This window comes from Hordeum vulgare, chromosome 5H (assembly GCF_904849725.1).
Source record: "Hordeum vulgare subsp. vulgare chromosome 5H, MorexV3_pseudomolecules_assembly, whole genome shotgun sequence".
Classification (NCBI taxonomy): domain Eukaryota; kingdom Viridiplantae; phylum Streptophyta; class Magnoliopsida; order Poales; family Poaceae; genus Hordeum; species Hordeum vulgare.
In genome coordinates, this window is record NC_058522.1 from 267655557 (window position 1) to 267727645 (window position 72089).

The 72089-nt window shown below is 43.4% G+C and overlaps 1 protein-coding gene across 1 annotated transcript; it reads left to right on the forward strand.

Annotated features, from left to right (window-relative positions):
* The first annotated feature begins 22420 nt into the window (after nucleotides 1-22420).
* LOC123395641 lies at nucleotides 22421-23287 on the forward strand. Its single transcript, XM_045090667.1, has one exon. The coding sequence runs from the start codon at nucleotides 22494-22496 to the stop codon at nucleotides 23109-23111; it is 618 nt and encodes a 205-aa protein (XP_044946602.1). The 5' UTR covers nucleotides 22421-22493; the 3' UTR covers nucleotides 23112-23287.
* The last annotated feature ends 48802 nt before the right edge of the window (nucleotides 23288-72089 follow it).

Here is a 72089-nt window from a genome sequence, read left to right on the forward strand (position 1 = left end):
ATGCATATCATTTTCATGCTCAAGAAGATATTTCTCTAAAGGATCCGTAGGAGGTACGGCAATAGAGGCAAGAGCAATAATTTCATCCCTTCCAGACGACTCTTTTTCATGAGGTTGTCTTCCAAACTTGGAGAAGTTAAATTCATGAGACACACCCTCGAAACTAACTGTGACAGTCTGCTTAATGCAATCAATGTGAGCATTGACAGTGTTGAGAAAGGGTCTACCAAATATGATGGGACAAAAGTTATCTTGTGCAGTACCAAGGACGAGGAAATCAGTAGGATACTTCGTCTTACCACACAGGACTTCTACGTCTCTCACAATTCCCAAAGGGCAGATAGTGTCTCTATTAGCTAGCGTAATAGTGACATCAATGGGTTCTAGCTCAGCAGGTGCAATCTCATTTTTGATTTCATCGTAAAGAGAATGGGGTATTGCACTAACACTAGCTCCCATATCACATAAACCATGGTAACAGTGATCTCCTATCTTGACAGAAACAATGGGCAGGCCAACTACAGGTCTGTATTTGTCTTTCGCGTGAGGTTTAGCAATTCTAGCGGAGTCCTCATAGAATTTGATAACATGCCCATCTACGTCTTCGGCTAAGAGATCTTTGATAATAGCAACACTAGGTTAAACTCTAATTTCCTCAGGGGGTGCAAGTGGTCCAATGTAACCCGTACGTATCACAGTTGGAGCTTTAGAATAATCATTTATCCAAGCAGGGTATGGTGGTTTCTCAGTGTAAGCACAAGGAACAACAGGATCACTAAAATCAATGACTTTCTCCTCAACTAGATTGGTTTTGACTATGTTGCTTTCTACAGGAGGATGATATTTAAACCACTTCTCTTTGGGAAGATCAACATGAGCAGCAAAAGATTCATATGTAGAAGCTACTATCTCAAAGTCAAGTCCATACTTAGCGCTAAAATCTCTAGAGGTGTTTGTCTCAACAAAAGATTTAACGCAATCAAACTGGAAATTCATACCTGACTCCTTAACTTCCTCCATCTCCCAATATTCAGAGTTACGTTTGATTCTTTCCAATAAATTCCACTTGCAGTCAATATCCTTCTTCATAAAAGAACCGGTACAAGAAGTGTCAAGCATGGTACGATCTTCATGAGAAAGCCGAGCATAAAAGTTTTGAGTGATGATTTCTCTCGAGAGCTCATGATTGGGGCATGAATATAGCATTGATTTAAGCCTCACCCAAGCTTGAACTATGCTTTCCCTGTCACGAGGCCAAAAGTTATAAATATAATTCCGATCACGATGTACTAAATGCATAGGATAGAACTTTTGATGAAATTCCAATTTCAACCGATTGTAGTCCCATGATCCAGTATCATCACATAGCCTATACCATGTCAACACCTTATCCTTCAAAGATAAAGGAAAGACTTTCTTATTTACCTCATCCTCGGGCAAACCTGCAAGCTTAAATAAACCACAAACTTCATCTACATAGATCAGATGCAAGTCTGGATGTGAAGATCCATCTCGTGTGAAAGGATTAGCCAGCAGTTTCTCAAGCATACCAGAAGGAATTTCATAAAAGATATTTTCAGTAGGTACCTCAGGTTGAGGAACAACTCCTCGTGCTTCCGTTCGTGGTGAAGATACCCCGAACAAACTCCTCAAAGGAACAGTTTCCATAGTGACAAGTGACAATAAATTTTAGCACAGTATATAAATGTTTCCTTACCAATTTCCACTTACCAAAGGCAGTTCACTCCACGGCAACGGTGCTAGAAAAGAGTCTTGATGACCCACAAATATAGGGGATCAATCGTAGTCCTTTCGATAAGTAAGAGTGTCGAACCCAACGAGGAGCAGAAGGCTCTGGTAAATAGTTTTCAGCAAGGTAATAACTGCAAGCACTGAAAGTAGCGGTAACAAGTGATGGTGTAGTGAGGTGAAACGTAGCGAGCGAAAAGTAACAAGTAACAAGTAGTAGAAATGGTGCAGCAAGTGTCCCAATCCCTTTTGTAGAAAGGGACAAGCCTGAACAAAGTCTTATAGGAGGAAAAACGCTCCCGAGGACACACGGGAATTTCTGTCATGCTAGTTTCATCATGTTCATATGATTCACGTTTGTTACTTTGATAGTTTGATATGTGGGTGGACCAGCGCTTGGGTACTGCCCTTACTTGCACAAGCATACCACTTATGATTAACCCCTCTCGCAAGCATTCGCAACTACGAAAGAAGAACTAAGACAACTTCTAACCATAGCATTAAACCAGTGGATCAAAATTAGCCCCTTACGAAGCAACGCATAGACTGGGGTTTAAGCTTCTGTCACTCCAGCAACCCATCATCTACTTCCGACTCCCCAATGCCTTCCTCTAGGCCCAAATATGGTGAAGTGTTATGTAGTCGACATTCACATAACACCACTAGAGGAAAAGAAAACATACAACATATCAAAATAACGAACGAATATCAAATTCACATGACTATTATCAACATGACTTATCCCATGTCCTCAGGAACAAAAGTAACTACTCACAAAGCATAATCATAATCATGATCAGAGGTGTAATGAATAGCATCAAGGATCTGAACATAAACTCTTCCACCAAGTAATCCAACTAGCATCAACTACAAAGAGTAATCAACACTACTAGCAACCTTACAAGTACCAATCGGAGTCGCGAGACGGAGATTGGTTACAAGAGATGAACTAGGGTTTGGAGAGGAGATGGTGCTGATGAAGATGTTGATGAAGATGCCTCCCCTCCGACGAGAGGAGTGTTGGTGATGACGATGGTGACGATTTCCCCCTCCGGGAGGGAAGTTTCCCCAGCAGGATCGTCCTGCCGGAGCTCTAGATTGGATCTGCTCAAGTTCCGCCTCGTGGCGGCGGCGAAACCATGAAAAAACTCCCGATTGATTTTTTTCTGGAACGAAACCCTTCATATAGAAAAAAAGGGGGGGCAGTGGGCCGTCAGGGAGCCCACAAGCTTGCCATCCGCCACCACGGGGGGTGGCGGTGGTAGGGCTTGTGGCGCCCTGGTAGCCCCCGTGTGGTACTTCTTTAGCCCAGTATTTTTTATATAATCCCACAAAATTCCACGTAACTTTTCAGGGCATTTGGACATGTGCAGAATAGTGGACTAAGATTTGCTCCTTTTCCAGTCCAGAATTCCAGCTGCCTGAATTCTCCCTCTTCAAATAAACCTTGCAAAATAAGAGATAAAAGGCATAAATATGGTACCACAAAGTAATATAACAACCCATAAAGCAATAAATATCAACATGAAAGCATGATGCAAAATGGACATATCAGTTGCCTCGTCGCTAACAGCGGCAAAGGGCCTCACTTTGGTGGCATTTATGCCACGCTTATCCTCGAGCACCTTGGGCGCACTGTACGCACGGATGATACAAATTTTTCATTCATAAGCATTGATCTTACCGCTATGAAAAGGCATGAGTTTGTTACTAGGACTTCTGAGTTTGGTAACCTTGTTTGTATTATGAGGTTTGGCGAGCTTACTACTCGCGAGATCCGTCTACCTGCACCAATTTTGTTTGATTACACTAGCAGGAATGGATGGTCCTTCACCTCGATTGAGCTGGACGAGTTCGTGATCCGGCATCAGTTCCACAAACCGATGGATGGAGTTGTTCCCGAGGAAGAAGAGCCTTCTTCTTGGGAGGACAGCCCGACATCAGTTTACGCGGCGGAGGCCTTATATGATTCTTGGAGCTAACCATACCATTCCGGAGCCGGAGGGAGCTCTTGGAGCCCGCGGTAGCCAAGCCCAACTTAGGCCAAAAGCCTAAGCTTGGGGGAGTAAGTACCCTTCTCCCTTTCATTGTATCATCCGTGGTTTCCTTTTTAATCTTTTCGGAGTTTTTTCCTGTTCTTCTTTGTTCTTTCTTTGCAAAAAGAATAAACATATTTCTCTTTTCTTTTTCCTTCATTTAACCTTTGGAAAACCCAAAAAGATTTCCTTTCTCTCTTAAGTTTGCTTTGTTTGTAGAGTTCAGCCCACGTCCATGGTTGCAATTTCACTTGATTATATCTTTCAACGTTCGATTGTGCAAGTGATGATGCAATAATGACGAAGATCGACGGAAGGGATGCAACAAGGAAAGCCGGTGTGAACTCTATTTGTTTCTACTTTTGTACATATGCATGTACTTATGATCTAGAGTCCAGCTTGTAGCGACATAGTACTATGTTTACAATGCTTTCCGAGTAGTTCATGCTTTCTTTGTGACTAGCCTCAAATAGCTGGAGTGCATAATGTGTTATCGAAATTATTTGCATGCATTGCATTGTTCATGGTTTGGCATATTGGAGTGGTATTTCCCCTTGGAGAGTTTTTGGATTGACTTGGCACATGCTTACACATGTTTATGACTAGAAGTCTATCAAGCCTTAATGATCTTTTTATTTCAGAATAGTTATATCGCTTTCATGCCCGATTCAATGTTGATTTGTCGCTTTGCATGATTATGACCGTTATTGCTCTCTAGTTGGTCGCTTCCCCGTCTTTTGCTAACCTTCGCTTGTACTAAGCGGACTAACTGCTTGTGCATCCAAAATCCTCGAAACTAGTTGCGCCATATGAGTCCACCATACCTACCTATATGCGGTATTTATGTGTCGTCATAAGTAAATTTGCATGTGCCGTATTCTAAATTTTCAAATAAATATTTTGTTTTGTATGCCCGAATTGCTCATGTAGCGACTAGGGGCTTTCAGTATCTTCCATGCTAAGTGGGTTATTCTCAAGATATGTGTTGATTTACTATCATTCACGAGAAAGTGGCTCGTAACCGGGATGTCCAGTTCCATGCTCAAGGTCAAATCAAATTTAATGAAACAAAACTCCCCCAGGATTGTTGTTTGTATGGACGGTACCCGTGGATTCGACCCGCCGTGGAGTGTGATCGATTGGTGGAGGGGAGTAAAAACTTTACTATTCTGTTTGGGAACCGCCTATAATGTATTTAGCATGGAAGATATTGAGATCTCTTATTTGTCGTGTTGACAATGAAAGCATACCACCCAAAATTTTGATTCATCTCTGTTTTAAAGCTCAAGTTCTGGCACCTCTGCAAATCAATGCTTACCTCTGCGAAGGGCCTATCTATTTTACTTTACTGTTGAGTCATCCCCTTCTTATAAAAAGGTACCAACTATAGAGAGCATAATTGTCATTCTGAGTATAATGTGCATTGTCCCAAAATACCACATTTTTTTCTGTATGATTGTGATATTACTTATTCTGAAATATTTATTTCTAGTCTCCATTAAGACTTTGAAGGAGCATCTGCATTTATGTTTTGCTTCACTCTTGGGGGCTAGCGCGATACCACTCTAGTATGTCTGAGTCATGTGCATTGTGATCTCGTCATGATTTTCAGTTGCATATTATTCATTCTTAGTTGTTTGAAACTCTTCACATGATCGAAGGATTGCTTCGGCATTGTCTTTGTAGCATTGCCTCAATACTTGTTGTACTTGTTCGTAGTGCATGCTTATATACATCTAATGAAGCAAAAGAGTTTGTCAAAGTTTTCTTTGTCGCGTCTAGTTTGTTAAATTGAATTTCTTGAGGACAAGCAAGATGCTAAGCTTGGGGGAGTTGATACGTCTCAAATGTATCGACTTTTCCAAACACTTTTTCTATTGTTTTGGCCTCATTCCTGCATGCTTTGAATGAAACTAACTTGGACTGACGCTGTTTTCAACAGAGCTGCCTGTATGGTTTTCTTGTGTGCAGGAAAATGGATTTTTAAGCGTCCCGGAAACTTCCAATAAAAAATAGAGAAAACCCACACATCGAAAGGAACCCTGGGCCACAGGATGGGCCAGAGGGGGGCCACAGGGCCTCCAAGCGACCTGTGGGCGCGGCCTTCCCCTGGCCGTGCCGGGAGGCCGCCTGGGTGGAGTCCACCTCCTCTGGTGCCCTACCTTGGCTTCTATTTTTACCAATGATGGAGAAATCCCAGAACAGGAGTCATTTTGCAAGTTCTCGACGCGGAGCAGCCGCCACCCTCGGTTCTTCTTTGGGAGAGCTAATCTGGAGGCTGCCTAGGCCTCCGGAGAGGGGAAATCGTCGCTATGTCATCACCATCACCACTCCATCATCCTCCCATGGCTTCCCCCATCATGTGTGAGTAATTCCCTGCTGTAGGTGAAGGGGATGGTAGAGATTGGATGAGTTAGATCATGTAATAGTTCGTCGGATTGTTGGGGGCATGTTGCCTATCATCTACTATGGTGTTTATCATCTTTGCTACTACTTGTTACTCTTAATGCTTGTCACTTTGGGCCCGAGTGCCATGATTTAAGTTCTGAATTCATTATGTTTTCATGAATATATTTGTGTTCTAGATCCTATCTATCAGTAGTATGCACCTATTATAGTCCAGAACCGGCGATCCCAATGGTGACAGCTTGGGACACCAAAGGGGATAGACTATAGTTTGAGGATTCCATGTATCCATTGATTGTTAATGCTTTGTTTCGGTGGTCTTTGTGAGGAGCACCTTAATATTCATAAGTTCCTTTTGGCCCCGTTGGTAGCGGGATGGTAGGACAAAAGATGTTGTGCATGTTCTTATTGCAAGTACGCACGCCTACCTCGGGGTACATGCCTAATGTTTGATATTTGCCTAGATGATCGTTACTTTTCTATGTGCCTTGCCCCAAGTTAAATACATGACATCTCTCATCCATGACCAACCATCCATCTCCCTAGCCTATAATGTTTTAATCCTGCTAGTTACAAGTTGCTTTACTTTCGTTGTTTTACTTTCGTTGCTTTGCCACTATTACTTTCGTTGCCACCATCACTTTCATATCACCGTTGCTACTAATATTTCGTTGCCAAGCAAGTATCTTTCAGGTGAGGTTTAATTGACAACTCAACTGTTAAAGCTTATAAATATTATTTGTCTCCCCTTGTGTCGAATCAAGAAATTGGGTTATCTTACCCGCTAAGACTGTTGCGATCCCCTACACTTGTGGGTCATCACACACCCGACGACACCATGCAGTTAAGTGCTGCAAAAACTGCCATGCGGATGTGCCGAAATTCCAGGTCGCTCGACGTCCATCCATTTATTTCTACGACCATTTACCATCATCTCTTCGTCCTTTCGATTGCGACAAAACACAAGAAGCACACCCACGATGACAAATAATAGAGAGAGGATGCACATTTATTCATCGCTTCAACCTTCCCATGCGGATCTAGTGGCGGTTGCCGATGCCGAGTGGTAGTTCACCATTATTGTCAAAGTGGACACCCACATCAGGGAGATGGAGCTCACGGTGGCCTACACCAACGATCCGGTCGTTGTGGAGAACTCCATCAACACTTTGGAGGAGCTGCTTGTTGAGGATGACAAGTACAAAGTGGTTGGCTTCGACCTCGAGTACACCCACGGTCATGCTAGACATGATCACATGGTTGTCGTCACCCAGTTATGCATGAGCCATCATGTGCTCGTCTATCACTACCACTTGGCAACAAGGCCTTGCGAGCATTTCGCGAGGTTTCTCGACAGCCCCGACTACAAGTTTGCAATGGTGGACACCACCAACAATCTCAAGGTGCTCAAGGCTTCTCGATTGTCCTGCGAGAAGATTGTCAACATCCAAGGTCAGTATAGGGTCTAGAGTGGCGAGAAGAAGAAGCAGAAGGACACCCTGGTTGACCTCGTCATGGCCATCATCGACCCCTACTACAGAGACATGAAGGCTGAGTGCGACAAGGACAAGTCTGTCTGGATGAAGAACAAATCAAGTACGCGGCCAAGGACGCATACATAAGCTACAAGATGTATAGGAAGATTGTTGACACGAGGAAGTGCCTCCTTCCTGCAAACGGCGAGGGATAGCAACAAGGAGAGCAGTGGTGGCAACTATCGTCAGAAGAACAATATGATTTGGTGATCCTCTACTTGTAAATTTATATTGAGGACTGTACATGTGTTGTGCTTATGTAATTGGATGTTAAAGTTGGTTATGCAAAAATAATGTTGGTATTCTGTAGACAGAGCATAGATTTTGTGCAAAGAGAGCAAATCACATCTCATACAATTGTTTGGCACAAACCGTCTGCCCACAACACACAACTTGTCCGAATGAATTGTTTGGGTTATTATTGGTCTTCCCACACAATTTTGGTGAATGGACTATTTGTCGGGTATCACACAAACCTTCTTATGCTAACTCGTTTGTATTATAGTTGGATCAACGCAAACAGTTTGTCCGAGTGAACTGTATGCCATATTTCACATGCATATCTATTTTGTGAACCATTTGTGTTATCTTGTTTAATCGCAAAAAGTTCATAAGAACCAATTGTATGCCATGTATCGCAAACATAAGCCTTTTCTAAATCGTATTTGATAGACCAGTCATTCAACACAATTTTCTTTGTTGGCGATGGAGTTATAGCTATACTGTTTGCGATGGCTCGATCACACAAACTTTAGTTGAAGGGTCTGTGATTGATGTGTCATCTTTAGACCTTAATGTAGTAGTGTTGACATCATAAGGTTGATGAAGATGGCCTCCGTGGAGGATTCCCCCTTCAACACAACACGAGAAAAGGCCTTGGGATGGGATCACAAAAGAACAAAGGCTTATTGTGCCTATAAAATTGTTTCATGTTCTCCCTCTAGGTTTTATGAATAGATGGGAATTTATAGCCTAGAAATTAGTTCAATCAAATCCATAAGGGCCCCACAAGGTACCTGAGCGCACCCTACTCCTGAGGGTGCGCCCATGCCTTGTGTGCCCCTCGTGCTCCATCTAGTCCTCTCCCAAAGCTTTGAGGGTCTCTTTTTGTCCAGAAAAAATCTTCAAGAAGTTGTGTCGCGCTTGGACGTCGTTTGGTATGGATTTTCTAGAAAACCAAAATTTTGCAAAAAATAGGAGGCGGCACTAGGCACTGAGTTAATAGTTTAGTTCCCCAAAACAATATAGAATGGCATATAAAGCGTACATGATTGATAATACAATAACATGAAACAATCAAAAATTATAGATACGTTGGAGACGTATCAATGTACACTTCAGGGCATATTCAAATATTCAGCATGTTTATCCCTAGATGCAACCGACCATGTGTAACTCTAGGTACCCATCGGTCCCTATATAAGTCGAGGGGCTTAGTTCGTAGAATCAAGAATTTAGACCCATCATACAATCTCGACGTAGATCACTTGTTGTTTGTACCCCATCCGTAATAAATACAATACAAGAAGGACATAGGGTTTTACTTCTTCGAGAGGGCCCGAACCTGGGTAAAACACCGTGTCTCTACTTCATGTTACCATCTAGCCAAGACAACTAGCTCGGGTCCCCTACCCGAGATTTGTCGAATTTAGCTCCAATATGCCCCACAAGTTTTCAAGGATGGATGAACACTATTTTGGACCCTATCCTTTGCCATGGTGTATGTGTGTTCATGGACTACATTCCTATCTACTCCCTCTGTTCCTAAATATAAGTCTTTCTAGGGATTTTACTAGAGGACTACATACGGATGTATATAGACATACTTTTAGAGTATAGATTCATTCATTTTGCTTCGAATGTAGTCACCTAGTGCAATCTCCTAAAAGACTTATATTTAGGAACGGAGGGAGTATAGCTCAATGTTGCGAGAGCATGTCAAGAAACTGTGTGTTGTACTTTAGATACTGAAATAGAATAACTTGTGATAAAAAAAGGTCCAGTGTGACTTTGCTCGCCGCCAACTCGAGTAATTAGGCATATCATAAGTGAGCAGGGGTGGCTACAGATCCTGCTAAGATCAGATAGTGCAATCAAGGCGTACACCAACAAACAATAGATCTTTGAGGGAATTTCTTGGCTTGAGATATTATCATAAGTTCATACAACACAATGGGATGATTAATAAGAAATTAACCAAGCTGCTCTGTAATTCTAGTCGACTGTAGCAGCGGAGCATGTTTTTTAGCTGCTAAAATCAGCCTTGACTCACAAGTTTTGGCTCTCCCCAATTTGAATGACACATTTTTCCTAGAGACTAACATGTGCAAAAAGGGCATTTGTGTTGTGATAATGCCACAGGGGCATACAGTTGCATACCTTAGAAAAACTCTTTGCATGAAGAATCAAACACTCAATGCTTATGAGAAAGAGTGTCTTGCTATCTTCATGGGAGTAGATAAGTGGCGTACCTATCTCTAACATCACACTTTATTATACGTACAGACCAAAAGGAATTGTTGCATATGGCAAGGCAGAGATTTAATACATACATCCAACACAAAGGCTTTGTTACACTGATGGGATTAAATTACATTATACAATTTAAAAGGGGACTACAAGTGCAACGGTCGATTCTCTATCATGTTGTTGGCATCAGGACACATTGTTAGTTGTTTTAGTATAAGTTCCATAGTGGTTAGAAAATTTAGTGGATGCCAACATGGATGATGCTAATACCATGCTAGTGTTGCAACAACTTTCAGTGTGTGGGTCCAATTAAAAAGGGTACCCATTAGACTAAGTGGTTATTCATTGCAAGGGAAGAATTTAGCTGGGTCAAAATATAACAACACAACATCGCATATTACGGTATGCTCATGCAAGTGTCATGGGAGGACATTCTTGTGTTTTGGCAACATATCAGCGTGTGAAGAAACTTTTTGCCTCACCGAGACTCAAAGCAACGATAACTGGATATGTTTGTCTGCATGCTCAATTTGAACATGTGAGTAAATTTGGCCTATTGTAACCAATGTTGGAATTATGCCCTAGAGGCAATAATAAATATAGTTATTATTATAATTCCTATATCAAGATAATCGTTTATTATCCATGCTATAATTGTATTGAATGAAGACTTATATACATGTGTGGATACATAGACAAAACACTGTCCCTAGCAAGCCTCTAGTTGGCTAGCCAGTTGATCAAAGATAGTCAGGGTCTTCTGATTATGAACAAGGTGTTGTTGCTTGATAACTGGATCACGTCATTAGGAGAATCACGTGATGGACTAGACCCAAACTAATAGACGTAGCATGTTGATTGTGTCATTTTGTTGCTATTGTTTTCTGCGTGTCAAGTATTTGTTCCTATGACCATGAGATCATATAACTTACTGACACCGGAGGAATACTTTGTGTGTATCAAACGTCGCAACGTAACTGGGTGACTATAAAGATGCTCTACAGGTATCTCCGAAGGTGTTTGTTGAGTTAGTATGGGTTGAGACTGGGATTTGTCACTCCGTGTGACGGAGAGGTATCTTGGGGCCCACTTGGTAATACAACATCACACACAAGCCTTGCAAGCAATGTGACTTAGTGTAAGTTGCGGGATCTTGTTTTACGGAATGAGTAAAGAGACTTGCCGGTAAAAAAGATTGAAATAGGTATGCGGATACTGACGATCGAATCTCGAGCAAGTAACATACCGAAGGACAAAGGGAATGACATACGGGATTATATGAATCCTTGGCACTAAGGTTCAAACGATAAGATCTTCGTAGAATATGTAGGATCCAATATGGGCATCCAGGTCCCGCTATTGGATATTGACCGAGGAGTCTCTCGGGTCATGTCTACATAGTTCTCGAACCCGCAGGGTCTGCACACTTAAGGTTCGACGTTGTTTTATGCATATTTGAGTTATATGGTTGGTTACCGAATGTTGTTCGGAGTCCCGGATGAGATCACGGACGTCACGAGGGTTTCCGGCATGGTCCGGAAACGAAGATTGATATATAGGATGACCTCATTTGATTACCGGAAGGTTTTCGGAGTTACCGGGAATGTACCGGGAATGACGAATGGGTTCCGGATGTTCACCGGGGGGGGGGGCAACCCACCCCGGGGAAGCCCATAGGCCTTGGGGGTGCCGCACCAGCCCTTAGTGGGCTAGTGGGACAGCCCAAGAAGGCCCTATGCGCCATAGGAAGAAAATCAAAGAGAAAAAAAAGAGGAGGTGGGAAAAGGGGGAAGTACTCCTCCTTCCAAACCTAGTTGGACTCGGTTTGGAAGGGGAGGGCTGCCCCCCTTGGCTTGGTCGAAGTCCTTGGGGGTCCTTGGACCCCAAGGCAAGGCTCCCCCTCTTCCCCCTATATATACGGAGGTTTTAGGGCTGATTTGAGACAACTTTGCCACGGCAGCCCGACCACATATCTCCACGGTTTTACCTCTAGATCGCGTTTCTGCGGAGCTCGGGCGGAGCCCTGCTGAGATTAGATCACCACCAACCTCCGGAGCGCCGTCACGCTGCCGGAGAACTCATCTACCTCTCCGTCTCTCTTGCTGGATCAAGAAGGCCGAGATCATCGTCGAGTTGTACGTGTGCTGAACGCGGAGGTGCCGTCCGTTCGGCACTAGATCGTGGGACTGATCGCGGGACGGTTCGCGGGGCGGATCGAGTGACGTGAGGACGTTCCACTACATCAACCGCGTTCACTAACGCTTTTGCTGCAGGGTCTACAAGGGTACGTAGATCGAATATCCCCTCTCGTAGATGGACATCACCATGATAGGTCTTCGTGCGCGTAGGAATTTTTTTGTTTCCCATGCGACGTTCCCCAACAGTGGCATCATGAGCTCGGTTCATGCGAAGATGTCTTCTCGAGTAGAACACAAAATTTTTTGTGGGCGGTGATGTGCGTTTTGCTGCCCTCCTTAGTCTTTTCTTGATTCCGCGGTATTATTGGATTGAAGCGGCTTGGACCGACATTACTCGTACGCTTACGAGAGACTGGTTTCATCGCTACGAGTAACCCCATTGCTCAAAGATGACTGGAAAGTGTCAGTTGCTCCAACTTTAGTTGAATCGGATTTGACCAAGGAGGTCCTTGGATGAGGTTAAATAGCAACTCATATATCTCCGTTGTGGTGTTTGCGTAAGTAAGATGCGATCCTACTAGATACCCATGGTCACCACGTAAAACATGCAACAACAAAATTACAGGACGTCTAACTTGTTTTTGCAGGGTATGCTTGTGATGTGATATGGCCAACGATGTGATGTGATATATTGGATGTATGAGATGATCATGTTGTAATAGATAATATCGACTTGCACGTCAATGGTACGGCAACCGGCAGGAGCCATAGGGTTGTCTTAATACTAACGTTTGTGCTTGCAGATGCGTTTACTATTTTGCTAGGATGTACCTTTAGTAGTAATAGCATGAGTAGCACGACAACCCCGATGGCGACACGTTGATGGAGATCATGGTGTGGCGCCGGTGACAAGAAGATCGTGCCGGTGCTTTGGTGATGGAGATCAAGGAGCACATGGTGATGGCCATATCATGTCACTTATGAATTGCATGTGATGTTAATCCTTTTATGCACCTTATTTTGCTTAGAGCGACGGTAGCATTATGAGGTGATCTCTCACTAAAATTTCAAGACGAAATTGTGTTCTCCCCGACTGTGCACCATTGCTACAGTTCGTCGTTTCGAGACACCACGTGATGATCGGGTGTGATAGACTCAACGTTCACATACAACAGGTGCAAAACAGTTGCGCACGCGGAACACTCGGGTTAAGCTTGACGAGCCTAGCATGTGCAGACATGGCCTCGGAACACATGAGACCGAAAGGTCGATCATGAATCATATAGATGATATGATTAGCATAGGGATGCTTACCACTGAAACTATACTCAACTCACGTGATGATCGGACTTGAGCTAGTGTAAGTGGATCATGAACCACTCAAATGACCAGAGAGATGTACTTTTTGAGTGGGAGTTTAGCGAGTAATTTGATTAAGTTAAACTCTAATTATCTTGAACATAGTCTAAGTCCACTTTGAATATATTTGTGTTGTAGATCATGGCTCACGCGACAGTCACCCTGAATTTTAATACGTTCCTAGAGAAAGCTAAGTTGAAAGATGATGGAAGCAACTTTGTAGACAGGGCTTGTAATCTTAAGCTAATCTTACAAGCTGGGAAGAAGGATTATGTCCTTAATGCTGCGCTAGGAGATGAACCACCCGCTACGGCTGACCAGGATGTTAAGAACGCTTGGTTAACACGTAAGGAGGACTACTCAGTAGTTCAATGTGCAATCTTGTATGGCTTAGAACCGGGACTTCAACGTTGCTTTGAGCGTCATGGAGCATTTGAGATGTTCCAGGAGTTGGAGTTCATCTTTCAGAAGAACGCCCAGATCAAGAGGTATGAGACCTCCGATAAATTCTATGCTTGCAAGATGGAGGAGAACTCGTCTGTCAGTGAACATGTGCTCAAAATGTCTGGGTACTCAAACCGTCTAGCTGGGCTGGGGATTGAACTCCCGCAAGAGGCTATGACTGACAGAATCCTTCAATCACTGCCGCCAAGCTATAAAGGCTTTGTGTTGAACTACAACATGCAAGGGATGAACAAGTCACCCGGCGAGTTGTTTGCGATGCTGAAAGTCGCAGAGTCTGAACTCCGTAAAGAGCATCAAGTGTTGATGGTGAATAAGACCACTAGTTTCAAGAGAAACGGCAAAGGCAAGAAGGGTAATTCAAAGAAGAGCGGCAAGCCTGTTGCCAATCCGACGAAGAAGCCCAAAGCTGGACCTAAGCCTAAAACAGAGTGTTACTATTGCAAGGGTATGGGTCACTGGAAGCGCAACTGCCCCAAGTATCTGGCTGATAAGAAGGCGGCCAAAGAAAAATCAGGTATATTTGATATACATGTTATTGATGTGTACTTAACCGGCTCTCGTAGTAGTGCCTGGGTATTCAATACCTGTTCTGTTGCTCATATTTGCAACTCGAAACAGGAACTGCGGAATAGACGAAGGCTGGCGAAAGATGAAGTGACGATGCGCGTAGGAAATGGTTCCAAGGTTGATGCAATCGCCGTCGGCACAGTTTCACTTCAGTTACCATCAGGATTAGTTATGAACTTGAATCATTGTTATTTCGTGCATGCGTTGAGCATGAACATTATATCTGGATCTTGTTTATTGCGAGACGGTTACTCTTTTAAGTCAGAGAATAATGGTTGTTCTATTTCTATGAGTAACATCTTTTATGGTCATGCACCCAATGTGAGAGGATTGTTCATATTGAATATTGATAGTGATACACACGTACATAACATTGAGACCAAAAGAATTAGAGTTAACAATGATAGCGCCATATTTTTGTGGCACTGCCGCTTAGGTCATATTGGTGTAAAGCACATGAAGAAACTCCATGCCGATGGACTTTTGGAGTCACTTGACTTTGATTCACTTGACATGTGCGAACCATGCCTCATGGGCAAGATGACTAAAACTCCGTTCTCCAGAACAATGGAGCGTGCAAGTGACTTGTTGGAAATCATACATACTGATGTGTGCGGTCCGATGAGCGTAGAGGCACGCGGCGGATATCGTTATTTTCTCACCTTCACTGACGATTTGAGTAGATATGGTTATGTCTACTTAATGAAGCACAAGTCTGAAACATTTGAAAAGTTCAAGCAATTTCAGAGTGAAGTTGAAAATCATCGTAACAAGAAGATCAAGTTCCTACGGTCTGATCGTGGGGGTGAATATCTGAGTTTCAAGTTTGGTGCTCACTTAAGAAAATGTGGAAGTGTTTCACAGTTGACACCGCCTGGAACACTACAGCGTAATGGTGTGTCCGAACATCGTAATCGTACTTTATTAGAGATGGTGCGATCTATGATGTCTCTTACCGATTTGCCATTATCGTTTTGGGGTTATGCATTAGAAACAACTGCATTCACTTTAAATACGGCACCATCAAAATCCGTTGAGATGACACCATACGAATTGTGTTATGGCAAAAGGCCAAAGTTGTCGTTTCTTAAAGTTTGGGGATGTGATGCTTATGTCAAAAAGCTTCAGCCTGAAAAGCTGGAACCTAAAGCGGAAAAGTGCATCTTCATAGGTTACCCAAAAGAGACAGTTGGGTACACCTTCTATCTCAAATCCGAGGGCAAAGTGTTTGTTGCTAAAAACGGAGCTTTTCTCGAGAAGGAGTTTCTCGAGAGAATTGAGTGGGAGGAAGATAAAACTTGATGAGGTTGTCGAACCTCTCATCCCTCTAGATGGTGGCGCAGGGCAAGGGGAAACCTCTGTCATTGCGACGCCGGTTAAGGAGGAAGTTAATGATGATGATCATGAAACTCCGGTTCAAGTTCCTGTCGAACCACGCAGGTCGACGAGACCACGTGCTGCTCCAGAGTGGTACGGTAATCCCGTCATGTCAATCATGTTGTTAGACAACAATGAACCTGCAAATTATGAAGAAGCAATGGTGGGCCCAGATTCCAACAAATGGCTAGAGGCCATGAAGTACGAGATAGGATCCATGTATGAGAACAAAGTATGGACTTTGGAAGTACTACCTGAGGGCCGCAAGGCTATTCAGAACAAATGGATCTTTAAGAAGAAGACGGACGCTGACGGCAATGTGAACGTTTATAAAGCTCGACTTGTGGCAAAGGGTTTTTCACAAGTTCAAGGAGTTGACTATGATGAGACATTCTCACCCGTAGCGATGCTTAAGTCCGTCAGAATCATGTTAGCAATAGCTGCATTTTTCGATTATGAAATCTGGCAGATGGATGTCAAAACGGCGTTCCTTAACGGTTTCCTTAAGGAAGAATTGTATATGATGCAACCCGAAGGTTTTGTCGATCCTAAGAATGCTAACAAGGTGTGCAAGCTCCAGCGATCCATTTATGGACTGGTGCAAGCATCTCGGAGTTGGAACAAACGCTTTGATGAGGTGATCAAAGCATTTGGGTTTATACAAGTGGTTGGAGAATCTTGTATTTACAAGAAAGTGAGTGGGAGCTCTGTGGCATTTCTAATATTATATGTGGATGACATATTGCTGATTGGAAACAACGTAGAGTTTTTGGAGAGCATAAAGGATTACTTGAATAAAAGTTTCTCTATGAAGGACCTAGGAGAAGCTGCTTACATTCTAGGCATTAAGATCTAGAGGGATAGATCAAAACGCCTGATAGGTCTTTCACAAAGCACATACCTTGATAAAGTTTTGAAGAGGTTCAAAATGGAACAGCCCAAGAAAGGGTTCTTGCCAGTTTTACAAGGTACGAGATTGAGTAAGACTGAGTGCCCAGCAACTGATGAGGATAGAGAGCATATGAGCACCGTCCCCTATACTTCAGCCATAGGTTCTATCATGTATGCAATGTTGTGCACTAGACCGGACGTTAGCTTGGCCATAAGTATGGCAGGCAGGTTCCAGAGTAATCCAGGAGTGGATCACTGGACGGCGGTCAAGAATATCCTGAAGTACCTGAAAAGGACTAAGGAGATGTTTCTCGTGTATGGAGGTGACGAAGAGCTCGCCGTGAAGGGTTACGTCGATGCAAGCTTTGACACAGATCCGGACGACTCTAAGTCGCAGACCGAATACGTATTTATTCTTAATGGGGGTGCGGTAAGCTGGTGCAGTTCCAAGCAAAGCGTCGTAGCAGATTCTACATGTGAAGCGGAGTACATGGCTGCCTCGGAGGCGGCTAAGGAGGGTGTCTGGATGAAGCAGTTCATGACGGATCTTGGAGTAGTGCCAAGCGCACTGAATCCAATAACCTTGTTCTGTGACAACACGGGTGCCATTGCCCTAGCAAAGGAACCACGGTTTCACAAGAAGTCCAGACACATCAAACGACGCTTCAACCTCATCCGCGACTACGTCGAAGGGGAGGACGTAAATATATGCAAAGTGCACACGAATCTGAATGTAGCAGACCCGCTGACTAAACCTCTTCCACGGGCAAAGCATGATCAACACCAGAACTGTATGGGTGTTACATTTATTACAATGTAATTCACATGATGATGTGAGGGCTAGATTATTGACTCTAGTGCAAGTGGGAGACTGTTGGAATTATGCCCTAGAGGCAATAATAAATACAGTTATTATAATAATTCTTGTATCAAGATAATCGTTTATTATTCATGCTATAATTGTATTGAATGAAGACTTATATACATGTGTGGATACATAGACAAAACACTGTCCCTAGCAAGCCTCTGGTTGGCTAGTTAGTTGATCAAAGATAGTCAGGGTCTTCTGATTATGAACAAGGTGTTGTTGCTTGATAACTGGATCACGTCATTAGGAGAATCACGTGATGGACTAGACCCAAACTAATAGACGTAGCATGTTGAGCGTGTCATTTTGTTGCTACTGTTTTCTGCGTGTCAAGTATTTGTTCCTATGACCATGAGATCATATAACTCACTGACACCGGAGGAATACTTTGTGTGTATCAAATGTCGCAACGTAACTGGGTGACTATAAAGATGCTCTACAGGTATCTCCGAAGGTGTTCGTTGAGTTAGTATGGGTCGAGACTGGGATTTGTCACTCCGTGTGACGGAGAGGTATCTCGGGGCCCACTTGGTAATACAACATCACACACAAGCCTTACAAGCAATGTGACTTAGTGTAAGTTGCGGGATCTTGTATTACGGAACGAGTAAAGAGACTTGCCGGTAAAAAAGATTGAAATAGGTATGCGGATACTGACGATCGAATCTCGAGCAAGTAACATACCGAAGGACAAAGGGAATGACATACGGGATTATATGAATCCTTGGCACTAAGGTTCAAACGATAAGATCTTCGTAGAATATGTAGGATCCAATATGGGCATCCAGGTCCCGCTATTGGATATTGACCGAGGAGTCTCTCGGGTCATGTCTACATAGTTCTCGAACCCGCAGGGTCTGCACACTTAAGGTTCGACATTGTTTTATGCGTATTTGAGTTATATGGTTGGTTACCGAATGTTGTTCGGAGTCCCGGATGAGATCACGGACGTCACGAGGGTTTCCGGCATGGTCCGGAAATGAAGATTGATATATAGGATGACCTCATTTGATTACCGGAAGGTTTTCGGAGTTACCGGGAATGTACCGGGAATGACGAATGGGTTCCGGATGTTCACCGGGGGGGGGGGGGGGCAACCCACCCCGGGGAAGCCCATAGGCCTTGGGGGTGCCGCACCAGCCCTTAGTGGGCTAGTGGGACAGCCCAAGAAGGCCCTATGCGCCATAGGAAGAAAATCAAAGAGAAAAAAAAGAGGAGGTGGGAAAAGGGGGAAGGACTCCTCCTTCCAAACCTAGTTGGACTCGGTTTGGAAGGGGAGGGCTGCCCCCCTTGGCTCGGCCGAAGTCCTTGGGGGTCCTTGGACCCCAAGGCAAGGCTCCCCCTCTTCCCCCTATATATACGGAGGTTTTAGGGCTGATTTGAGACAACTTTGCCATGGCAGCCCGACCACATATCTCCACGGTTTTACCTCTAGATCGCGTTTCTGCGGAGCTCGGGCGGAGCCCTGCTGAGATTAGATCACCACCAACCTCCGGAGCGCCGTCACGCTGCCGGAGAACTCATCTACCTCTCCGTCTCTCTTGCTGGATCAAGAAGGCCGAGATCATCGTCGAGCTGTACGTGTGCTGAACGCGGAGGTGCCGTCCGTTCGGCACTAGATCGTGGGACTGATCGCGGGACGGTTCGCGGGGCGGATCGAGGGACGTGAGGACGTTCCACTACATCAACCGCGTTCACTAACGCTTCTGCTGCACGGTCTACAAGGGTACGTAGATCGAATATCCCCTCTCGTAGATGGACATCACCATGATAGGTCTTAGTGCGCGTAGGAATTTTTTTGTTTCCCATGCGACGTTCCCCAACAACCAAATGATATTCGTCTCCATCTGTGGCATACCATTAGTAGGGACTATGGGAAGGTTTGCTCAAATCTCAAGGGTTTGAGGTGATATTGGTAGTTATCGATAAGCTAACGAAGTTTGCATGCCACTACAACATTCTTATACAACTCACCAGGTGGCCCAAAAATTATTTGACCACGTGTACAGACAACATTTGAAGAGAGCGCGTGAAACAACAAGCATGCAAAAAACCGAAGTGAGCGACATTTCAAGGTGGGGGATCAAGTTTATCTCAAAGTGCAGTCATATCTTCAAAATTCATTGGCTGGCCACCGAAACTAGAAGCTGGAATTTGAGTTTTATGGACCTTACCAAGTACAACAGAACGTGGTTGCGTTTTCCTACAAGCTTCAGCTTCCGGTTAACTCCAAGATTTGCAATGGGATTTATGTTTCTCAATGGAAGAAACACCAATCACCTTCAACAATAGTTGAGTAAAATATGGGATTCATGGTACCTCGAGAGTTGTATCTTCTCCAACCGGCTACCTTCCTACAATTGAATATTATCCAAAGCGACAGTAACCTCAAGCTCGTGCCGTAGGTTTGTTGGTACAATCATTCACATAATCAGGATACTTAGGATGATGTGTTTGCTTTGCACGTCCACTCACGAAACCGCAGGTTGGCCCGAGCGTGGAAGCGGGAGAAGCTAACTGACAGAAAGAATATATCAAAGAGAAAGAGGTGATCAACAAAGGTAGCGAAGAACATAATAGCAACTAGTTTTCTCCTTTTCCATTCCAAACTTGTATTGGATCTTCCGATTTACACAAATATGTGCATAACACATAGCGTCTTCACACTGAAGCTCTTATTGGACTCTTATTCTGTGCAATAGCGACCAGGCGCACATGGGAACCCCGACTGGGCCGACCCATTTGCTGGCACCGAAGCGGCTTGGCGTAGAAGTCCAAAAAAAAATGCGCTTCTCACAAATCGAACGTGAGACCTCTAGCTGGGATCAAGTGCCGCTAGCTAATCGAGTTGTTGGGCGTTTGTCATTGCTTGGCAACATGAATCTTTAAGAATTAATTGCAACGATAGATTCGAAGAATTAAAAAAAAACATTTCTTGAGATTAATTCTTAAAGCAAAAAAAAAAATGAAGATTTTGAACATTTTTTGATTCTGAAGAATTTTTTGAAAAAAGTTAAACCATTTTTGCAACTGTGAACAACTCTTGCATATTCAAACATTTGTTGAAAATGCGAACCAATTTTTTTGAAAAAGAAAAATATTTAAAACTCTAAACAATAGTTGAAAATGCAAACATTCTTTTTATGAATTTCTGAACTTGAAAAGATAAGTAAATATGTTTTGAAAACTGAACTTTTTACGAATTTCTGAACATTTTTTAAATTTCGAAAAACAAATTAAACACCAAATCATTTTCAAATTTTGACAGTACATTTTTTAAAGAGTAGAACATTAAAAAAATTCAAACATTTTTAACACAGAAACATTTGAAAATAAAAATAAATAAAAGAATGGGTCGGCTTTGTCCGGGGCGCCCCTATGAGATGCCCCGACTCTATGTTGTAGCACATAAGATATTCCTCTCCACACGGCCAGATGCGGATGCGAAATGTATTGTGCGACTGTGTTTGTAGGTATCTCTATAAAGCATGGGAACACCCGTTGCCAGTTTGATTTTTTTGCATGGTAATACGTGTCGCATTCATATTATAAAAATAAAATTACGAGTGAGGTAAAGACCGACATGATAAAACTAAAAGGATAGCAAAACATCTTTAAGCTTGACACCAACATCTCTCACCTGCCTGCACCATCACATCAGACATTGAAAAAAATAACGAATCATCTTCTCGTCCGAGCTCAATGTGCGTTCATCGCTGATACGCAACTTCCTGGTTCTCCAAATAATCCTTATTGTTGAACGAATGGATTGCCCGTTGGACTTAAATGATCTCATTCTTACCGGAACATGTAACTTAAGGCCCGTTCGGTAATCTACCGCTCCTAGGATCTGCGGAGCTGCTGCTTGCTCGCTCCAATATTTTGCACCACAGCTCCATCTACTCCCAGAGCGGAGCCTTGGAGTGGAGTGAAACCGAACGGGGCCTTACACCCGCTGCGGCCCTACCGCCCTGAGCTTGCAGCTAATCAGACAGTTCGTCTTGTGATCCAAATTACTAGCACAGCTCCAACCCCGTCATGTCCAATCTCTACCCAGCCGCTCCAGCCGTCTCATCTCCCATATGCCGTCACGTGACAACAGCGCTCGAGGCATACACAAAGACTTGAACATCCAAGTGTCCAAGTCTTCCCTAGAAGATAAAGGGGACAAGAGTTGACACACGCGGTTTAGCAGCTTGTTCCGCGGTGCTTTCGAGTTCCGACAAGCCAAACGACGTGTCCTTTCAGCCATAAACAAAAGGACTGCAACTACTACTTCCTTTGTACCTAAAGTACTACTCCTTCGTCTTAAAAATTTTGTCTTAAATTTGTCTAGATATGAATGTATCTAGTCACGTTTTAATATTTAGATACATCTATTTATAAACAACTTTAGATAAAAAAAATTAGGACGGAAGGAATACTTGGTTAGTCAATGTCAATAGGTGATTAGGGAATCGATCACGTACACGAAACATTTCCAATTCCAAGCTAACAAGTTTTTTTGTATATGAAACACATATGCCACTCGCACGAACGATTAGTACACCCGCCCTCCCTCCCCTCCCCTCGACTCGACCACGGAAGTGACGGAACAAGCGAGCTGAGCAGCCCCCACACGCCCGGCATCGCCATGTCCTGCTGCTGCAGCAGCCTCAAGTGCTGCTGCAAGTTCCTCGGCGGCTTGCTCGGCGCCCTCTTTCCAATCGGTGTAATCATCCTAATCTATTGGGTCATATTCCAGCCCCACCAAATCCGCGCTACCGTCGGCTCCGCCACGCTCACCGGCCTCACCGTCACCAACGCCTCTGTCGTATCCTACCGCCTCGCCGTCACCCTCGACATATACAACCCCAGCCTCCGCGTCGGCATTTACCATGACACGCTGGACGCCGAGCTCAGCTACCGCGGCGCATCGCTCGGCGGCCCCGCCGTTGGCGCTTCCACGGCGTCCCCGGCCGAGTTCTACCAGCGCAGGAAGAGCTGGAAGACGGTGAAGGTGGAGTTTGACGGGAGCAGTGGCGGCATCCTCCCCGGCGACGTTGCTGGGGAGCTGGAGAAGGAGATGGGTCGGGGGGTGGTGAGCTTGGAGGTCGCCGTGGACGCGCGGGTGAGGTACAGGTTCAACAGGATAAAGATTCGCCAGAAGCCCAATTTGTGGTGCTCGCTCAGGATCCCGGTTAAGGCGGATCGGGGCCGCGGCGTCGGCGGTGCTCTTACCTCCGGCGACCCCTGTAGCGTCAAGTATTGATCAAATCAGCGAAGTTTGACTTCCGTATTTCCTCCGGTTTGCATCTTGTTCATGTTTGATTTGGATATTAGCGTGTAAGTTTCATTGGTTTGTGTTTTGTGTAAAGATTCACATTATTTGGGATCGTGATCGTCCCTGCAATATCAAAGATATCGAAAGTTCGTTGCGCTCTTAAATTATTCATCTCGACAAGTGGCGTGGCAATGGTATATGTTAGAAGGAAAAGTGAGGGATCGGTGGAATAGTTGTGGATTGGTCTAATGCAATGTATGTTGTATTGAACCTTATGGACGAGTATATATATATAGGAGTACAAGACAAGAAGGCTTTTTTAGAGATAAGGTAGAAGATGGATTACAAATTATAGATTACCAAATACATGAACTCTAAATATATCTCTAACACCCCATGCACTCGTAGCGGTAGCATTACGAACAACATGAGCATAGTAGACGGTCAGACTAGAGAGAATTACACCCGACAGGCTGACATCCCCCTACAGTCGCAGCGAGAGCGTAGGGGACGGTGTGGCGTCACAGATGCTTGGACTGTAGAGGAAGCATATGAGTTACTCAAGCAAGATGATAGCTCTTTGTGCCGATGTCGAGGTAGCCAAGATTGTAGGATGGAGTCATCGTGGTCAAGGTAGTCGTGCGAAGAACACCGTGGTCGATGCCGACCGGGGTAGCCGGTGCCGAGGAAGTCGTCGTGGAGCCGCAGGTGCAAGGAGGCGCCAACTTAGTCATGGGCGCAATGGTGTCGAAGTGTTGGGGAACGTTGCATGGGAAAGAAAAAAAATTCTACGCACACGAAGACCTATCATGGTAATGTCCATCTACGACAGGAGATTTGGATCTACGTACCCTTGTAGATCGCACAGCAGAAAGCGTTAAGAAACGCGGTTGATGTAGTGTAACGTCTTCACGTCCCTCGAACCGCCTCACGAACTGTCCCGTGATCCGTCCCACGAACCGTCTTGCGATCCATCTCATGATCCGTTCCGATCTAGTGCCGAACGGACGGCACCTCTGCGTTGAGCACACGTACAGCTCGACGATGATCCCGACCTTCTTGATCCAGTAAGAAAGACGGAGAAGTAGATGAGTTCTCCGGCAGCGTGACAACGCTTCGGTGGTGGTGAGGATCTACTATACTCCTGCAGGGCTCCGCCCGAGCTTCGCAGAAATACAATCTAGAGGAAGAACTATGGTGTCTAGATCTGAGTTGCACGTGACAAAAATTATCTCAAATCAGCCCTAAATCACCACTATATATATGAGGGAGGGGGAGCAGGCTTGCCTTGAGGAAGTCCCCAAGGGGCGCCGGCCAGGAGGAGAGGAGGATTCCTACTCCAATCCTACTCCAAATAGGATTGGAAAGTGGAGTCCTTCTCTTCCTTCCCACCTTCCTTTTTTTTTTCTTTCTTTGGTTTTCTTCTTATGGCGCCAAGGCTCTCTTAGGCTGTCCCACCAGCCCACTAAGGGCTGATGCGCCACCCCTAGGACCATCAGGCTTCCCCCGGGTGGGTTGCCCTCCTCCCGGTGAACTTCCGGAACCCATTCGTCACTCTCGGTACAATCCCGGTAATGCCCGAAAACCTTCCGGTAACCAAATGAAGCCATCCTATATATCAATCTTCATTTCGGGACCATTCTGGAAACCCTCGTGACGTCCGTGATCTCATCCGGGACTCCGAATAACATTTGGTAACCACAAATATCACTCAACTATACTAAAACATCATCGAACCTTAAGTGTGCGGACCCTGCGGGTTCCAGAACTATGTAGACATGCCCCGAGGTACTCCTCGGTCAATATCCAATAGCGGGACCTGGATTCCCATATTGGATCCTACATATTCTCCGAAGATCTTATCGGTTGAACCTTAGTGCCAAGGATTCATATAATCCCGTATGTCATTCCCTTTGTCCTTCGGTATGTTACTTGCCCGAGATTCGATCGTCGGTATCCGCATACCTATTTCAATCTCGTTACTGGCAAGTCTCTTTACTCGTTCCGTAATACAAGATCCCATGACTTACACTTAGTCACATTGCTTGTAAGGCTTGTGTGTGATGTTGTATTATCGAGTGGGCCCCGAGATACCTCTCCGTCACACGGAGTGACAAATCCCAGTCTTGATCCATACTAACTCGACGGACACCTTCGGAGATACCTGTAGAGTACCTTTATAGTCACCCAGTTACGTTGTGACGTTTGATACACACAAGGTGTTCCTCCGGTGCCAGTGAGTTATATGATCTCATGGTCATAGGAGTAAATACTTGACACGCAGAAAACAATAGCAATAAAATGACACGATCAATATGCTATGTATATAATTTGGGTCTTGTCCATCACATGATTCTTCCAATAATGTGATCCCGTTATCAAGTGACACCACTTGCCTATGGCTAGGAAACCTTGACCATCTTTGATCAATGAACTAGTCAACTAGAGGCTCACTAGGGACAGTGTGTTGTCTATGTATCCACACATGTATTTGAGTTTCCAATCAATACAATTCTAGCATGGATAATAAACGATTATTATGAACAAGGAAATATAATAATAATAACTAATTTGTTATTGCCTCTAGGGCATATTTCCAACAGTCTCCCACTTGCACTAGAGTCAATAATCTAGTTCACATCACCATGTGATTTTAACGAATCCAACACCCATATAGTTCTGGGGTCTGATCACGTCTTGCTCGTGAGAGAGGTTTTAGTCAACGGTTCTGAAACTTTCAGATCCGCGTGTTCTTTACAAATCTTTATGTCATCTTATAGTTGCTGCTACTACGTGCTATTCGGAAATACTCCAAATATCTACTCTACTATACAAATCCGTTTTACTACTCATAGTTATTCGGATTAGTGTCAAAGCTTGCATCAACGTAACCCTTTACGACGGACTCTTTAACCACCTCCATAATTGAGAAAAATTACTTAGCCTATTAGTTACTAAGGATAACTCTGACCGATGTTCAGTGATTCAATCCTGGATCACTCTTTGTACCTCTTAACATACTTGTGGCAAGGCACACATCAGGTGCGGTACACAGCATGACATACTGTAGAGTCTATGGCTAAGGCATAGGGGACGACCTTCGTCCTTTCGCTTTCTCCTGCCGTGGTCGGGATTTTGAGTCTTACTCATATTCACACCTTACAACAGAGCCAAGAACTCTTTCTTTGCTGATCTATTTTGAACTCCTGCAAAAACTTGTCAAGGCATGCATTTTCATTTGAAAGTTCTGCTTAGCAATTTGATCTATCTCCATAGATCTTGATGCTCAATGTTCAAGTAGCTCTATCCAGGTCTTCCTTTGAAAAACCCCTTTCAAACAACCTTTATGCTTCACAGAAATTCTACATTACTTCCAATCACCAATATGTCAATCACATATACTTATTAGAAATTCTATAGTGCTCCCACTCACTTCTTTGGAAATACAAGTTTCTTATAAACCTTGCACAAACCAAAAAGCTTTGATCATCTCATCAAAGCGTATATTACAACTCCGAGATGCTTGCACTAGTCCCTAGAAGGATCGCTGGAGCTTGCATACTTGTTAGCATCCTTAGGATCGGCAAAACCTTCTGGTTGTATAACATATAACCTTTCCTCAAGTAAACCGTCGAGGAAACAATGTTTTGACATACTATGTGCAATATTTCATAAATAATGCATCAATTACTAACATAATTCCAACAGACTTTTAGCATCGCAACGAGTGAGAAAATCTCATCATAGTCAACTCTTTGATCTTGTCGGAAACATCTTTGTGACAAGTCGAGCTTTTCTTAATGGTGACTTTTCACCATCATCGTCTGTCTTCCTTTCAAAGATCCATCTTTACTTAATAGTCTTATTATCATCAAGTAGTTCTTCCAAAGTCTACACTTTGTCTTCATACATGGATCCTCTCTCGGATTTCATGGCCTCCAGCCATTTGTCGGAATCCGGGCCCACCATTGCTTCTACATAGCTCGTACGTTCATTGTTGTTCAACAACATGACCTCCAAGACAGGGTTATCGTACCACTCTATAGTAGTATGCGACCTTGTCGACCTACGAGGTTTGTAGTAACTTGATCCGAAGCTCTACGATCACCATCATCAGTTTCCACTTCAATTGGTGTAGGCGCCACATGAACATCTTCCTGCGCCCTGGTACACACTGTCTGAAGTGAAGGTTCACTAACCTCATCAAGTTCCACCACCATCCCACTCAATTCTTTCGAGAGAAACCTTTCCTCGAGAAAGGAACCATTTCTATAAACAAACACTTTGCCTCCGGATCTGAGATAGGAGATGTATCCAACTGTTTTGGATATTCTATGAAGGTGCACTTATCCGCTTTGGGTTCGAGCTTATCAGACTGATTTTTTTTCACATAAGCGTCGGAGCCCCAAACTTTCAAGAAACAACAGCTCAGGTTTCTCCAAACCATAGTTCATTCTATGTCATCTCAACGGAAATATGCGGTGCCCTATTTAAAGTGAATGCGGTTGTCAAATGCATAACCCATAAATGATAGTGGTAATTCGATAAGAGACATCATAGTATGCGCTATATCCAATAGGGCGCGGCTATGACGTTTAGACACATCATCACACTATGGTGTTCCAGGTGGCATGAACTGCGAAACAATTTCCACATTGTCTTAACCGCGTACCAAAAACTCGTAACTCAGATATTCATCTCTATGATCATATCGTAGACATTTTATCCTCTTGTCACAACGATCTTCACTCTGAAATAGCTTTGAACTTTTCAAAATTTCAGACTTGTGATTCATCAAGTAAATATTCCTGTATCTACTCAAATCGTCACTGAAGTAAGAACATAACGATATCCAGTGCGTGCCTCAACACTCATTGGACTGCACACATCAAAAATGTATTACTCCCAACAAGTTACTCTCTTGTTCCATGTGGTATGTTTTGCATGTCTCAAGTGATTCAAAATCAAGCGAGTCCAAACGATCCATCTGCATGGAGTTTCTTCATGCGTTAATACCAACATGTATGGTTTGCATGTCTCAAACGTTTCAAAAATGAGTGAGTACAAAGATCCATCAGCATGGAGCTTCTTCGTGCATTTTATACCGTCATGACTCAAGCGACAATGCCACAAGTAAGTGGTACTATCATTATTACTTTGTATCTTTTGGAACCAATATTATGAACATGTGTAACACTACGATCGAGATTCAATAAACCACTGAAGGTAATTATTCAAGCAAATAGAATAACCATTGTTCTCTTTAAATGAATAATCATATTACAATAGTCACGATCCAATCATGTTCATGCTCAACACAAACACCAAATAACAATTATTTAGGTTTAACACCAATCCCGATGGTAGAGGGAGCGTGCGATGTTTGATCACATCAACCTTGTAAATACTTCCAACACTTATCGTCACCTCGCCTTAAGCTAGTCTCCATTTATTCCGTAGCTTTTACTTCGAGTTACTAATCACTTAGCAATCGAACCGGTATCTAATACCCTCGTGCTACTAGGAGTACTAGTAAAGTACACATAAATGTCATGTATATCAAATATACATCTGTCGACTTTGCCAGCCTTCTTATCTACCAAGTATCTAGGGTAGCTCCGCCTCAGTGACCGTTCCCCTCATAACAGAAGCACTAAGTCTTGGGTTTGGGTTCATTCTTGGGTTTCTTCATTGGAGCAGCAACTGGTTTTCCGTTTCATGAAGTATCCCTTCTAGCCCTTGCCCTTCCTGAAACTAGTGGTTTTACTAACCATCAACAATTGATACTCCTTTTTGATTTCTACTTTTGCAGTGTCAAACATTGCGAATCGCTCAAGGATCATCATATCTATCGTTGATATGTTGTAGTTCATCACGAAGCTCTAGCAGCTTAGTGGCAGTGAATTTGGAGAACCATCACTATCTCATCTGGAAGATTAACTCCCACGTGATTCAAGCAATTGTTGTACTCAGACAATCTGAGAACATGCTAAACGATTTGAGCTTTTCTCCTTTACTTTGTAGGCAAAGAATCTTGTCGGAGGTCTTATACCTCTCAACAAGGGCACGAGCATGAAATCTCAATTTCATCTCCTAGAACATCTCTTATGTTCCGTGACGTTTCAAAACATCTTCGACGCCTTGCTTCTAAGCCATTAAGTATTACACACTGAACTATCATGTAGTCATCAAAAACGAGTATGTGAGATGTTTGCAACATCCACAGACGACGCTCGAGGTGCAGCACACCGAGTGGTGCATTAAGGACATAAGCCTTCTGCGCAGCAATGAGGACAATCCTTAGTTTTACGGACTTAGTCCGTAAAGTTGCTACTATCAACGTTCAACTAAATTTTCTCTAGGAACATGTAAAAATAGTAGAGCTATAGCGCAAGCTACATCATAATTCGCAAAGACCATTAGACTATGTTCATGATAATTAGTTCAATTAATCATATTACTTTAGAACTCCCACTCAAAAAGTACATCTCTCTAGTCATTTGAGTGGTATATGATCCAAATCCACTAACTCAAGTCCGATCATCACGTGAGTTGAGAATAGTTTGAGTGGTAAGCATCTCTATGCTAATCATATAAACTATACGATTCATGCTCGATCTTTCGGTCTCATGTGTTCCGAGGCCATGTCTGCACATGCTAGGCTCGTCAAGCTTAACCCGAGTGTTCCGCGTGTGCAACTGTTTTGCACCCGTTGTATGTGAACGTTGAGTCTATCACACCTGATCATCACGTGGTGTCTCGAAACGACGAACTGTAGCAACGGTGCACAGTCGGGGAGAACACAATTTCGTCTTGAAATTTTAGTGAGAGATCACCTCATAATGCTACCGCCGTTCTAAGCAAAATAAGGTGTATAAAAGGATTAACATCACATGCAATTCATAAGTGACATGATATGGCCATCATTATGTGCTTCTTGATCTCCATCACCAAAGCACCGGCACGATCTTCTTGTCACCGGTGCCACACCATGATCTCCATCAACGTGTCGCCATCGAGGTTGTCGTGCTACTTATGCTATTACTACTAAAGCTACGTCCTAGCAATATAGTAAACGCATCTGCGAACACAAACTTAGTTTAAAGACAACCCTATGGCTCCTGCCGGTTGCCGTACCATCGACATGCAAGTCGATATTAACTATTACAACATGATCATCTCATTCATCCAATATATCACATCACGTCATTGGCCATATCATATCACAAGCATATCCTGTAAAAACAAGTTAGACGTCCTCTAATTTGTTGTTGCTTGTTTTGCGTGGCTGCTATGGGTATCTAGTATGATCGCATCTTACTTACGCAAAAACCACAACGGAGATGTGCAAAGTGCTATTTAACCTCTCCAAGGACCGCCTCGGTCAAAACCAATTCAACTAAAGTTGAAGAAACCAACACCCGCCAGTCATCTTTATGCAACGAGGTTGCATGTCAATCGATGAAACCAGTCTTTTGTAAGCGTACGAATAATGTCGGTCCGGGCCGCTTCAATCCAACAATATCGCTGAATCGAGAAAAGACTAAGGAGGGCAACAAATCGAACATCACCGTCCACGAAACCCTTCGTATTCTACTCGAGATAACATCTACGCATGAACCTAGCTCATGATGCCACTGTTGGGGAACATTGCATGGGAAACAAAAAAATTCCTACGCACACGAAGTCCTATCATGGTAATGTCCATCTATGAGAGGAGATTTGGATCTACGTACCCTTGTAGATCGCACAGCAGGAAGCGTTAAGAAACGTGGTTGATGTAGTGGAACGTCTTCACATCCCTCGAACCGCCCCATGAACCGTCCCACGAACCGTCCCGCGATCCGTCCCACGATCCGTCTCGCGATCCGTCCCACGAACCGTCTTGCGATCCGTCTCATGATCCGTTTCGATCTAGTGCCGAACAGACGACACCTCCGTGTTCAGCACACGTACATATCGACGATGATCTCGGCCTTCTTGATCCAGCAAGAAATACGGAGAAGTAGATGGGTTCTTCGGCAGAGTGACAGCGCTCCGGTGGTGGTGAGGATCTAATCCTGAAGGGCTCCGCCCGAGCTCCGCAGAAATACGATCTAGAGGAAGAACTATTGTGTCTAGATCTGAGTTGCACGTTTTAAAAATTGGCTCAAATAAGCCCTAAATCACCACTATATATAGGAGGGAGGGGAGTAGGCTTGCCTTGAGGACCAAGTCCCCAAGGGGCGCCAGCTAGGAGGAGAGGAGGATTCCTACTCCAATCCTACTCCAAATAGGATTGGAAAGTGGAGTCCTTCTCTTCCTTCCCACCTCCCCCTTTTTTTCTTTGGTTTTCTTCTTATGGCGCCAAGGCCCTCTTGGGCTGTCCCACCAGCCCACTAAGTGCTGATGCGCCACCCCTACGACCATTGGGCTTCCCCCGGGTGGGTTGCTCCCCTCTCGGTGAACTTCCGGAACCCATTCGTCACTCCCGGTACAATCCCGGTAATGCCCGAAAACCTTCCGGTAACCAAATGAAGCCATCCTATATTTCAATCTTCGTTTCTGGACCATTCCGGAAACCCTCGTGACGTACGTGATCTCATCTGGGACTCCGAACAATATTTGGTAATCACACATTTAACTCAATTATACGAAAACATCATCGAACCTTAAGTGTGCAGACCCTGCGGGTTCTAGAACTATGTAGACATGCCCCGAGATACTCCTCGGTCAATATACAATAGCGGGACCTAGATGCCCATATTGGATCCTACATATTCTCCGAAGATCTTATCGGTTGAACCTCGGTGCCAAGGATTCATATAATCCCGTATGTCATTCCCTTTGTCCTTCGGTATGTTACTTGCCCGAGATTCGATCGTCGGTATCCGCATACCTACTTCAATCTCGTTACCGGAAAGTCTCTTTACTCGTTCCGTAATACAAGATCCCGTGACTTACACTTAGTCACATTGCTTGCAAGGCTTGTGTGTGATGTTGTATTACCGAGTGGGCCCCAAGATACCTCTCCGTCACACGGAGTGACAAATCCCAGTCTTGATCCATACTAACTCAACGGACACCTTCGGAGATACCTGTAGAGTACCTTTATAGTCACCCAGTTACGTTGTGACGATTGATACACACAAGGTATTCCTCCGGTGCCAGTGAGTTATATGATCTCATGGTCATTGGAATAAATACTTGACACGCAGAAAACAATAACAATAAAATGACACGATCAATATGCTACGTATATAATTTGGGTCTTGTGCATCACATGATTCTCCTAATGATGTGATCCCGTTATCAAGTGACAACACTTGCCTATGGCCAGGAAACCTTGACCATCTTTGATCAACGAACTAGTCAACTAGAGGCTCACTAGGGACAGTGTGTTTTCTATGTATCCACACATGTATTTGAGTTTCCAATCAATACAATTCTAGCATGGATAATAAACGATTATTATGAACAAGGAAATATAATAATAACTAGTTAATTATTGCCTCTAGGGCATATTTTCAACACGAAGTAGTGGTGCGACGGGAAGAAGACGTTGTGGAGACTCGTCGCACCGGGATTTACCAAGTCCGGGGACACGTCATGGACCAAGGCACACGTCGGTGTTGCGAGCACCAGGCATGCGTAGATGGACGAAGTCAACATTGACGATGCACCGCTCCAGACTTGCCAGGCCTGGAAACTCACCGGGGACGAAGGCACGCGATGGTGGTGCCAGCACCGGGCATGCATAGATGAGAAACTATACAAACTGGTACGCCTTGTTGAGGAGGCTAGCAGAGAAGGACTCGACGACGGTTGCGGTGCAAACTGGCAAGGGGCCGATATCTTACGCGGTGGTCGGATTAGATGAAGTGGTTGGGGAAGACTACAACGATGTTGGTGATGAGCTGGTGTTGGACGTAGATTAAGGGGGTGGACGGGCAGCACGGCTCGGGTGAGCGAGCTGCAGCGGCGTCGAAGAAGAGCGGCGGCGGCGGCCTCACAGCTGCGGTGGCGACTGGTTAGGAGCACGATGGCGATGCTCGAAGTAGGCGAGGAAGAACCCGGCAATGTAACAAATACCGGTGCAGACGATGAAATTCCCACACCGAGGGAGACGGTGCAGTGCATACCATAGGAAGTCGACGCGCGGGGACGGCAGAGTGGACCGTGTGCCGCGGCGTTACGACCCGAAGGGGCGACGAAGCGGCAACGCATGGGTCGGGGCGACGACGAGAAGACCTCGGGGCAGGAGCATGGACCGCGTGCCCCGACACGATGAACCAAGGGGTGGCGTAGCAGTGGTGCGCGGGTCGGTGCAACCACAGGGACAACCTTGGGCGATGGCGACGACCGCGTCACGATATCACTACAAGAAATATTTCAACTTGTGACCTTCTAACAGTGACCCTGGAAGAAATGGTCGTAAATGTATGACCATTTGGGATCAATTGGTCGTAAGCTATTCGGTGGGCTCCAAACAATAAACCATAACGACCAAGTGGTTAGAAAGGTCATAATTCCCTTACACGAAAAGGTCATAAAGCAGACAACACTGGTCCGCTGCCTCATTTCTAGCTGACCATGACCAATACAAATAGTCATAGCATTGTGAATTGTGGTACATTACTATGACTAGGCGCCACCTCATCACTTTTGCCTATGTGTCGTCCATGTGTCAATTTTTGTCCTAGGTTGTGAAGCAACCTACATTTATTTCATTCCCAAAATTCCCCAAAAGTTCACCTAAATTCTTTGGATCATATATTCCTCAAATATGTCAAAACCCTTCCTTCCCTAGTTCAAAAATAATTCAGCAATATTCATTTTTCTTTTCTGTTCAGAATAGCACTTTGTGAAGGATATTCTATTTATATTTTCATAATTGCCCTCAAAATTTTTAGGAACTCTTTCCTATTCAAATCATTGGCTCATGAAAAAAATCATCTCCATTTGCCAAGTAAATCTTTCTTAGCAAATTTCCAAAGTTTCTTTCAGCTAGAAGCTTTGTGAGGGAAGTACTATCTAGGAATATCCTAATGAGTTGATTTTTTTCCACATCTTCTATATGCCTAAATCATAGCTCTCCACAAAACTTGAGCCCCATCTAACAATCCATGTGAGCTCACCAGCCAATCTTTGTTTCTGGTAATATTTTCAGTTCGTGAAGCAATTACATTTTATATTCCTTTATAATTGATGAAAATTTACCAGGGCATGGCCTTGACCATATAAACTCCCTCCACCAAATTTTAGCACATTTAAATTAATCAATTTCCCTCCGTATTTTTCCCAATATTCTATTGAGCGGAGAGCATTGTGAAGGAAGTACCATTTTTATTTAGTCAAATGGTATGGAATTTTTACAGTGCCTTCATATGCCAAAATATTCATTCTCCTCCAAATTGCTGCTCAATCCAATCATCTATGTGATCACAGACTTAATTGTTTTTGTCCAGATTGGCACACTTCAAAGCAAGTGCTATCTATACCCCTCATATTTCCCACAAACTTTTTTGGCAATCTTCCATGTCGAAATAATTTCCGCATGCCAATATTCAGCTTTATTTTCCTATTAAATCTTCCTCACCGATTTCCAAAGTTTCTACCAAGAGAGAAGCTTTGTGAAGGAAGTACTATCTAGGATTATCCAAATGATCTAAGATTTTTCCAAATATTCCACATGCCCAAATCATCACTATCCACAAAATTTGAGCTCTATCTAGCAATTAATGTGATCTAATCATCCAATCTTTTATTCTAGTCATGTTTTCAGTTTGTGGAGCAAATTTTTTATTGCTTAACTATTGGTGACAATTTACCACGACATGTTCTACATGTATAACATACCTCCACCAAATTTGAGCTCATTTAATTTAGCCAATTCCTCTCAATAATATTTCCAAGTCCGTTTCCAGAAAAAGCATTGTGAAGGAAGTGCCACTTTGGTATGTCCAAATGGTATCAAATTTTTATAGTGTTTTCCTATGCCCAAATGACCATCCTCCACCAAAATTCAGCTGAATCGATTCATTCATTTGAAGCCAACTTCAACATCCATATTTCTTCCCAGTGTGGTACTTTGAAAAGAAAGTGACACCTTGGTACTACATTTGAGCTAAGAATTTGCCAAGGCATTCTCCTTAGTAGAAGATCAACCTCATCCAAAACACAGGCCCATTGGCCATGTGAATTTCCCCCACCGCTAATCAAACACTTAGCTGCTAATTCATGTTTGAGTTTATTTCAGTCTCCTCGTGAGATTCTTATGTTGTTATTCTTAACACATATTAGGGGAGTGATCAACCCACTATACATGCCTATGCCACCGAGAATGCGTGTCAATGCCACAGTCACACGGTGACCACCCGACTCGCATGCTCGTTTACGCGCTCTGGAGTTGGGGGCCTCACACACCATCCAACCTCGACGTCTTGCCACCACACCATGTATATTTTATTAAATGGATACTTATGTACCTATAAATGATTTTTGGAAAAAATAAAGAGCAAACTATAATGCAACTGCAGTTCAAATTTGATCCGCCTCCACCTGAATCGGCAAAAAATTGTCTTTTGCACGAGTGGTGGATAAAATCTTTTAAAACCCAACCATTTGGTAAATTGTAAATTAAATATGTACTAGTATTTTACAAAAATTATTTGGTCCAATTTTGCAACAAATATATCGTAAGTCCTTCACAAAAAAACTCATTTTTGGCACTCAAAAAATGGAAAATGATTTTTTCGTCCAAAGGAAATGAAAGCTTAGTTAGGGAACATTGTTTGCCGTTCCAAAATACAACCTTTTGCACAATATTAGATCATTTGAACAAACTATGCCATGAATGGGGCCATAAGATTGATCATTTGGCTTAAAAGCCATGCATCTTCACACATGATAGCTCATTTATGAGAACACTTTTTTAAATTAATCCCCGTATTACAAGTTTATTATTTTTCCTTGTAACTTGGTCACATTTAATGGCACAATACGAAGGTTTTACAATTTTTTTGTTTTTTTGCATTTTTCATGCATGTTTCAAAATGCGGTCAAAACAAAGGGTATGACCGTTCCTAGCGAGTGGTTGAATCTTGGAAACCTTTCGGTGTTTATATGATTAAATTGATACTTATGTACCTATAAATGATTTTGGGTAGAAACAAAGATCAAACTATAATGTAAGTGCAGTTCAAATTTGACCCGCTTCTAACTTAATCGGTGGAAATTTGTCTTTTCCACGAGAGGTGGATAAAAGATTTTCACACCCAACCATTTGGTAAATTGTACATTAAATATGGACTAGTATTTTATAAAAATGAGTTGGTCCAATTTTGCAACAAATATATGGTAGGTCCTTTGCAAAAAAACACATTTTGGCAGTAAAAAATGGAAAACAAATTTTTTGTCCAAAGAAAATAAAAACTTCCTTAGGCAACATTGTTTGCTATTCCAAAATGCACCCTTTTGCACAATATTAGATCATTTTAACAAATGCCATGAATGTGGCCATAAGATTGATCATTTGGCTTGAAAGCCATGCATCTTCACACATGATAGCTCATTTCTGAGAACAATTTTTAAAATAATTGCCGTATTACAAGTTTATTATTTTTACTCATAACTTGGTCACATTTGATGGCACAATGCGAAGGTTTTCAATTTTTTTGATTTTTGTTTGAATTTTTCATGCATGTTTCAAAATGTGGCCAAAATGGAGGGTATGACCGTTCTTACCTAGTGGTTGAATCTTGGAATTTTTTTTGGTCTTTCTATGATTAAATGGATACTTATGTGCCTATAAATGATTTTTGGGAGAAATAAGGAGCAAACTATAATGCAGGTGGAGTTCAAATTTGACCCGCTTCCAACTGAATCGGTGGAAATTTTTCTTTTCCACAAGAGGTGGATAAAAGCTTTTCACACCCAAATACTTGGTCAACTGTACATTAAATATGGACTAGTATTTTATAAAAAATATTTGGTCCAATTTTGCAACAAATATATGGTAGGCCCTTCACAAAAAACTCATTTTGGACACTTGAAAAATGGAAAATGATTTTTTAGGCCAAAGAAAATAAAAAGTTACTTAGGAAACATTGTTTGCCATTCCAAAATGCACCCTTTTGCACAATGTTATATCACTTTAACAAACTATGCCATGAATGTGGCCATAAGATTGATCATTTGACTTGAAAGCCATGCATCTTCGCACATGATAGCTCATTTGTGGGAACACTATTTTAAAATAATTCTTGTTTTACAAGTTTATTATTTTTACTTGTAACTTGGTCACATATAATGACACAATGCGAAGGTTTTCCAATTTTTAGATTTTTTTTGAATTTTTGATGCCCATTTCAAAATACGGTCAAAACGGCGGGCCGTTCCTAGCTAGTGTTTGAATTTTTGAATAACTTTTGGTGTTGCTATGATTAAATAGAACCTTTGTACCTATAAATTATTTTTTCAAAAAATCAGGAGCAAACAATGAGGCATATGTAGTTCAAACTTGACCCGCTTTGTGTTGAATCGGTAGGACTTTGTCTTTTCCACGAGAGGTGGATAAATGCTTTTTACACGCAACTATTTGGTTATTATTTTGAGAAATCATTAGACCACATGAACACGTCACCATGTAACCTCGACGCCGGGCGTGATGCACCGCAGCTCACGCCTAAGTAGAACCGACCGGAAGTGCGGTACGCAAGCAGTCCGACGGATGCTTTTGTTGAATCTGCGGGACTTTTTCATGTAGAGCGCTTCTTCATTTGAATCCATCTTAATAATGTTTTCTTTTGTGCCAAAATCAAGTGCCAACAAGGTCCTTCACAAAAAATCCATATTTGTCACACTAAAATAGGAAATGTTTTTCTTGTGAAAAAAACTTATTTTCAATCAATTACGATCAATTTAGATGGTCATAACATCCTCATAGTGTTTACTGCATTCTAATTGGTCCTTGAGGATCTCACGCGGATCATACATCAAGGACCGTTGGATGATCCCGAATCCAACGGCAGCCCTCACCTCTCTAGACAAAACCCTAGCTTTGTCCTCCTGACATTTTTTATCCACCCCCGCTTCCTTTCTTCCTCTCTTCTCCTTACTCCCTTCCTCCCGAGCTCCCGGATCCAATCCCTTCCCCACATCGGCGCTGCCACCCACCGCCCCGCCTCGCTCCCTCATACCTCGCCGCCACCGCCGTCAGTCATGGTCACTGCTCCCACCCTCCCCCTCCCCTCCCCTCCTCCCCCATCCCCTCACCACAAGAGAAGACAAGAGGGAGGGAGGTCGCTAGCGAGCAGGTGTGGCGGCCGTCATCACTACTACAAAAACTGGCATTAACGACGGTCCCCAGAAATTGTTGGTCATTGAACACCCGAGTTGAGTTCCCACACGATTGAATCAGCCTACGTAATACCTTCAACAACCACCTAATTGTCAGTTGCTAAGTAGGCGGTCGTTATTATTGTGATATAGATTTCACGTATATAATGCTCTAATAAACTCACCTCCTCGTGTGTTAAAACAAACTCATCTTTGTTTTATCTCTCCCCAGACTAAAAGAGAGCAGGACAACTAAATATTAGCGCAAAGTGTTGGCAATTTCCAACAGATAACCCTATGTAACAAACCATATTTAATTTGTTAGTAGATCCCATCTCCCTATGCCTCTTTCTCCTCGCCTCCCTGCTCAATCCGTTACACCTCCTTCGTCCATGGATCACATCTCCTTTATGTTATATGCCTATCTGTGTTGCAGCCTGCACCTCGCCGCTCGCCTCAACCCTGGCACGGGCGCGGCTGCGCGGTGCGCGTGCGCTGGAGACTACACCTCGTTGGTCTCCTCGACTCTAGCCTGGGCGCGTCTGCACATCGCTCGTAGCGTCGACCCTGGTGCGCCCCTATTGTAGTCTACACCTCGCCGGTTGCCTCAACCCTAACCCAGGCACATCCACGCTGCCGTGTGTACCTCGTCGGCACCCTCGACGCTGGTGCACCCGCGCTGCCGCCTGCACATCGATCATTCACCAATGCGATTCCGTTGCAGGTTTGTTGATATTCCTCGTTTCACCTTTTTTTGTTGCGGGGTCTTCATGCACTGTATTGATTTTCCTAACCTTTTTCTGTCAACTAATTTTTAAATGACCATGTTAATTAAGCTTTGTATTATTGTAGTGAGTACTCTACTAGTCAAGATGGATATTCACGACAAGGATTTACCACCATGTGTGGAACCATAAGTTAAGTCAGTGGTTCAAAGAGAAGGTAAGATAAAAGGTTTCAGAATAATGCGTGTATTTACATAGATATGCATGTATGTTTCAGTATCTCTGTGTGAAGATGTTAACATAGATATTTTTTAATCCATATGTAGCTAGCTTGATAAGAGAGTGAGCTCACCGAATCCCTTTTGGCACTATCACGTGGTCCGTTGAAAAATGTAACATGAATAGATTCAGATATCGTGTTTAGAGTTGAGATAGACTCCTCTACACACATAACAATGGGGTGGCTGTACTTTCAAAAGAAGGGGATAATGGTAATATAGTACCCCCTCCGTAAAGTAATATAAGAGTGTTTAGATCACTATTTTAGTTATCTAAACACTCTGATATTAGTTTACATAGGAATAGAATATTATGGCATAAAGACACATTGACAAGCGTGTGAATTTATTACGTTGCTACTAGATTCCCATATTTAACAAATAGCATGCGATGAAGAAATACAACAAGCATGGAATCCTTAGTCTTAACCTGTGCAATAATCAACTTTCTTCATATTTAGCTTTTACCTTATTAATAGAAAGTGACACAAGTAGTTATGTACTAACTTTATTTTATTTAGCATTCAGTAATTCATTTTTAGTACACCAACATTCACTTATTTAATTTCATTGTACTTTGTAGAACATTTGTGCACACTTCAGAATAACGCTTTATGTACACGTTATCACAATGAATCTCACAGGTATGGAAACTTGCGAGCATTGGCCCGGGAAAGATTCTACTCACTGTTGAACAAGTGAGGACTGGTACACCAAGGTGTTGCTAGGCGAACTTTGCAAGAGAAATCAAGTGATACATGCTTGGTGGTGCACCTCTGATTGTCTGACAGGTGGTGGTTTTGGGGGTCGGGAGAAATCCATGTCATTTGACGATGAAGAATGATATCCATTCAAACAAGGATGGTGTCCCTCGATTCAAGATTGATAGATATTATCTTTTCTAGTTTTCTAAATAGATACGAGCAAGTACATTGGTCATATATGGAGTGTTTTTGTCTCAACTGTCTTAAAATGATATTTAATTTAAGAATTGTATGTTTGAATTATGGTATTTCTATTAATGAAAGAGGTCATGATCCTTTCAATTCATATTATTTTGTTTCTTTATTATTGTGGATCTTAAAATTCAAATGTTGGATGTTGCATAAAGTGATCATTGAATGGAACATTAAACTAAATACAAGTGGTTATGAAGTATATCAAAGTGGTGAAAAAGAGTGGCTAGCAGTGATACTTTGGTCACCATGATTAATGATAACAGAAGTGGTTGTTAATACAACTATGGTAGTTATTGCCTCGGGATTAACGACGACACACCATCCTGTCGTTATAAGAATAACGACCATAAAAGGTATGTGATCGTTATACTTTTAAAAATGGAGCCTGCTACGACCAATATATTGTGGTCGTTAATGACCTTTAACGACCACAATCCGGCTTTTAACGACTACATTTACTGTCGTTAAAAATTGTTTTCCTAGTAGTGCATGGCGCACCCAGATCCGCCATGGTCGCCCAGGGCTTCTTCGTCTTACAACTGTACAGATTACCTAGGCAGGTCATTGCGGTCGTGAAGGTAGGCTGGCGGCGGAGAAGCGATGCGGGGCACGACACACGCGACAGCCATAGGCCGGGAACTAGCTTGTCGCCGGGCCGCGACGATGCGAGCAATGATGAAAGTGCGTGCCCGCATGCGCTCCGACACTCTCCGTTCCTATCCTCTAGCGCTGGGGCTCCTTCCTTCGTCGTCCATTGATGAAAAGGCCCGTGGAGCCCAGGGGCAGGGGAAGCTAGTGAGTGGCCTACCGTCGTTCGTCCGTCCGCCTAGTCAACTCGACGAGGAGCTCGCGGTCTGGAACGACAGTGAGGTGGCCTCCATGGCCTCTATACAGGTCAGTACCGCCGTCATTGCTCACCCAACAAGTCAACTAGTCAATCCGGAAGGGGGTTTGGATTTGGGATCTCTCATCCGTGTTTGATCCTAGCGCATTGTCATGATTCTGTTTGATTTCTCGCAGATTATATTCAGTTATTATGGTTTCTTCAGTAGCTGTTGGATATGTGACTACTTTAATTTCCCGGGGTTGTGTGAGCATGGGACTATCAGTGGTTACATATAGAAGTATGTGAACTTGCTCCAATAGTGTTTTCAGTATGTGTTCTTTGTCCATTTTCTTCAGCTGTTCGAGTGTTCTTTGTCCTAATTAGTTCATGTGGTGCTGCAGGTTCCGAGGAGGACCTGATCCACCCTCTTCAACCAGTTTAAGGGTTGAAAATTGGCATTTTTTGGCACTTTTAAGGGTTAAAAAACAAGGGGAAAGACTAGAACCCTCAGACCCAACCCTTATAACGGAATATTCCGTTATAAGGGTTGAGTTTGAGGGTTCTAGTATTTGCTGCAACCCCAACCCTTAAAACTGTCATTTGATATATCACAATTTTCATCATCTCAATAACGGTTTGAAGAAAACAATAATCATTCTAGTGATCATTACAACAATGTTTTCAAGCAAATTACAATAATTGTTGGAATCAAATAGAACATAGAAAATTAAACAAAGGTAGATCATGGGCCTTGGCGCCGCCCACCCAACTGCCACTAGTGCTCTACTAGATCATCCTAGAGCTGACCATGAGTGGTTGCATTCTCAATATAACGATGTGCTTGAAGAAAAGCTTGCAGGCTGCCTCTTGTGCCTTGGTGAAATGAGCCTCTTTTCTTGTTAAGGGCACCCCATTTTTCTCCTCGATGGACTTCACAAGAGTTTCCCAATCGGGGTAAATTCCATCGGTGAGATAGTATCCCATTGAGTACTCATTGTCCATGATTTTGTAGTTGCAAGTTGGAGCATCCCCAGAAACTAATCTTTTGAAGAAAGGAGATCTATTGAGCACATGGATATCATTGAGTGTTACCGCCAAACCAAAAAATGCATGCCAAATCCATGTGTCCTCCGATGCCACAGCCTCAAGCACAATGGTAGCATCACGGCTTTTACCGGAATACATTCCTTGCCATGCCTTTGGACAAATTTTCCATGTCCAATGCATGCAATCAAGACTACCAAGCATCCCCGGCCATCCCCTTTTTTCATTCATCTCCATCAATCTATTTGTATCTTCCTCGTTGGGTGCCCGAAGATACTCATCGCCATACAATTGGATGACTAATTTTTCAAACCTACGAAAGGACGCTGTGGTTGTATCTTGTCCAATGCAAAGATACTCGTCGGTATAGTCCGCGAGTATGCCATAGGCTAGCACCCGCATTGTAGCCGGTATCTTTTGGTACCCACTAAACCCCATGATACCGGCGGCGGATCTACAACGCTTGAAGTAATCTGAGGCGGCCTCACAATCGGTGACAATCTTCACAAACAAACTACGATGCATCCGGTACCTTCTTCGGAAGAGGCGAGGTGGGTATGTCGGTACCTCCACGAAGTAGTCTTGCATCAAATGCTCGTGACCGAGACCGCGGTTCCGGTAGATGGTGACTCGCCCCATCTTCGACCCTCTCCTCTGATCCGTCAGCTTAGCGCGGTCTTCAAACTCTTTCACGTCGAGGAGGAGGCCCATCATCTCGACGTCATTGCTTTGAAGCAACTCCTCAATGTCTGGATCATCCGATGACGACTCATACGTCTCCATCGTATCTACTTTTCCAAACTCTTTTGCCCTTGTTTTGGACTATAATTTGCATGATTTGAATGGAACTAACCCGGACTGACGCTGTTTTCAGCAGAATTGCCATGGTGTTGTTTTTGTGCAGAAATGGAAGTTCTTGGAACGTCCTGAAAATTTACGGAGAATATTTCTGGAAAATATGAAAAATACCTACGCAAAGATCCACCTGAGGGGACAGGCTAGTGGGCCACAAGCCGTGTAGCCGCGGCCTCCCCCCTGGCCGCGGATACCAGGCTTGTGGGGCCCACGTGGCTTTGCCTCCCTCAATTCCAGCGCTATTTATTTCCTTTCATTCCGGAAAAAATCAAGAGAGAATAGTTCATCGCGTTTCATGATCCAGAGGCGCCGCCACATCCAGTTCTTGCCCTGGAGGGCAGATCTAGAGTCCGTTTTGGGCTCCGGATCAAGGAGATCGTTGCCATCGTCATCATCAACCTTCTTCCCCAGCCAATTCCATGAAGCTCTTCATTGTTCGTGAGTAATCTATTCAAAGGCTCGCTGGGCGGTGATGAGTAGGATGAGATCTATCATGTAATCGAGTTAGTTTTGACGGGGATTGATCCCTGGTATCCACTATGTTCTGAGATTGATGTTGCTACTACTTTGCCATGCTTAATGCTTGTCACTAGGGCCCGAGTGCCATGAATTCAGATATGAAATTATTATGTTGTCACCAATATATGTGTGTTTTAGATCCGATCTTGCAAGTGTAGTTACCTACTATGTGTTATGATCCGGCAACCCCGGAGTGACAATAACCGGAACCACTCCCGGTGATGACCATAGTTTGAGGAGTTCATGTGTTCACCAAGTGCTAATGCGTTGGTCCGGTTCTTTATTAAAAGGAGAACCTTAATATCTCGTAGTATCCATTTGGACCCCGCTGCTACGGGAGGGATGGACAATAGATGTCATGCAAGTTCTTTTCCCTAAGCACGTATGACTACGCACGGAATGCATGCCTACATCACATTGACGAACGAGAGCTAGCCACATATCTCTCCGTGTTATAACTGTTGCATGATGAATGTCATCCAACAAATCACCGATCCATTGCCTACGAGTTTGTCCCACTGCTATTGTTACTTGCTGCTTCTATTACTACTGTTGCTGCTATTGTTACTTGCTTCTACTGTTACTTGCTTTGTCCTGCTGCTGCTGCCACTACTGTTGCTGCTACTGTTACTTGCTACTGATGTTACTTGCTACTGTTGCTACTTGCTACTGCTGTCACTACTGCTGTTCCGTGCTACTGCTGTTACTCGTTACACTGCTACTACCTGCTACAATACTTTTCTGGTGCCATTGATACTTCAGTTAGGAATAATCTGCCGTCAACAGATTCTTTCCTAGCACCGTTGCTATCATACTACCTTTGCTGCTTATATCCTGCTTGCAAGTACTAATCTTTCAGGTGTGGTTGAGCCGACAACTCAACTGCTAATACTATAGAATATCCTTTCACTCCCATCGTGTCGAACCAACAAATTTGGGTCGAATACTCTACGCTCGAAAATTGTCGCGATCCCACACGCTGGTGGGCCATTGCAAGACAATTGCTAATTGTTGAGCAACTGGAAGCAACTCTTTTCTGGCGTCGTTGCCGGGGAGGAAGCAACTCTTTTCTGGCGCCGTTGCCGGGGAGGGATAGTTATATTCTCTGAGTTACTTGGGATTTAAATCTGCTGATCACTATGAAGAATCTGAAAGATCCAAGAACCAAAGTCTTGCCCTCAACTACGAGGGGAGGTAAGGACCTGCCATCTAGCTCTGCACTTGATTCACCTTCAGTTATGAGTAAGTTTGCAACACCACCTCTTGCTAGAAATCTTGATATGTCGCCTGTGCTAGATGATGCTAGAGATGCTACTGCTATTGATGATGCTTACGATGCTACTATGCCTGATACTGCTAGAGATGCTATGCCTGATACCACTAGATATGCTATGCCTGATACTGCTATCCATGATGCTATGCTTGATACTGCTTTCCCTGATGATGCTAGAGATGCTATTTTGCCTGATGATGCTATGCTTGATACCGCTAGAGATACTACTTTGCCTGATATGCCACTAGGGGTATTCCTTGATGCTCATATTGCTAGAGTTACTGCCAATGCTCGTGATGCTTCTCAAACTGCCGATACTATTGAGATAGAACCTGCTTTTGCTCCTGCTAGATCTAGCTCTCCTAGATATGAATTGCCTGATATACCTGAGGGTTATGTTATGGAGGGAGAGATATCTGGGTATTTTCTTGCTTGTAAGGATGCCTATGACGCTGAGAAATTACTTCTCAAGTGGAAGGAAAAATCTCTGAAAGCTAGGATGAAATATGACCCGAAGTTTGCCACTTCACCTATCTTTATCACCGATGAGGATTATTAATTCTCTGTCGACCCTGAGATAATCTCTCTAGTCGAATCTGATCCTTTCCACGGTTATGAGTCTGAGACGGTCGTATCCCATCTTACCAAACTACACGATATAGCCACCCTTTTCACTAGTGAGGAGAAGATCTGCTACTACTATATCCTTAAGCTGTTTCCTTTCTCTCTAAAGGATGACGCTAAAGCCTGGTTCACTTCTCTTGCTCCTGGATGTGTGAGTAGTCCTCAGGATATGGTTTATTACTTCTGTGAGAAATATTTCCCTGCCCATAAGAAGCAAGCTGCCTTGCAGGAAATATACAACTTTGCTCAACTCAAAGAAGAGAGTCTCCCACAAGCTTGGGGAGGCTCATCCAGCTACATAATGCTTTGCCTGATCACCCTCTTAAGAAGAATGATATACTTGATATCTTCTATAACGGACTTACCGATGCTTCTAGAGACCACCTAGATAGTTGTGCCGGTTGTGTTTTTAGGGAACAAACTGTAGAACAAGCTGAGATCCTACTGAATAACATCTTGATCAACGATAATGCTTGGACTATTCCCGAACCACCTCCTAAGCCAACTCCTAAGAAAAGAGGTATTCTATTCCTCAGTCCCGAAGATATGCAAGAATCCAAGAAATCTATGCAAGAGAAAGGCATTAGATCTGAAGAAGTGAAAAATCTACCGCCCATCGAAGAGATCCATGGTCTCGATAACCCGATACAAGTAGTAGAGGTGAATCCTCTGCGTAAATTCAATGAGAGTGATATTCCTTTTGACAAACCTGCTAGCCTATGCTTTGATGAATTTGACAACTTTGTTGCCAAACAACAGAGTTTCAATGATTATGTTAGCAGACAATTGGAACAAAGTACTCGTATGCTTAGTCATTTAAGTGCTTGTGTAGACAGAAATGTCAATGATCTGAAGCTTCTGAGTAAACATGCCTCTATGATTACTACTCAGGTAGAACAAGTACTTAAAGCTCAGAATGACTTGCTCAATGAATTAAATGACAACTCTGTCAGAGTCATTACTAGAGGAGGCAAAATGACTCAGGAACCTTTGTATCCTGAAGGCCATCCTAAGAGAATTGATCAAGATTCTCAAGGAATCAATGCTGATACACCCAGTCATCCTAAGAAGAAGAAGAAGGATGATAGAAACCTACATGTCAGTTCACCAAATACTGTCACACGTGAAGAACCAAATGATATTTCTGCGTCTGATGCAGAAACACAATCTGGTGATGAACATGAACCTGGTGACAATATGGACAGAAATGCACATAATAATGCTCAACCTAGAAATGATAAGGATGTGGAGATTGAACCTACGGTTAATTCTGATAACCCACAACCTAAGAGATACGATAAGAATGACTTCACTGCTAGGAAGCATGGTAAAGAAAGGGAGCCATGGGTTTAGAGACCTATGCCCTTTCCTCCTAAGCCATCCAAGAAAAAGGATGATGAGGATTTTGAGCACTTTATTGAAATGTTGATACCCGTCTTTCTGCAGATGCAGTTAATTGATATGCTCAAAATGTCTCCATATGCCATGTACATGAAAGATATTGTGACCAATAAACGGAAGATACCAGATCCTGACATCTCCACCATGCTTGCCAATTACACTTTCAAAGGTGGAACTCCTAAGAAACTTGGTGATCCCGGAGTGCCCACTATACCTTGCTCCATTAAAGGAAACTACGTAAGAACTGCCTTATGTGACCTTGGAGCCGGTGTTAGTGTTATGCCTCTCTCTCTTTATCGTAGACTTGAACTGGATAAGTTGACACCCACTGAAATTTCTCTGCAAATGGCCGACAAATCAACTGCTTTCCCTGTCGGCATTTGTGAGGATGTGCCTGTTGTGGTTGCTAACGTTACTATCTTGATGGACTTTGTTATCCTGGATATTCCCGAGGATGATGCCATGGCGATCATTCTTGGAAGACCATTCTTAAACACCACAAGGGCTGTTATAGATTGCACCAAAGGCAATGTCACCTTCCATGTCAACGGTAATGAGCATACAATGCACTTTCCGAAGAAACGATATCCAGTACATTGCATCAATGCTATCGAAAAAACTTCATCGATTCTTATTGGGAGCTTTGAATGCCCTATTCCTCGTGTCAAGATGAAGTATGATTTGCTTGTTGGGGTTCATATCCCCATTGAGGTGACTTAGTGGCTATTCGACAATTCTCCGTTTCCTTTTGCGATTCGATTTTTTTTTGTCGAGGGGATTTGATCAACCCCATTGGCGGATTCCTTTCGATGACCATGAAATGGATGAATCAAGGAGTCACATACCTCTGTTTTAAGCTTTCACTTTCTGTTGCTTAGAAGGAAAATGATAGATTTAGTTTAGTATTTCCTGTTTTCTGTTTTAGCGTCCCGAAGAAAAGTACCCCGAAAATAAAAGTTCTCCGATGATCTTGAAAATCAAATATGATTTTTTCTGGATTTTTTGAAAAGTACTGGGACTGAGAGCTGGCCTGGGGGCCACACCAGTGGGCCACAATCCCTGTAGCCGCGACCTCCCCCTGGCCGCAGCTACCAAGCTTGTGGGGACCACAGGGACCCCCTCCACTCATTCCAGCTCCCATCCTCTTCTTCTACCTCCAGAAAAAATTGTTTCGCAGCTCAAACCCGTGTTCTTGCTCATTTGGCTGTGATTTTCGATCTCCTTGCTCAAAGCACCATTCTCCGAACCATTTTGGGGAAATTACTCCTTTGTAAGTGACTCCTCCATTGGTCCAATTAGTTTCTACTCTAGTGCTTTATCCTTCGCGTATTCTTGCTACCTTGGTGACCCTGTTCTTGAGCTTGAAATGTTGATTTTAGCTGGTCCGAAGTAGTTTTAACGCGTGATACAGTCTCTAGGCACTAGTAGGAGTAGTTGCTACAAGGTGTGGTTGGTCTTTATTCACTTTTCTCTTGAACTTCAAAAATTTCAGCAAAAAGAAATTATGTCGAAGAGGAAGTTTCATGGTGGTTCCTCAAGTAAGAAGGGTCCCCGTCTTTCTATTCGGGAGCCCGATCCTTATCAACTAAGGGACGCACCGGTACAACCATGTGAATGGCCTTCCGAGGAGTTCATGATCGAAGCAGACTTCAAGGATGAGTTTGATACACTTGTCCGCAATGCCGGGTTAGAAGAATTCCTCTCAGATAATTGTGAACAGTATGCTATGCTCACTGCCTCTTTCGTGCGTAGATTTAAATTGTCAGTTGGCTGTGACTCATCCATACTGTTTGATCTGTATGATAAATCCTACACCATGGATTTGGAGGATTTCAATAGGATTTGCAAGATACCCCATGGAGGTAGTCTTAATGATCCTGCTAAGTCTTCGGTTAGAGATTTTGTCTCTAGTATAACTGTTGGAGAAACTAGAGACATCACGCAAGCTACCATAGGAAGCATTCATTTCCCTGCCTTGCACTACTTTGCCCTCTTCATAGGTAGATGCATTAACGGCAAGGTTGAACATTGTCACCTATGCGCATCCGACCTTAGTATCCTTAAGAGCGCAGTAACAAGTGACAGGAGCTTCAACATGGGAGCTATAATAGCAAGGAGGCTGAATAATAATGCCATTGATGGGGATTTCTTTGGTGGGATTTATGCTACGCGTTTAGCAAATTTTCTTGGAGTACCCATCCGTTCAGGAGACCCCCCTCTCCTTACAGCCTACCTTGATCGTGTCGCTCTGACACGCTATCAGTTTCTCAAGAGGGATGAGGAATACCTCGTTTACCGGTTAGTATTTAACCGGCAGCGTGCTTTTCATATTACGCTTCCTGCTCCTGCCTTCTTTGACTTTCAGGTTAAACGAAGATATTACATAACCATTGGAGAAGCAGAGGAGTATGAGAGGGAGGCTGAGACTTCTCGTCTCCGCGAAGCAGCTATTCATGTAGTGGCTGCAGCGCTCCTGTACAACCCACATTATGATTTTGGGTATCACCCGGACCAGCCTTGGGAGTAGAGCAAGCTAGGCCAAAAGCCTAAGCTTGGGGGAGTATGTGTTTGCACCAACTTTACATTCATGCTTATGCTTTCACTTTGTTAGTCGGTGTTTACACTTTGCCACTGTATTATCCTTGCTAGTTTATTTTCGTTTTCTTGTTTTCTTGTTTTGTGTCCTTTCGAGAAAACCCAAAAAGATTTTCCTTTCTTCTTTTGCTTGTTGGGAGCTTTCCCGTGTAAATAGTTTTCTTTTTCTTTGAGTCGAGGTAGAAGACCATGGTTACAATGTTTAGTGGCTCTCGCATGCATACCTGTTCATTTGTTAAAGAGTCATATTACTTTGTCTTCTCCTTTGTGTTTGCGTGTAGATTCAGCTTAGTCCAATGCACGAGCACTCTTATTATTGTTCACATCGTTCGATCGTGCAAGTGAAAGGCAATAATGATGATATATGATGAAGTGACTGAGACTTGAAAAGCTGGTATGAACTCTATCTATTTTGTTTTTGTTAATATGACTAGCTTGTCGTCCCAGATTCAGCTTTGTTGAGAGAGAACCATGTTTGCAATGACAACTTAGAGATCATAGTTTCTGATGCCATGCTTAATTAGCTAGGAGCTTATAATGGTTTGTCTTGAATGCCAACATAGATTTTGAGATGACTATGATGTAGTATGATAGGATGGTATTCTCCTTTGAATGATTCAAGTGGCTTGACTTGGCGCATGTTCATGCATGTAGTTGAAACAAAATCAACATAGCCTCTATGATGTTCATGTTCATGGTGATTTATATCCTGCTCATGCTTGCACCCAATGTTAGTCAAACTCATTGCATCTTGATGACTGTTGTCGCTCTCTAGTTGGTCGCTTCCCAGTCTTTTGCTAGACTTCACTTGTACTAAGCGGAATACTGCTTGTGCATTCACTTCCATAAAACCAAAAGTTTTTCCATGAGAGTCCGCCATACCTACCTATTTGCGGTATCTACCTGCCGTTCCAAGTAAATTTGCATGTGCCATTCTCTAAACCTTCAAGAAATAATATGTTTTGCATGCCCGAACCGCTCATGTGGTGACAGGGGCTATTGGTATCTTCCATGTTAGGCGTGTTATCCTCGACATGTGTTTATTCACTGTCATTCATGAGAAAGGGGCCGGTAATTGGAAAGCCCAGTTCCACGCTTAAATCGAAAACATAACTGTAAAACAAGACTCCCCCCGGATTGATGTTAGTATGGACGGTACCCAAGGATTCAAAAAGAGCTAGCGAGATATTGCTTCATGCTTTTTTTGATTGAATTGTTGGTATGAATTACAATGTTTAGTTAGCCCTTGATATTTGAAAGTGCTCTGCATTTATGTTTTGCGGTCTCAAAAAGAGCTAGCGAGATACTGCTTCATGCTTGTTTTGATTGAATTGTTGGTATCTGAAACTCATTATTATTTGCTCGCTAGATGATTATGCCATTGATATTAGTTTACCGTGAGACCTTTGTGTCACTTGCTTATGTGGTTAACTTGTGATCTTGCTGAAATTCTGGTTATGAGTTAGACATAGTTGCAACAACAAGATCAAGCAAAGTTTGTCAAAGTTTGTATTTCGCTTTCAGTTTGTGAACTGAGTTGCTTGAGGACAAGCAAGGTTTTAGGCTTGGGGGAGTTGATACGTCTCCATCGTATCTACTTTTCCAAACTATTTTGCCCTTGTTTTGGACTCTAATTTGCACGATTTAAATGGAACTAACCCGGACTAACGCTATTTTCAGCAGAATTACCATGGTGTTTTTTTTGTGCAGGAATGAAAGTTCTCGGAACGTCCTGAAAATTTACGGAGAATATTTTTGAAAAATATGAAAAATACCTGCGCAAAGATCCACCTGAGGGGATAGGCCAGTGGGCCACAAGCCCTGTAGCCACGGCCACCCCCCTGGCCGCGGCTACGAGGCTTGTGAGGCCCACGTGGCTCTGCCGCCCCCAATTCCAGCGCTATTTGTTCCCTTTCATCCCGGAAAAAAATCAAGAGAGAAGAGTTCATCATGTTTCACGATCCAGAGGCGCCGCCACATACCGTTCTTCCCCTGGAGGGCAGATCTGGAGTCTGTTTTGGGCTCCGGATCAAGGAGATCGTCGCCATCGTCATCATCAACCTTCTTCCCTCTCCAATTCCATGAAGCTCTTCATCGTTCGTGAGTAACCTATTTGTAGGCTCGCTGGGCGGTGATGAGTAGGATGAGATCTATCATGTAATCGAGTTAGTTTTGACGGGGATTGATCCCTAGTATCCACTATGTTCTGAGATTGATGTTGCTACTACTTTGCCATGCTTAATGCTTGTCACTAGGGCCCGAGTGCCATGAATTCAGATCTGAAATTATTATGTTGTCACCAATATATGTGTGTTTTAGATCCGATCTTGCAAGTTGTAGTTACCTACTATGTGTTACGATCCGGCAACCCCGGAGTGACAATTGTCGGGACCCCGATCCTAAGCCATAGGAATCCAGCCTGTAACACATCGCATCCCTTTGCGGTCTCACGCACTGTTAACTCCACGGCTGCAGCCTTACCTTAGCCGGGACCGTTTGCGTCTTTTGACTCACGTATGCAATAGTGTCGCTAGCATTCCTATGTCAAAGAACCCGGATCAACAAGTCTAGTCATAAACCAAAGAGGCAGTACCGCACAAGGACATGCATACATGACCCAACAAAGCAGGTGTCGGTCATCAGCGAGTGTAGACGAGTCGTAGTAAGCTATAAGGACTCCATTACATCGCGTGACATTTCCACAAAGGGGACAGACACAACATCTAAGAAGGACACATGCCGGTCAACCAATGTGCCCGGAGCAGTAGTGAACTACCAATGCTCGTTGGATCACAAAGGGGCATTTCCTTGTAAGGAGTGCTACTAAAGTTCACGACTAGGTAATCGAACCCCATACATATCAAGTACGACACACGTACGCATGGCATACCGATATGTATAGATACATCGATGGCATCACAACATAACCATAAACATACAAGCTTTATTTAAGAGGCTCGGAAGAGCCACACACATAATATTACACATTAAGGGTCTCACGACCCATAATAGCAGTCATTCAGTTACAAGCCAGCGGAAGAGTTTAAAACTGTCTGAGTACAGACAGGTGCAACTAAAAGGCACATGGCCTGACTATACTACAGACCCAACCTAGGGCCAGATCGTAGCTGGGACACCAGCTACTCGTCGACGTCGATGTCTACGAAGAACCCTCCGTTAGGGTCATTAGCAACCTCTGCAACATTTATTAAACAAACATGAGTACGAAGGTACTCAGCAAGACTTTAGGATAACTAACTACTCATGCAAAGTATCAATAAGGTATTGTGGGGTTTCATGCGGAAAGCCAACATTTGACTCGTGGCTAGACAACTTGCATTTTTAAATAATTTTGACAACTTGATTTCTCGCACTCGAGTCCACTAACACTACAACAATACACCATCATGGAATCATTCTGTATCCATACGGAAATGCCGTCCTCGACACTCACGCTTATCTTGACAATTTTATGAGTAGCCATTGAAGTTATCAATGAACAACATATGTCTCCAAGTAGTCCATATCCGCGGACGCGACTATTCGAATAGATCATAACCCTGCAGGGGGGTACTTCGTCACACACGCTCTCGCCACTTATCGCCATGTGCATGTCATGCACCTCGGCAACCTTCAAGCGGAAGCCCAGCGAGGGAGTCGGCCACGACCGTTAACCACACTGGTACCTAGTCCAGGTTTGTCGCCTATCTGAGGGTAACCCGCACGGAAGTCCGGCCGAGGTTTCCGCCACGGCCCCAAACGATGTGCGCAGGGTTCCCAAGCCCACCATCCGGGTGCCACTTGGTACACCGTGCCACTGCCCACTGCATCACATCCCACCTCTCAGGTCAGCGCTATGCACGGCCTCCAGCATGACTATAAACACCAGAAACTACTTGCAACTCCTGGACCGAGCACTAAGCGATTAATAAGTCGAGAGGGTCAATTAAGTATCCCAACGTGTGGTAGTATCTAGTCTTGGATTACATACACGGAACTCAGTTCCTAAGGACGGTTCCAATGAAACAACCCGCCATGTACTCCTACACAGCCTTTCACCGGTACCTTTACCAAATTAGGTTCGACACACAACCTTTGCTTACCGAACACATTCTCACAATTCTGTTCATCTCCCAGATGACAGACCATACACAACTCTAAGCATAGCAGGATAAGGCACATCATGGCTCAAGCAACTACCAGGTATGCTAGGTTGCAAGGTTCGGCTATTTACTGTGACAAGGATAGGTCATGCAAAGGAAGTGGGTTCAACTAACGTGGCAAAAGCAGTTGAAGCATTTGATCCTAATGCAATAAGTAAGTGCAGGAGCAAGAACATGGGATTTATCGGGATGATCAAAATGGTTGCTTGCCTTGTTGCTCAGAGGAGTGACAATATCCGTCAGACGGATATTCGGTGGAATCCGGGGGAGCGGAGCCTACCGGAAGGAATGACAACAATCAATATCAAGCATATGCAATCAAGATGATGCATGAGCATGGCATGAGAATGCAAGGTGATATACTATTATAACTAACATGTATTAGGTTGGAAGTTGATTTGAATCACATTCAAATATCACTTCAAACGAGGTATTCTCGGATACAATTTTAATTGATTCGACCTGATGCTCAGATCAACTTGATGTTAACAGGCATGGGATGACATGTTAAGTTGCTGGTTTGTAATTAGGACAGTATTTGATCATGTCAATCATAGTGAAAATCAAATATTTTCCATATTCCATTTATAAAGTATTTATAAGAATTGACTTATTCATTAATCTACATGTTTGGGTTCTGTAACATTTTCAAACATGTTTGAAAATGACATATTCAGATTCCTTGAATTTTTCTGATACTTTTTCATATATAAATTATTTTCATTGGAGTTACATATTAATTTCTATGAATTTTGAAGTTTTAAACATTTCTGGAATTATTTTTATACTGGAAAATCCCTTTACTCCATCAGCATGACATCAGCAGGTCCAACTGGCCGTTGAAAGTCAAACCTGACCAGTGGGACCCACTGGTCAGTGTCTCTGGTCAGTTTTAGATTAAAATTAAACTTAATTTGCTGATTCATCTTAGTGGACCCACATGTCAGTGTCTTATAAACTTATTTGATTTTATTTTTATTATTCTTAATCTCCCAGAGGCTGGCCCCACACGTCAGTGGCTCAGGCCAGTTGAGATCCACCGGCGGCGAGGTCGTCCTCGCCGGCGGGGAGCCTCCGGCGACCACCAGTACGGTGGAGGGCATCGGAAACTCGCCTCCGACGGCCAAACTGACGGCAGAGACCACGGGGAGAACGGCCACTCGATGGCGCACACGATGGGACAAGCCCCAGGGGCTGGGGTGGCCGGAATCAACGCCGGCGACGAGCTTGGCGGCGACCAAGTTCGGCCATCGTCGAAGCCATCGAATACAGGGTCAAAACGCGCGGGGCTGGGCACCTAAAGCATCTACGTGATGTCCTGAGGCTGCTGGTGGCCTCAGACGGACCAACCCGTCACCGGAGGGCTACCGGCGACGAGCTGCAGCGACGGTCCTCGTCGGGCTCCGATGGAACTAAGCCTAGAGGAGGGGATCGACGGGGAGAGCTTAGGGAAAAGTTGCGCAAGCTCACGAGGAGTGCAGAGAAGGGCTTAGACGGCTCGGGGAAGCACCGAGGGCGACGAATCGAGCAGAGCTCGCCGGCGGCCGAAGGTTGAAGACGACGGTGCCGAGGGCATTGCAGGGCTCGGGAAGGCTTCGGCTTCTGCAGGGAGGACCATATCGACGAGGCGGAGCTAACGGCACACTCAGAATGAGGATCCTATGGCTAGGGGCACGGGCAGCTCGAGCTCGAGGTCCTGTCAATGGCGGCAGAGGGGATCGAGGGAACCGAGAGGAGAGGGGGAGGAATGAGCTGGGGAATGGATAGCTACGAGCTCGGGGAGCTTATCCCCGTGCTTGCCAGCGTGAAGCGGCGGCCAGGCAGGCGCACAGGTGCGTGGCCGCGCCGGAGTATGCGGCGGCCACCTCCTGCTTTCCACTGGCGGGGGAGGAAGACGACACAAGAAGATGGGCCGGGCCAGGTGAGCGTCAGGTAAGGTTTTCTCATTTTCTTTCTGTTTTGTTTCTGTTTTAAATACTGAAATTGATTTGCTATTTATTTCAGCTCCCAAATAGTTTGTAAAAACTATGTTGAGCACCTTAGAATATTTGTTGGAATATTTCCAATCAGTCCTAAAGTTTTCAACATTTTTGAAAGTTTAAAGTTTCTGATTTCAAATTTAAAACTTGAAACCAGTAGCTTTTTGCATTTATTTAAAATGCTTAAAGTGTCAAGAAAAAGGTTTTCTTCATTTCTTATATACTTTCATGATTTATCACAAAGTTTGAACTTTTCTTGAGGCCATTTTGGGTTCATTGATTTTAACTAGTTTGAGATTTCCTTTATTTAAAGAAGTGGCTAGGGTTTTGAGTTTTCCTTCACCACTTACTTTATTCTTGTTGAAATTTCCTAGATGCAAAGCAAAGAAAACATGAGCACAAAGCTAACTTGCTTAAAGTGTCAGGGATGTGACACAATAACCGGAACCACTCCCGGTGATGACCATAGTTTGAGGAGTTCATGTGTTCACCAAGTGCTAATGCATTGGTCTGGTTATTTATTAAAAGGAGAACCTTAATATCCCGTAGTATGCATTTGGACCCCGCTGCCACGGGAGGGATGGACAATAGATGTCATGCAAGTTCTTTTCCCTAAGCACGTATGACTACACACGGAATGCATGCCTACATCACATTGACGAACGGGAGCTAGCCACATATCTCTCCATGTTATAACTGTTGCATGATGAATGTCATCCAACAAATCATTGATCCATTGCCAATGAGTTTGTCCCACTGCTATTGTTACTTGCTGCTGCTTTTACTTGCTTTGCTCGGCTGCTGTTACTACTGTTGCTGCTATTGTTACTTTCTGGTACTGTTACTTGCTTTGTCCTGCTGCTGCTTCTGCCACTAGTGTTGCTGCTACTGTTACTTGCTACTGCTGTTACTTGCTACTGTTGCTACTTGCTACTTCTGTCACTACTGCTGTGCCTTGCCACTGCTGTTACTCGTTACACTGCTACTACGTGCTACAATACTTTTCTGGCACCATTGATACTTCAGTTAGGAATAATCTGCTGTCAACAGATTCTTTCCTAGGACCGTTGCTATCATACTACATTTGCTGCTTATATCTTGCTTGTAGATACTAATCTTTCAGGTGTGGTTGAGTCGACAACTCAACTGCTAATACTGGAGAATATCTTTTCACTCCCATCGTGTCGAACCAACAAATGTGGGTTGAATACTCTACCCTCGAAAATTGCCGCGATCCCACACGCTGGTGGGCCATTGCAAGACAATTGCTAATTGTTCAGCAACTGGAAGCAACGAACAACCAAAATCATCGGACAACGCCTCCATCTATACAACACAAAACAAAAAATTGTGAGTGCCAACAATGAATCAAAAAGTAAGAAATTAAACAAAAAAACAGAAAAAACATACCTGCGGGTCGGCGGGGAGAGCTTGGGGCGGCCTCTTGCTGCTGGAGGCGGAGGGCGCAGGGGGCGCCGGAGTCGGCCGGGGAGGTCGAGCCAGAGGCGGGCGGCGGCCGGGGAGGTTGAGGCGGAGGCGGGCGGGGGACGGCTGGGAGATCGAGGCGGGCAGCGGCGAGGGAGGTTGAGGTTGGTGGCGGCCAGGGAGGCCGAGGCGGGCGGCGGCTCGGGAGGTCGAGGCGGGCGGGAGGCGGAGACGGCGGCTGGGGAGGCTGAGGCGGGTGGCGGCGGCGAAGGTCGAGGAGGAGGCGGAGGCCGGGGAAGTCGAGGCAGAGGTGGCCTGGGGGGCGAGACAGCGGCGACGGCTCAGGAGGTGGAGGGGAGACGACCGAGGGGCGGGACGGCGGCGGCTCGGGTGGGCGTGGGAGGGAGTTGGGATTGGAAATTTCCCTTTCGCGCTAGGATGGATCGAAGTGAGTGTTGGGGTTGATTTTGCTCCCCAATCCTCACTTCTACAGATCAGGAGAGGGTTTGGAGGTCGGATTCTCAAATTTTTTTAGGGTTTGAGGGTTAAGGGGTTCTAGTCTACACTTTCTTTGCTTGAAAACTGTAAAAAACAGTTATTTTTAAAGATTTGAGGGTTTGAGGGTACTACTAGAGATGCTCTTACACTAATGGTGTTCCTCACAGTCAGAAGTTGGTCCTCGTCACTTTTCTCATGTTACATAGCTACATCATATTTTGAAGCAGATATAGCTAAATTGTTGTTGCTACCTTTTGGCAATCAAACCTTGTTGGGGATTGAAACAAGCTAGGAATCTCACTTCGACGCTTGGACATTACTTCACGTTCTTGGATTATGAACTTGTGCGGGAGCACAGGATGCTCCAACCAAGATGTACTTTCATTTAGAAGTGAAGGAAAGGAGAATAATATGTTCTAATGGTACTGATCTTAAATTAATCGGTGGGTGGCACAGATTTATTATAGAACTAATACTACAATTGTTGCTGCTGTAGCTCATGCCTCATGTTGGAGTGTGTATTCTAATGGATATTTGTCTTCTACAGTAGGCATTTAATTGACTCTCTCATGGAGTACTACAATTGATAGTTGGAGAGGAATTTCCTCTTTGATTCTGTAGACAGCAAGTACCATTCCCCATTAAAAATCAAGGTGCCTGGATGAACTTTTGCACATGAACGATGCTTAGTTTGATCTGTCAACAAAAATAAAAAATCCCAAAGTTCTGGACAAGAAGCAAGAGAGTGTGGTTTTGTCTAATAGAATCCATCGAATTGTCAGTTATTCATGATTCATCCATGTGTATTTTGTTTGGTCAAAGTATGTTATATGTGCAATATGTTATATGTGGGAAAATGGGCACTGCGTATGTATGATGAATTTGGTCCGATATTAAATTTTGGTATAGATATTTCTGCTCTTACAACATCTTTGTGGGCATGTGACTTCACCTTGATCGACTGACAATTAGTTGCTTGGAATTTGCATAAAAATCAACTACGTTATTTAGCCTTTAGACGTTTGCAAGCATTGTTGATAAATCATTTTTACTCGTACTTAATAAGAGAGAGGGACAAAATGATCATAGACGTGTGGAAATTGTTGGGTATAGTTCTAATACATTCTGAAGAATTTTAGTTTGATGATATTCCGTTGCCATAATTTCATATTTTGTGCATCATCATGATTTGAAATTCTCAATGTAAATTTGGATTCTTAATGAACTCGTTCTTACAATTCTTCTCATTTCTATGATCAATTTAATTAGAGTTGCACATGTCACTATATTATACACAAAAAAATCCTAGCTAGTGAGAACATTTTAGTCACTCCATAAACACATACTGGCTAGTGTTAGTCAAACTATTTATGTACACTTCATTTGCTGTCAATTCTTGCTTATAAGTTATTGGATTCCTCATTGGCCAGTGTTTGATGTTCTGTACACATTCTTATTCTTATATGTTCGTTCTTATTTTTTTGCACAGGTGAAGTGTGAATCCAAGTCCGAAGCTGTGAAGTATATCAACAAAGAGTAGTATATTATGTGTTGTAATTGTAGGTAGTAGTAGGCTTATTTGGGTTGTAGTATACAATAATGATTGTAATAGGCTAATGTAGTGTTGTTTTGGATGAATTTCATTTGCTCTCTGGATTGTTTGAAATAATGATTGTGTATGTGATTTGAATACCCGTGAAAGGGAAACCTGGCAAGGGGGTCTAAGTTATAATGGTTGTTTGACAAATTTCAAATTTCTGATGTGTGGGACCAATTTTGAGATAAGCATGACAAGTGGGACCAATCTGACTGGTGGGACCAGCTGCAAAATAAAATGGATGAAAATAGAAAATCAGCAGACTGTAAAAGGCTGCATCCTAGAAAATAAAAGGCTGAATTGCTGGGCTAGGCCCATGTAGCTAGCAAAAATTATGAGGAAAAATATATATTAAAAAGGTTGAATTATTGGGCTCGACCCATGTAAAACACCGAACTAGATCGGGCTGATTCTTATCAATGACCAATTCAATTGGTCACAATTTTTCCACGTTAGCTTGCCACGTTGGATCCGACCTGGCCTGGGCAGGCTGCGAGCGACCATAACAATTGGTCCTAGAAACCAACGACTTTTTCATTTTGGTCGTTGCCTCTACGACCATTTCACAAAGAAGGTCGTTAAGTTTCATTAAAGACGGTCAACTTTTGACCAACTGTTTTTGGTCGCAAATGAAAAACAACGACCATTTAGTGAACAATATTGAAGGTCAAAAATTGACATATTTCTTGAAGTGTATTACAGACCAAAGGGGCGGTGTAGCAGTGGCTCGCGGGTCGCGGAGACCTCGTGTCATGGCACTACGACCCAAAGGATCAATGTAGCAGCAACGCGCGAGTCGGTGCAGCCGCGAGGAGAACCACGAGGCGGTGGCGCTGCGGCCCGACGGGGCGACACAGCGGCAACCTGATGCTTGATCTATGGAGGGCACGTTGTACTCGGGGAAATGTACAGGGGATTTGCGGAGGCGCGCGCAACTGACGGGCCAAATCGGTTGCACGACATAGATGAAGTGGATCACGGGTGAGCTCGTCATCACTCTGATCACGTGCGAGGTCGGGGATGTCGCTAGATGAAGGCGGGGTGGCAGCATCCGAGGAAAAGCCGACAACGATGATTGGCATGAGACGACGTGCGTACGAGCCTGGCGCGGCTAGAGCCGCACCCGACCCAACGTAGCCGTTGAGGCCGATGCAGCCGTGAGCCAGTAGCCGACCCAAGGTAGCCAACACGGCCAGAGCCGGTAGCCGGCCAAATGTAGCCGATGCGGCCGGAGCCAGGAGCCGACCCGAGCCGGCCTAACTTAGCGAACACGAGCCAGTCGGGGCACGATGATACGTCCCAAATGTATCGACAATTTTTATGCTCCATGCTTGTTTCTACAATTTTTCGATGTTTTTACTATGGTTTTATGATTTATTGGGACTAACCTATTAATAGTTGCAAAAATGCACAAGTTCTTGTTTTACACTTTGGAAATCGACGAAAAAGCCACCTCAAGCCTTTCTAGTACCCTGTCAGAGAGGGTAAATCATCTCCGGTGTCCATCTTCATAATCTTGGCGGAGGCCATGACGAGGAGGGAGTAGTTCACCCTCGGGGCTAAGGGTATGTACGAGTAGCTATCTGTTCAATCTCGCTCTCTCTCTCTCTCTCTATCGTGTTCTTGCAGATGGCATGATCTTGATGTATCACGGGCCTTGTTAATCTAGTTGGATCATATGATGTTATTCCCTTGCTACCTTGTTGTGATGAATTGAATCTTTCCCTTTAAGATCTCGTTATGTTGGATTGAATATTTTGGTTTGAGAACACTTGATGTATGTGTTGCCTGCGGATACCCATAATGGCATTGGGGTATTCAAGTGCTTCACTTGATATTTATGGCATCAACTTGCGGATTCTGGTGACCTTGGGGATCTATGCATATGGGTTGATTGCACGTTTTCATAGTATGTTCTCCGATAAAAAATCTTGGGTGCTACCTGAAGTTCCTTGTGTTGGATTGAATATGATAGATCTGAAATTGTTTGATGCATGTCGCATAATTTATGTACAAATATTGAGGTGACATTGGAGTATCTAGGTTACATTAGGGCTGATAGATATCTATCATGGGGGTTATTATAGACAAACTCTAGGGCTGTTTGTAACACTTATAGGAATAGCTCAAAAGATTGATCAGAAAGAATAACTTTCAAGTGGTTTTACTACCTACACCAATTTCATATTATTGTTCTCCGCTAGAAAGGAACTTTGGAGTGATTCTTTGTTGCACGTTGAGGGATGATCATATGATTCTATTATGTTAGCATTGTTGAGAGATTACATTTGTGAAAGTATAAACCCCATGCCTTATTGCCAAGCATTTATACAATGTGTTGCTCGTTGTTTTACACTTGCTACCTTGTTTTTTTTTATGTTTTTAGATTATAAAAACCTATATCCACTATCCATATACACTTGTAGCACCATCTCTTGGCCGAACTAGTGCACCTATACAATTTTCCATTGTATTGGGTGTGTTGGGGACACAAGAGATTTTTTGTATTTGATTGCGGGGTTGTTTGAGAGATCCCATCTTCATCCTATACCTCCCATGGATTGTTAAACCTTAGGTCATCTACTTGAGAGAAAATTGCTACTGTCCTAAAAAACTTTGCGCTTGGAGGCCCAACATAGTCTACAAGAATGAAGTTATGTAGTAGACATCAAGCTCTTAAGTGGCGTCATTGCCGGTAGGTGAGTGCTTGCAGGTATATCTTTAGATCTTGCAATTAAATCTTTTAGTTTCTTGTTTTTCACTAGTTTGATTTTATAAAATAAAACTACAAAAAATGGAATTTAGGTCGCCTCATTTGCTCCGGCTCTATAATGTCTTTCGTGAAAATGATGGTTCGGAAAATTGTGCTCAATTGCTAGAGGAAGATTTTATGAAAATGCTTAATGTGAACTCCTTGAATTATGAGCATGATAACAGTATTGTTGGTATGAATTCTATGAATATGCATGAGGATATTTATATGCAAAGCCACAATCTTCATGATGCTATGTTTGATGATGATATTTTTAGTCCCCTTACTTGTGATGATGATATTTACTATGACTATAGCATGCCTCCTTTGTATGATGATTATTGTGGTGACACATATGCTATAAAGAGTAATGATAACCATGAAACATGTCATCATGATATTAATTTTCATTTGGATTATGCCAATCAAATGTCTTTGATAGCTATTTTGTTGAGTTTTCTCCCACTACTATGAATGAGAAGTTTCCTTATGTGGAGAGTAATGAAAATTATATGCTTGTGCATCATGAAAAGAATGCTTTATGTAATAGTTATATTGTTGGATTCCTTCATGATGCTACTGAATATTATTATGAGAGAGGAACATATCCTTGTATGTATTCCAATAATATCAAGTTTCCTCTCTATTATTCAAAATTTTGAAGTTGTACTTGTTTTGCCTTCCTATGCTTGTTTATTCTTTCTCCAATAAATTGTTTGCGCACAAAATACCTATGCATAGGAAGTGGGTTAGACTTCTTATTCCAACATCAATCTATTACTTGGCAAACACTATGTGGTGGGGAAATATTCAAACACATATATCCATTCAAATATATTTGATCATGATTCATTGTTGTTGACAATTATCTTTATGATAATTATGTTGAGAGGCAAATCTTTACGCCCCTATCTTTCTCTGTGTTCGATGGATGTGGTTTTTCTAAAAATATGCCTTGAGTATTAGAATCATAGAAGACTATATGATAATTGAGTATGTGGAGATCTTACTTAGACTTGATGATACATTGAAGTTGCTTCATGACTAAGAACATATGTTGTTAAGTTTCAAGAGAATGCATTGTTTGAACCATGACTTGTGAATTGAATGCTACACAACCATGATGATTTTTATGAAAAAGTTGCTGGTTATGATGCTACAAAAAGTGATTAGAATTATCATTGATCAAACTTATATACCATTCCAGCATTCACACCTCAAAAATTATCTTTTGTTATGACTTACCTACTCGGAGACAAGCGGGAAATAAGCTTGGGGATGCTGATATGTCCCAAACATATCTATAATTTTTGATGCTCCATGCTTGTGTGTGCCATTTTTCCTATGTTTTTACTATGGTTTTATGATTTATTGGACTAACCTATTAATAGTTGAAAAAATGCACAAGTTCTTGTTTTACACTTTGATGTGTAGGAAATAATTGGAAATCGACAAAAAACCCATGTGGGGCCTTTCTAGTACCCTGCCAGAGAGGGGAAATCATCTACGGTGGCCACCTTCATCATCCGGGGGAGGACATGGCAAGGAGGGAGTAGTTCACCCTCGGGGCTAGGGTATGTACCAGTTTCTATGTGTTCAATCTCTCTCTCTCTCTCTCTCATGTTCTTGAGATGGCACGATCTTGATGTATCATGGGCCTTGTTAATCTAGTTGGATCATATGATGTTATTCCCTTGCTACCTTGTTGTGATGAATTGAATCTTTCACTTTAAGATCTTGTTAGGTTGGATTGAATATTTTGGTTTGACAACAATTGATGTATGTCTTGCATGAAGATACTTGTAGTGACATTGGGGTATTCAAGTGATTCACTTGATATATGTTATGGCATCAACTTGCGGATTCTTGTGACCTTGGGGATCTATGCATAGGGGTTGATTGCACGTTTTCATGGTATGTTCTCCGATAGAAGTCTTGGGGTGCTCCTTGAAGTACTGTGTGTTGGGTTGAATATGATAGATCTGGAATTGTTTGATGAACATCGCATGATTTAACCATGGATATTGGAGGTGACACTGGAGCATCTAGGTGACATAGGGTTGATTGATTTGTATCATGGGTGTTTTTCTAGTATGAACTCTAGGGTTGTTTGTGACACTTTTAGGAATAGCTCAAAATATTTATGAGAAAGAAGAACTTTGAGGTGGTTCTACTACGTACACCAAATTCATCTTATTGTTCTCCGCTAGATAGGAACTTTGGAGTGGTTCTTTGTTGCACGTTAAGGGATGATCATATAATTCTATTATGTTAACATTGTTGTGAGATTGCACTAGTGAAAGTATGAACCCTAAGCCTTATTACCAAGAATTTATACAATGTTTTTCTCGCTATTTTACACTTGCTACCTTCTAGTTTTTATATTTTTATATTACAATAACCTAAATCTACTATCCATACTACACTCGTATCACCATCTATTCGCCGAACTAGTGCACCTATGCAATTTTCCATTGTATTGCGTTTGTTGGGGACACAAGAGATTTTTTGTATTTGATTGCAGGGTTGTTTGAGAGAGATCATCTTCATCCTACACCTCCCATGGATTGATAAACCTTAGGTCATCCACTTGAGGGAAAATTTCTACTGTCATACAAAACTCTACGCTTGGAGGCCCAACATAGTCTACAAGAATAAAGTTGTGTAGTAGATATCACACGATAGTACGAGGCGACGACGGGTGGTGATGAAGTAGTCCCGATTGGAGAAGGTCGGCGACGGCCAATGCAGGATGACGGGCAAGCATACTTGCGGTTGACGGTCATGAGGGGCCGCCGCGTCACGCAAGGCTGTCGGGTCAGTGTGGAGACTGGGTCGCGCCGATGTTGGAGTAGAGACGTGGGATCAACGGCGGCGGCGGACGATGCAAACTGATCTTATATCAAAAAACCGAAAAATAAAATACTAATCATTGTGACCAATGGGATAGAGAGAAATCCGGCTGAAAGATCAGGAAAAAGACTTTCTAGAGCAATCGATGAACACGACTGACGGATGAACCCTAGGTCCGGGCGGCGCGGCCCCCGACGGCTGTCATGAAGGCCGACTGCCTCGGGGGCGGCACGCGAGGTGAAAGCGACGGTCGACAGCTAGGTCTAGGAACTTGCAGCAGATACCATGTTAGAAGGGAATCTATTCCCTTCTAACATGGTATCAGAGCCTCATGGGCAAGTATATATAGGAATACATATTTGGAGGGAAAGAAACCTCTCCTAGAGATAAGGTAGGAGATGGATTAGAAATCCGAGACTAGCAAATACATTGACTCCAAATATACTCTAACAGTATAAACATGCTTCATACCCTAGTTGCGAGATCAACACACCCACGATGCGAAATTTGTTGGGTTTTTTCTCGTTTGGGTCGGCTGTTGGACAATGTCCGTCCTTGACCAACCAGGCGACCCATTTGGTCCGCTTTATGTGATTATTTTTCAAAATTTTCTCTAATTTGTATTCTATGCATATAAATCAATTAAACAAATAAATATGTATCATTATATATGACTGAACGAATAAGTCACATAGTTTTTACATCACTGTAAACAAAAATCGCATAGTTTACAACCAAAAAAGTTAAAATTATACTAAATACTCCCTTCATAAAGAAATATAAGATTATTTATATTACTGTTTTAGTAATATAAGTGATCTTATATTTCTACTAAAATAATGATCTAAACGATCTTATATTTTTTATGGAGGAAGTACATTGAAAGAAAAAGAGTAGAGACATCTATTAATTTCTTATGTGAGCCCACTTATACTTAGACAAATTATTTGGAATTTAAATGTAAGTTGTCCAATGGCACATTTCTTTACGAAATTGTGTGTATTGTGCATACCTTACCGCTTGATAGTCAGGCTCAACATTTTCACCTTTATAATCAGTCAAAGAGGTTGTCATCACACGTATCCTCTAGGGTCATGTTGTGCATGATCACACAAACAACCATCACCTTCCATGTCCTTCGAGTTCTCCATGTTCTAGTAGGGTGACAAACAATAGCACATCGAGATTGGAGCACACCAAAAGTACGCTCCACATCCTTCCTAGCATTACGTTGGTCTTGGCAAACCTAGACCTATTCTCTCCTAGGATCCTAGATTGTTGTGACTATCCTAGACCGCCGAGGATATATTTCATCAGCTAGCCAGTATCCCTTGTTGTATTAGTGGCCATTCATCTCAAAGTTGACCTCTGGAGACTTGTCTTCTTATAGCCTCGCTAACACTCGAGAGCTATGTAGTATGTTAATCTCATTGGGAGAATCTTCCATGCCAAAAAGAGTGCCAAATCGAGAGATCTTGTGATGCCATATCATCAAGTATGACAATGCTATCTTTAACATGTCTCTTATATTGCTCCTGTCAAACAAATGGACAACTCTCCACTTCTAGTGCACACAATCTATGCTTCTAAGCATTCTCGAAAAGCCTCTTGAATCACTGATCAATAAAAATCCGGTCGTATACGCAACATTTGGTTCTCTCAAATACTCTGGGCTAAACACTACAACCACAACTTTGCAAAACATGTACAATGACTCAAGGCATGTGGACTCACTTATGCGGACATAGGAATTCCGAACGCAAAGCATCAGAACAGCTGCAAATACATTTGTGATAAGAGGATAACCCAATTTTTTCGAGGGCATCAGACATGCATTTGAAGTAATCATGATACCCCATCACTCCACATGTCTCACCATCGAAAAGCATCACCGAAAAAGATTGGCCGAGAGCAATGGGCCATTGAGATCAAAATAACTTTTGTAGAGCAGGCAATGGTTACTTTCTCCATTACGATTCAACCCTGGAGCATGACACGTGATCGATCCCGTAAACAATGGTCACTGCTTAGAAATGTGTTCATTGATGACGAAAGTAGCAACCATGACATCTTCTTTATGGACCATCATTTGGTTGAAGATGAACATATGAAGTTATTGTAAAAATAAAACTCATCCTAGCTACCCACCATGATCCTTCATAGTGACGAGTCAGTACCTCACCGCATGGACGTTGGCATGGATGATCCTCGGCCAGGTCGGCCAAATTCTTAAACACCTTGCGGGTGCTGAGGAGGGAGTCCGACGAGTCGCCCCGTCCTTTACCCAATGACAGAGACGGATGCAGTAAGGGAGTTGAACCGCGTGTCCTTCGAGGATGACCTTGGAGGTATTAGATGTATGGTGAGGGTTGTCGGCGCTCGTGGGTGGGATGACCTTGTACTACTTCATCGGCGGCAAGAAGCAGTCACAAGGACGACAAAGTGGGCAATTATGGTGGTGTGCGATGATGGTTGGGCTATCAATTCCTGCGGCGATGGCATAGAGGCCGACAACGGGTGGTGGAGGCGATGGTCAGAAGCTGTCGTGTGTTGGTGGGGAATAATGGTGTTGTTGTGCCATCGAATGATGGACCAGGGGTTGACGCCTTGAGCATCTGTTGCGTGTCTGCAAGGATGCAAATCCAACCCAAATTTGGGCTGAAGATGGGACCAAGCGGGCAGAAAAACAAAAATCAGTTTGTTTGCGTTGGCGCATTAGCCCCCTTTTTTGTCTCCCCGAAGCCAAACGGATGTGGGCGGAAGAAATGGTTCGGTGTGTTGGATTTGACCGTAAAGCATGTTATGATTAGTGAGCACTAGTGGTTGGGGCCACCATTGCGGGCCTCTTGAGTGAGTGCCTGTGGCGCACATGCCTTACTAAAGCTTCTCATTGCACCTCTGGTGCGATTGTGCGGCCATTTTTAAACGAGTTCACACACATTTGTTCTCGAGTAACAATGAACTAATAATTGTTATACTCAAGTTTTCTTGACAAATACAAAGAATGTAGAAAAAACCACCATCAATTAGAAAAGCACCATAATGTTTTAGCATAAGAGATCCACAGATACTGGAACCAAACAACACAATCAATCCTACACTCAAGCTTATATATAAAGTAGGATGTTTCCATCCTCTTACCTAGTAGTGATGGCAACCTCGTCCACTGTTGGGGATCGCAGTAATAAGTCAAAATTTTCCTACGTCACACCAAGATAATTCTAGGAGATGCTAGCAATGAGCAAGGGGTAGAGCATCTTCATACCTTTGAAGATCGCTAAGCAGAAGCGTTACTATGAACACGATTGGTGGAGTCTTGCTCGTAGCGATTCCGATCTAAGTGCCGAAAAATGGCGCCTCCGCTTTCAACACATGTGCAGCTCGTTGATGTCTCCTTCACCTTGATCCAGGAAGGAGATAGGAGAAGTTGACGCAGAGCTCCGGCAGCACGAGGGCATGGTGACGGTGGAGCTGCATGGTACTCCGGCAGGGCTTCGCCAAGCGCTACGGAGGAGGAGGAGGAGCAGGGCTGCGCCAAGAGAAGAAGAAATTGGTGTGTCTTGCAGCCCTAACCCCTTGGGTATTTATAGGAGGAAGAGGAGGATGAGGGACGGACACCCTAGACCAATCTAGGGTGGGTGCAGTGGCCAAGGACTGGGCGGCGGCCAGGGTGGAAGTGGCTTGGCTCCCAAGTTGGGAGGTGGGCTACCATCGCCCTAGGGTTCCCAGTCCTAGGCGCCCATGGGCCTTCTTCGGCCGAGCCAGACCACATATGTGGCTGACTCCCGCCTTATTTCGGCCCTTGTGGCCCTCCGGGGCTGGTGGCCCCTCCCGGTGGGCCTCCGATACCCTTTCGGTTGTCCCGGTACAATACCGATATACCCCAGAACCTTTCCGCTGGCCGAAACTCGACTTCCTATATACAAATCTTTACCTCCGGACCATTCCGGAGCTCCTCGTGACGTCCGGGATCTCATACGGGACTCCGAACAACCTTTGGTAACCACATAAAATTCCCATTACAACTCTAACGTCATCAAACCTTAAGTGAGAAGACCCTACGGGTTCGGGAACCATGCAGACATGACCGAGACACATCTCCGGTCAATAACCAACATCGGGATCTGGGTAACCATGTTGGCTCCCACATGTTCCACGATGATCTCATCAGATGAACCACGATGTCGAGGATTCACTCAATCTCGTATGCAATTCCCTTTGTCTACCAGTATGATACTTGCCTGAGATTCGATCGTCGGTATCCCTATACCTTGTTCAATCTCGTTACCGGCAAGTCTCTTTACTTGTTCTGTAACACATAATACCGTGGCTAACTCCTTAGTCACATTGAGCTCATTACGATGATGCACTATCGAGTGGGCCTAGAGATACCTCTCCGTCACACGGAGCGACAAATCCCAGTCTAGATTCGTACCAACCCAACACGCACTTTCGGAGATACCTGCAGTGCACCTTTATAATCAACCAGTTACGTTGTGACGTTTGATACACCCAAAGCACTCCTACAATATCCGGGAGTTGCACAATCTCATGGTCTAAGGAAATGATACTTGACATTATAAAAGCTCTAGCACACAAACTACACGATCTTGTGCTATGCTTAGGATTGGGTCTTGTCCATCACATCATTCTCCTAATGATGTGATCCCGTTATCAATGACATCCAATGTCCATGACCAGGAAACCATGAGCATCTATTGATCAACGAGCTATCCAACTAGAGGCTCACTAGGGACATGTTGTGGTCTATGTATTCACACATGTATTACGGTTTCTGGTTAATACAATTATAGCATGAATAATAGACAATTATCATGAACTAGGAAATATAATAGCCACTTTTGTATTGCCTCTAGGGCATATTTCCAACAGTCTCCCACTTGCACTAGAGTCAATAATCCAGTTACATTGTGATGAATCGAACACGCATAGAGTTATGTTGTTGATCATGTTTCGCTCGTGGAAGAGGTTTAGTCAACGGATCTGCGACATTCAGATCCATATGTACTTTACAAATATCTATATCTCCATCCTGGATGTATCCATGAATGGAGTTAAAGCAGCGCTTGATGTGCTTGGTCTTCTTGTGAAACCTCGGCTCCTTGGCAATGGCAATAGCTCCAGTGCTGTCACAGAAGAGAGTCATCGGGCCCGACGCACTGGGAATCACTCCTAGGTCGGTATTGAACTCCTTCATCCAGACTCCTTCATGTGCTGCTTCCGAAGGAGCTATGTACTCCGCTTCACATGTAGATGTCGCCACGACGCTTTGCTTGCAACTGCACCAGCTGACTGCCCCACCATTCAAAATATATACGTATCCAGTTTGTGACTTGGATTCTTCCGGATTCGTGTCAACGCTAGCATCGACGTAACCCTTTACGAAGAGCTCTGCGACACCTCCATAAATGGCTGTATCATATACTATTCTTCCTTAATAAAGCCGTTCTGGAATTCCATTCCGACGTTCATTTGCCAGATCTCATAATCATAAAATACGGAAACTACTAACATGATTCGTACCAACTTCAACATCGCTACGGGTGAGAAAGTCTCATCGTAGTCAATTCCTCGAACTTGTCGATAACCCTTAGCGACAAGTCGAGCCTTATAGATGGTCATATTACCATCTGCGTCAGTCTTCTTCTTAAAGATCCATTTATTTTCTATGGCTCGCGGATCATCGGGCAAGTCCACCAAAGTCCATACTTTGTTCTCATACGTGGACCCTATCTCGGATTTCATGTCTTCAAGCCATTTGTTGGAATCCGGGCGCGCCGTCGCTTCTTCATAGTTCGAAGGTTCACTATTGTCCAACAACATGATTTCCATGATAGGGTTGCCGTATCACACTGGTGCAGAACGTGTCCTTGTGGACCTTCGAGGTTCAGTAGCAACTTGATCCGAAGTTTCATGATCATCATCATTAACTTCCTATGTAGTCGGTGCAGGCACCTCAGAAACATTTTCCTGTGCTGCGCTACTCTCCGGTTCGAGAGGAGGTACAACTACCTCATCAAGTTCTACTTTCCTCCCACTTACTTCTTTTGAGAGAAACTCTTTCTCTAGAAAGGATCCGTCCTTGGCAACAAAGATTTTTCCTTCGGATCTAAGATAGAAGGTATACCCAACCCTTAGGGTACCATATGAAGACGCGTTTTTCCGCTTCGGGTTCGAGTTTCTCAGGTTGAAGTTTCTTCACATAAGCATCGCAGCCCCAAACTTTCAGAAACGACAACTTAGGTTTCTTTCTAAACCATAGTTCAAACGGTGTCATCTCAACGATTTAGATGGTACCCTATTTAAAGTGAATGTGGCAGTTTCCAATGCATGTCCCCAAAATGATAGCGGTAAATCAGTAAGAGACATCATAGATCGCACCATATCCAATAGAGTGCAATTACGACATTCTAACACACCGTTACGCCGAGGTGTGCCAGGCGGCGTGAGTTGTGAAACAATTCCACTTTTTCTTAAGTGTGTGCCAAAATAATGACTCAAATATTCTCCTCCACGATCACATCGCAAGAACTTTATTTTCTTGTCACGTTGATTCTCTACCTCACACTAAAATTCCTTGAACCTTTCAAAGGTTTTAGACTTGTGTTTCATTAAGTAGACATACCCATATCTGCTTAAGTCATCAGTGAGGGTAAGAACATAACGATAACTACTGCAAGCCTCAACGCTCATTGGACCACATACATCAGTATGTATTATTTCAAACAAGTTGGTTGCTCGCTCCGTTGTTCCGGAGAACGAAGTCTTGGTCATCTTGCCCATGAGGCACGGTTCGCATGTGTCAAATGATTCAAAATCAAGAGACTACAAAAGTCCATCTATATGGAGTTTCTTCATGCATTTGACACCGATATGACCAAGGCGGCAGTGCCACAAGTATGTGGGACTATCATTATCATCCTTACATATTTTGGTACTCACACTATGAATATGTGTAACATCATGTTCTAGATTCATTAAGAATAAACCATTGACCAGCGGGGCATGACCGTAAAACATATCTCTCATATAAATAGAACAACCATTATTCTCAGATTTAAATGAGTAGCCATATCGTATCAAGCGAGATCCCGATACAATGTTCATGCTCAAAGCTGGTACTAAATAACAATTATTAAGGTTTAAATCTAATCCCGAAGGTAGATGTAGAGGTAGCGTGCCGACGACGATCACATCAACCTTGGAACCATTCCCGACGCGCATCGTCACCTCGTCCTTTGCTAGTCTCCGCTTATTCCGC

Excerpts from the sequence above, each read along its gene's own strand:
- LOC123395641 (XM_045090667.1), top strand. The coding sequence starts at position 22,494 with ATGTCCTGCTGCTGCAGCAGCCTCAAGTGCTGCTGCAAGTTCCTCGGC.